Source organism: Callithrix jacchus, chromosome 10 (assembly GCF_049354715.1).
Source record: "Callithrix jacchus isolate 240 chromosome 10, calJac240_pri, whole genome shotgun sequence".
Classification (NCBI taxonomy): Eukaryota; Metazoa; Chordata; class Mammalia; order Primates; family Cebidae; genus Callithrix; species Callithrix jacchus.
The window spans coordinates 121,588,054-121,649,001 of record NC_133511.1 but is presented as its reverse complement, the minus strand read 5'-3'; the positions used below and the strand labels follow the sequence as shown (position 1 = coordinate 121,649,001).

Here is a 60,948-nt window from a genome sequence, read left to right as displayed (position 1 = left end):
CTGCTAGGCCTCCCCTGGCCCCTCACCCCCTGCTATCCCTCCCTGAGCCCCTCACCCCCTGCTAGGCCTCCCCTGGCCCCTCACCCCCTGCTATCCCTCCCTGAGCCCCTCACCCCCTGCTATCCCTCCCTGAGCCCCTCACCCCCTGCTAGGCCTCCCCTGGCCCCTCACCCCCTGCTATCCCTCCCTGAGCCCCTCACCCCCTGCTAGGCCTCCCCTAGCCCCTCACCCCCCCACAGGCCCCGGTGTGTGTTGTTCCCCTCCCTGTGGTCTCATTGTTCAACACCCACTTATGAGTCAGAACACGTGTGTTTGGTTTTCTGTTCTTGTGTCAGTTTGCTGAGAATGGTGGTTTCCGGCTTCATCCATGTCCCTGCAAAGGTCATGAACTCATCCTTTTTATGGCTGCATAGTATTCCATGGGGTGTACTTGTGCCACATTTGCTGAATGCTAATGATCAGGAATGGATGTAGAATTTTGTCAAATGATCTTTCTTTGTCTATTTGGATGACATGTGGCTTTTCTTTTTTGACTTGTTCATAATTTGGTTTGTTAACTTTGATTTTAAATTTAAAACTAAATTTGCATTCCTGGGATAAAGTCCACTTGGTCATGATGCATTGCCACCCCCCTCTATATATATGAATCTATATGTCTATATAGAAAATATACAATTACACACACATATGTAAATATATACACATGCATAGTTGGATTCAACTTGCTAAATGTTTGTTAAGAACTTTTATGTTTACATCCAAAGGGGATGATGGTTTATAGCTTTATTTTCTTGTAATGTCTTTTTCTGGTTTCTGGGGAACAGAATGAGCTGGGATGCACTCCCTCATTTTCCGTTTTCTGGAAGGTTTTGCGTAGAATCGCTATTATTTCCTGACTATATATTTGTCAGAATTCACCAGTGAAGTCATTTGGGCGTGGAATTTTCTCTGTGGGGAAGTTTTAAAACATAAATTCAATTTAAAAATTAGATTCAGGGCTAATAGAGTTATCTGCATCTTCTTGAGTGAGCTTTGGTAGTTTGTATTCCTCAAGAAATTGGTTAAAGTGTTCAAAGTTTTTGGTAAAGTATTGCTCAGAATATTCCCTTATTATTGTTTTAATGTCCGGATTCTTAGTGATGTATCCTCCTCTCTCATGCCCTAGATTTGCAGTGGATGTCATTTCTCTCTTTTTTTTTTTGAGATGGAGTCTCGCTCTGTCGCCTAGGCTGGAGTGTAGCGGTGATCTAGGCTTACTGCAACCTCCGCCTCCCAGGTTCAAGTGATTCTGCTGCCTCAGCCTCCCAAATAGCTGGGAGTACAGGTGTGCACCATTATACTGGGCTAATTTTTGTATTTTTAGTGGAGATTGGGCCAGAATGATCTCGAACTCCTGACCTCAGGTGATCTGTCCACCTTGGCCTCCCAAAGTGCTGGGATGACAGGAATGAGCTGCCATGCCCGGCCTCCTTTTTTCTTGACCACTAAGGCTAGAGGTTTGTAAATTGTATTGATCTTAAATTGCCACTTCTAGGTTTCACTAATTCTCTTTATTGTTTGTTGACTTCTTTGATTTCTCCTGTATATTATTTCTTCTGCTTACTACAGGTTTAATTAACTCTTCTTTTTCTACTTTCCAGGTGGGAGCTGCAGTGTTTGATTTGGAACTTTCTTCTTTTATAATGTAAGCATTTAATGACATCGATTTCCCGTAATCATTACTTTAGCTTCACCTCACAAATTTTGATGTGTCATTTTTTCATTTGCACTCAGTTCAAAATATTTTCTCGTTTCCTTTGAGATTCCTTCTTTGACCCATGGGTTACTTAGAAGTGTGTTGTATAGTTTGGAAAGGTTTTCTATATCTCTTTCCATAGTAGATTTCTAATATAATTCCATGCCAGTTCAAGAACATTCTTTGTATGATCTGAATCCTTTAACATTTACTGAAGTGTGAGGAAAGGCTGGGGGCTCCATGGCGGCCTGACCAGGCAGCGGGAGAAGTGTGGTATGGTGAGCCACTGCGGGGGGCTTTCAGCAGCAAGGGGATTTGGTTTGGACTGCATTTTTTTCTTTCTTTCTTTTTTTCTCCTTTCTTTCTTTCTTTCCTTCTTTCTTTCTTTCTTTCTCTCTCTCTCTCTTTCTTTCTTTCTTTTTCTTTCTTTTCAGATGAGTCTCACTCTGTTGCCCAGGCTAGAGTGCAGTGGCATGATTTCGGCTCACTGCAGCCTCTGCCTCCCAGGTTCAACTGATTCTCCTGCCTCAGCCTCCTGAGTAGCTGGGATTACAGGCATGCGCCACCACACCCAGCTAATTTTTCTATTTTTAGTAGAGATGGGGTTTCTCCATGTTGGTCAGGCTGATCTTGAACTCCTGACCTCATGATCTGCCCACCTTAACCTCCCAGAGTGCTGGGATTACAAATGTGAGCCACCATGCCCAGCCTGAACTGTGCTTCTTAATAAGCATCGTGGCTGTTGTGCAGAGGGCAGTGTAGACATCAGGGGCCAGTTTGGGGCTACAACTGTGGTATGAATCAGGGTGTAGCCAGAGCGAGCGGGAAGTAGGTGGATTTGGGAGCTGTGGGGAGGCAGCAGTGATTGACCCGGCAGGCATACACAGGGTATGAGAGGTGAGTTGAGAGGCCTGAGATTGAGGTTTCCCTGAGTGGGGTCTCCAGGGAAGGGTATGGGGGTTACTTTGTGGCAGGACCGCAGATATCAGGGGCATGGGGTGGGTGGAGGTGGGGGCCAGGAGTCTGTGCTAGAAAGAGCCCTGGGCTAGGATCAGGGCAGCAGTCGGCAGTGTTTCTGCAAGCCGGCCAGTCCACCTCTCTGCGCTTTTGCTTCCTTGCCTCTGAGATGGGTAGTCAGCCTTGACCATCCCAGAGTTTTCACAGCCTGGGCGAGGGAGTTCTGTGCATGAGTCAAGAAAAGGCGTCCCCTCCGGAAAAACAAACAGCACAAGGCTGCCCTGTGGTTGAAAGCCTGAAGGTAAGGTTCAGTATTACGTGCTGCCTTGACACCTGGCAAAGCCGGAAGGCCCAGAGGACCTGCTTGTGTGCTCCCCTCTCCCCTTTCACTCCGCCGCTGTGGAAGAGGCTCCCTGGCCAAGCAACCCTCATCCAGGGGGCCAAGTGTGGTTCCTCTTATCCTGCCTGTAAGGTTCCGTTTCTCTCCAGCCTGCAGCAAAATGAAACAAGCCAACCACACCCTCCCATGGGAGTCGCCCCACCCTCTCCGTGCTCCAAAGCCGGCTTCCTATAGCCCTGGCTGTTCATTTGGATCCTCAGCACACCCCCCACCCCATGAGGCCCTGTGTGGCGTGCAGTGCTATCTTCCCGGGCTCCGAGCACACGTGTGTGGTAACCTGCTGCGTCTCCTCTGGCTGGTGTTTGGTGGTGTATTTGGCCATCCTCATAACCGTAGGGCTAGAAGCCCTCCATCACTGATGGTAAATAGAAAATGATTAAAACAGCTCCTTTCTTGGAGTGGACATAGCCTTTGCTAGGGTAGGTGGCGGGGCCATTGTAGCTGGGGCTAAGTTCCAGACCCCACACACCTCCTTGGCTGCATGCCTTGGGGCAGTACGCAACCTGGACACCTGTATCTGGCGGCTCTCTCAGCAGGTTCCATTTATTTGGTCAGTGCTAAGATCAGTTCACCCTGATACCTGTCTTGGGGGACGGGTCCTGTGATCATTCCCATTTCACAGACGAGGGCTCTGTATATGATGGGGTGAGATTGGAACCCAGACTCCAGCTGGCATGGCTGAGTGAGGGTATAAAGACATGAGCCTGGCAGGGAAAGGGCGGGGACCCGTCTTGTTATTGGGCAGGCACGGCCACCTGCACAGGCTCCTGTAGGGCTGGGGTAAGGTGGGGAATCTGATCAGGGCAGGGAGAAGAGGAGTGAGCAATGGAAGCTGCCTCCAGCCACAGCAGACGGCCACAGCTGCCTGGTCTCTGCCATGCCAGGCCCTTGGAGTCGCCCAACTTGCCTCCACCCTCTGATTGGAGAAGAGGCAACTCCTTGCTCAAGAGTCTTTGACTAAAGGGGCTCCGTGCAGGCAGAATTTCTAGAACCAGGTACTTTCCACAGTGACGGCCTCTTGCTGGTTGCCCTGGGCTGCTGTTGATTTCCTAGAATAATCCAAAGAAAAGCAGTGCCATGTGGTGAAGCAGGTATGCACTCGGGGCTTGGGGCAGAGCAGGGGTCCAGTCTTATCAGGGGATAAACTCTATGACATTAGATTTTTACTCCCTTCTGTGTACCCGAGCGTGGGACAGTACACAACAAAAATCAATGAAGTCAGAAAAAACGAAGTCCTAGTGTCTCCAGGCCTCCCCAGGTGTCCTTAGGCAAGTTATAAAACCCTCTGCATCTCAGCTTCCTTGGCAAAGAAACTGGACAGTAATACCACCTTGTGTGGTTGTTGCATTGATTAAACAAATGACATAAAACAGTCAGAGCTCGATATTATTGTTCCTATCATTGTGACCTCTGTTCCCATCGGAATTGAGGAGGTCCCATGAACACTCACCCAGGACACAACAACCACACGCCCGGAGCGCCTGCTGCAGGCCTGGCATTTTCCCAGGTGCTTTAAAATAGTAATTCCCTTAAACCTGAAAACAACTCTTGGGCCAGCTGGGTTTTGTAGTGTTTTTTTGTTGTTGTGTTGTTTTTTAACATCCGTTTTACAAAGGAGGAGGCTAAAGCCCACAGAAGTGGTTCTCGCTATAAAATGCAGCTAGGGAGTGTTCCCTCGTTTCTCCCTCTCAAAGAATGGATGTGAGATGGCACAATCTGTTCTCCGAGGGCTTGAAAGAACTCACCTGTTGATCTGTCTGGGACTGAAATTCTTTGTGGGAAAATTTCACTAGGACAGTTGAGACTATCTGTATCTTCCTTTGTCAGTTTTGGAGAGAGAGGTTAAGTCACTTGCCCAGGCAGGTGGGGAACCCAGGCAACCTGGCTGCCGAGCCTGGGCTTTCAATAATTACGTTTCCTGCATGAGGTATGATCACTTTCTATGCATGAGATTTTGGATCAGTCCCTTTCTCTCTCTGACCCTAGTAATAGTACGGGGATAGTGATAGCACCTTTCTGGCAGGATTGTTGGAAAGATTGAATGGTTTCAGAAACACAGGCCTTGACACCCTTGAGCCTCTGCCCTGGGTGGCCCTGGCCTGTCTCCATCCTGGCCCAGGAAGAGGCCCGACCCAATGCCCAGGGTCACAGGTCACTCACTGGCTCTCCAGGTCCTGGACAGTGTCAGGGAGCGGAAGTCCCCGGGTCTCCGGGAGGAAGAACAGCACAACCAGGCTGGAAGCAATGGAGATAACGCCGTAGACAAGAGGAGGCAGTAGCGGTATGGCTTGTCGGCTCATCAGAATCAGGGGACCTATCATACTTCCCAGCCGGCCCACCACCTGCATAAGGCCATCTGCTGTCATCCTGTGGGTGAAGGGGAGGGCACAGATCCCTGTTACAGCTGCCCCTGTGGCAGGAAGACAGGTTGGCTGGGCCCATGGATGCCAGGAGAAGGAAAGCTGGGCTGAGGAATTGCCCTCCTCAAGGCCTTCTCTAATGTCACCTCTTCCATGGAGCCCACCCAGATTTTCCCATCTAGTATTTCAGGGGAAATCTCCAGGGCCTACCTCATTTTTCCTGCTCTTGGGTACCTTAAGGGCTTCTCCATGCTCCCGGTAGGCCACTGAGCTCCCTGTTCAGGCTTTCCATATGATATCAACAAAATCAAGACATGTTTGTCCAAACAACAAATTTTAAAATGGAGAAATGAGTGAATGAGTGGTGGAAGGAACAGTGGGCTGAAAGTCTGGAGAGCTGCAGTCAGTCCTCCCCCTCTGCTAAGCCAGTCCTTCACCCCGAGCCTCAGTTTACCCAAATATCAAACGTGGGAGTGGCCTAGACTCTAGACCGCTGGTTTCCATTTGTGTTTTGTGATGCCCTTGGGTTCTAAGGAGGTGACTTGGGGCTCTCTGGGGGCAGGAAAGACATGGCAGGAGGTGAGCTGAGGGTCACCACTGCCACCAGGGCAGCTCTTGGTCTCCTTATCTGAGTTCTTATAAGATTCCACCTGGAGGGATGGTCCTGTGGCTCACAACGGTGCGAAAACACAGACCCAGGGCTCTGCCGTGCTGCTGCCGGTGGGCCCAGACCCTCGCGGTCGTGGGGAGGAGCTGCCTGGGAGGCCCATTCCCTGGCTGCCAGGCTCTTCTCTGCCCTCCCCACTGCCCTCCCAGGACGACCCTGCTGCCCCTGGGGCGTGGCCTGCAGCCCAGCTTACCGAACCGTGGTTGGGAAGAGTTCAGCCCTGTAGATGGAGAGGCAGGTTAGACTTATCCCAAAACATCCCTTTCCCAGCACAGCCAAGACCACACGCAGCACCTGCAGATCTGGGTGCAGGAAGAGAGTGAGAGTGGGGTTGGCCCCAGAGGGTCCCCAGGGGCTAGTCCGCGTGCGGGCAGCCACCCTGGGGCAGAGGGGCCCCTAGGCTCCCTACAACGTCCCTGGCCCTGCTGGCTTGGTGCGGGGCTGCCAGGGCCAGGGTTGGGGGACGGATCATAGGAAGTGATGTTGTGGAGGTGACCCGAGGGGCCCAGGCAGAAACCAGCCAGGTCTGGGCCTCCTGTGGCTCCTAGGTTCCCAGGGTGCTTCTTGCTGTGGAAGAGAGTGCTCTGGAGCCAGCCCACAGCAGCCTCCCTGCTGCCCCCTAGACTGCCTGGTGGGGATGGCAGAAGCTCTGGCCAGGAGGCAGAGATCTGGGCCACTTTCTGGCCGCAGGCCCAGCCTCCCCACATGTGGTTCCGAGGTGGCTCCTGCACTGTTGGGAGGGCTTGCCCTCGTTCGAGTCCCCCTAGCTGCTCATGCTCAGAGCGTAGGCTGCTGCCCGCAGGGCCCTGGCCACCTCTGTCCTCACTCACGTGCCTTCCCCAGCCAGTGGCGAGGCACCCTCCTGCCTTCCTCCTGGCTCTGCTACCACCGGGGGACATGCGGCCCTGTCCCTGTCCCCTAGTTTCCCACCCTGAGCAATACAAGGAGACACGGAGAGGGATTCCAGGTTCTCACAGCCTCTCTCATTCAGAAAGAAAACAGAGAGGCCGCTCCTGGGGCTGGGCCGGGGTAGGGGAAGCAGGGCCCGGTCCCCACCCCCCAGCCCACCCACCTCACCTGGCGGCACCAGCGTGTTGGCCAGGATGGAGAGGCCAGCCATGAGCTGGAAGCCCGCCAGGATGGTGCGACGGCCAAGGAAACTGAGCAAGAGGACAGTGGTGGCCCGGCCCAGGATGTCCACAGCCCCGAAGAGGACCTGGAGGAGGAAGATGTCACGGCCCAGGCTCTGCAGGTCGAAGATCAGCCCGTAGAAGGAGATCAGTAGAGAGAAGCTGCGGGCAAGGCTGGAAGTCAGGTCCCAGAAGCCTGCCGAACTCAGGACGCAACCCCAGAGTCAGGCTCTTCCAGGAAAGGGCAGGGAGGGTGACGCCCCCATCCCTTCACACGTGGGCTTTGGGTCAGGGGCAGTGCTGGGCTGGGGCGTTGCCTCTCTGGCTCCTGACTGGAAGACTCGGCCCTCCCCAGTCTGGGACCAAGCTCTGGGGTCCCTGAGCTGCCCCTCACTTCTGGCCTATCAATCTCCGGCTTTGATTCTGATAACCAGTCACACTGTTCCTGTTCCTTTGTCTTGGAAGATGGGAATCATGACAGGACGGGGTCTTTCAGGAGACCCTGGGCTGCACTGTCCAGACCAAATTCAGGATGGAGAGCCTGTCCCCCAGCCCCTGGGAGTGCTGCCCCTCCTCTGGGGAAAGCAGCCTGTGACTGGTTCCTGTGGGCCAGAGGGACCACCCAGAAGGGCCCCAGCTCCCAAGCCCCCGGGTCCAGGCTGGGTCCGGGCTGCGGCTGCATCTCCTGTCCCCTTCTCCGTCTCAGGGTCTCTGAGCTGCCCCTGACTTCTTTCTGACTTAGCCCTCTCTGGCTTTGATTCCGATAACTATCCCAGCTCCTTTGTCTTGGAAGATGACAATCATGCCCACTCCCCCGCCCTCCGAGTAGCTGAATTTACAATATTTAAATTCCCCAGGTTTGGAGATGGGATTTGGACCCACAAGCGGCTGCAAGGTGAAATTCTCAGCCGCGTTTAAAGTCTGTGCCCCTCCCAGCTCAGCTCAGACCCGCCTCCCAGCCGGCCCTTAGGCGTCTCCTCATCGTATCATCCAATAAACATTGGACAGCACCAGCCCCAAAACCGCAGAGTAAAATCGCAGTTCACGCACAAGCCGCAGTGTCCGATGAAGTTTATGCGAGTGACGTGAGCGTCACTGGGCTGGTGCTCAAAGCGGCCGACAGATAAAGGGGCAGCGATGGGTAACGAGTCAAGGCAAGAAGACCCACAAGGTCACCTGCTTCCAAGCCTCTGATTTGAATAGGAAAGCTTGCAGAGCTGGCCCCAGGGAGAACTGAGGAATCCTGGAAGGTTTTTGTTTTTTTTTTAAAGAACTGGCCCCGGGTGTTTGCAGGGAGGGCACTGCTTCTGATCTATCAGAAAAAAATTGAAGTTAAAAAAAAAAAGGCATGATCTATCTTTATTCTAAAATGTAGCAAATAGTTGCCATCATAACCCATATGTAGTTGAATATAGCATAAAATATACGTTTTCTTCCACTTTAGTTTTATTTCAAGATAAAAGTCCCAATCAAACCTGGTCCTTACCTTAGGTGTTTTTTTTTTTTTTTTTTTTTGACAGGGTCTTGCTCTGTCACCCAGGCTGGAGTGCAGTGGTGCAATCTCAGCTCAGTGCAGCCTCTATCTCCTGGGCTCCAGTGATTCTCCTGCCTTGATTTTTTGATTTTTAGTAAAGATGAGAGGATCTCACTATGTTAGCCAGGCTGGTCTTGAACTCCTGGGCTCAAACGATCCTCCTGCCTCAGCCTCCCAAAGTGCTGGGATTCCAGGCATGAGCCAAATGCTTTTGACTGGTCCTTGCTTTTTAATATGCTCTTTTGGATGTCACCTTCACCACCAACACCCCATCACCACCGTCCACACCTCCATCACCTTCACCACCAATTTGTTTTAAGGGCGTTTTCTGGGGCCCAGATGATCTTGGGTCCCAGGGTGGGTCAGGGTCTAGTCATGTGGGACCCGGGAGGGGACAGCGCCAGTGGGCCATGTGCTAGCTCGGCCCAGTTCCAATGCTGGCTCAGTCATCTTGGGCTTGTACGTTACCCCTGTGGGCTCCACTTTCCCCATCTGTGATATGGGGTTGCATCAAGGGGTCAGCGAATGCCGTTCACCCTCTAGGAGCATGAGCCTACTCTCTAGGAAAGGGCTACGTCTCTAGCGCTGACCAACAGTGGTCCTCCCTGGACATGGCTGGTCCCCTGGCTCTCGGTACCCTCGCTCTGCCTCTGTCTTGGGACCTCCCTGGGACCCTGCGACCCCCAGCCTAGACCCACCTTGCCCTCCGGCTTCCTGCAAATGGCAGCCTCTAGACCCACCCCCTCAGTCCCTCCTCCCTGTGCATTTATCCTTCACTGCCGCGGCCAGGACTCCTGCCTCCTGAGGCTGCCTGCATCCTGTCCAGCTAGAAATGCACCCGGCGAGGTCTGCAGGTGCTGGTTTACCCAGACACCCCGCCTCCTGCCTGTCCCAGCCCTGCCTCGGGAAGGGCTGCCAGGACGGTGTACCTCGTCACCAGTGCGGGGCAGCTCCTCCTGCGGAGCACGGGCACGCGGAACAAGTCCAGCCCTGACTGTGGCTCCTTGGCAGAGGCCACCTCCTCCTCCATGCTGGACATCAGCACCTTCCGGGGAGAATGGGGGCACCGTGAATGGTAGGGCAGTGGCCCCGCCCCACCCCCATGCCAGAGAACAGTGGCCAAGTGTCCAGAGTGACAAGGGAGCCTGTCCTGGGCCTCGGAAGCCGGATCCCCAGGGGACGCGGCTGGAAGAGGGCAGAAAATGTTCTCTCCAGGTCCCGGCTCTTCTGCAGGTTTAGCCCGGCTCTGGCTTCTCAGCTCTAGCTTGCCTCCTTCTGGAAGCCTTGCCTGATCCTCCTGCCCCATCTTCACTCTAATCTCTGGCAGATCCTGCTTCCTCAAAACTGCTACCTTCAAATAAGCATTCTGTTTCCCAAGACACACAGAGAAGCCCCATGAGGTGGGTGTGTGCTCTGCATGGGTGGAGGTGGTGGGTGATGGAGGTGTCAGTGTGGGCACTGTTGGTAATGATGGTGCTGTGACTGATGGTGGCAATGGTGGTGAAGGGGGTGGAGATGTTCTGCAGAGATGGTGGCTGTGGGGTTAGTGATGGTGGTGATGGGGTGATGGTGGTGAAGGTGGTGGGGGTGTGGACGGTGGTGGTGCTGTTGGGGATGGTATCGGCATTGCTGGTGGTGATGGAGTGTGGAGGTGGTGATGGGGTGATGGTGGTGAAGGTGATGGAGTGTGGAGGTGGTGATGGGGTGTTGGTGGTGAAGGTGGTGGAGTGTGGAGGTGGTGATGGGATGTTGGTGGTGAAGGTGGTGGAGTGTGGAGGTGGTGATGGGGTGTTGGTGATGAAGGTGATGGAGTGTGGAGGTGGTGATGGGGTGTTGGTGGTGAAGGTGATGGAGTGTGGAGGTGGTGATGGGGTGATGGTGGTGAAGGTGGTGGAGTGTGGAGGTGGTGATGGGGTGTTGGTGGTGAAGGTGATGGAGTGTGGAGGTGGTGATGGGGTGTTGGTGGTGAAGGTGGTGGAGTGTGGAGGTGGTGATGGGGTGTTGGTGGTGAAGGTGGTGGAGTGTGGAGGTGGTGATGGGGTGTTGGTGGTGAAGGTGGTGGAGTGTGGAGGTGGTGATGGGGTGATGGTGGTGAAGGTGGTGGAGTGTGGAGGTGGTGATGGGGTGTTGGTGGTGAAGGTGGTGGAGTGTGGAGGTGGTGATGGGGTGTTGGTGGTGAAGGTGGTGGAGTGTGGAGGTGGTGATGGGGTGATGGTGGTGAAGGTGGTGGAGTGTGGAGGTGGTGATGGGGTGATGGTGGTGAAGGTGATGGAGTGTGGAGGTGGTGATGGGGTGATGGTGGTGAAGGTGGTGGAGTGTGGAGGTGGTGATGGGGTGATGGTGGTGAAGGTGGTGGAGTGTGGAGGTGGTGATGGGGTGATGGTGGTGAAGGTGGTGGAGTGTGGAGGTGGTGATGGGGTGATGGTGGTGAAGGTGGTGGAGTGTGGAGGTGGTGATGGGGTGATGGTGGTGAAGGTGGTGGAGTGTGGAGGTGGTGATGGGGTGATGGTGGTGAAGGTGGTGGAGTGTGGAGGTGGTGATGGGGTGATGGTGGTGAAGGTGGTGGAGTGTGGAGGTGGTGATGGGATGATGGTGGTGAAGGTGGTAGAGTGTGGAGGTGGTGATGGGGTGTTGGTGGTGAAGGTGATGGAGTGTGGAGGTGGTGATGGGGTGTTGGTGGTGAAGGTGAAGGAGTGTGGAGGTGGTGATGGGGTGTTGGTGGTGAAGGTGAAGGAGTGTGGAGGTGGTGATGGGGTGTTGGTGGTGAAGGTGGTGGAGTGTGGAGGTGGTGATGGGGTGATGGTGGTGAAGGTGGTGGAGTGTGGAGGTGGTGATGGGGTGTTGGTGGTGAAGGTGATGGAGTGTGGAGGTGGTGATGGGGTGTTGGTGGTGAAGGTGGTGGAGTGTGGAGGTGGTGATGGGGTGATGGTGGTGAAGGTGGTGGAGTGTGGAGGTGGTGATGGGGTGATGGTGGTGAAGGTGATGGAGTGTGGAGGTGGTGATGGGGTGATGGTGGTGAAGGTGGTGGAGTGTGGAGGTGGTGATGGGGTGTTGGTGGTGAAGGTGAAGGAGTGTGGAGGTGGTGATGGGGTGTTGGTGGTGAAGGTGAAGGAGTGTGGAGGTGGTGATGGGGTGTTGGTGGTGAAGGTGATGGGGTGTTGGTGGTGAAGGTGAAGGAGTGTGGAGGTGGTGATGGGGTGTTGGTGGTGAAGGTGAAGGAGTGTGGAGGTGGTGATGGGGTGTTGGTGGTGAAGGTGATGGGGTGTTGGTGGTGAAGGTGAAGGAGTGTGGAGGTGGTGATGGGGTGATGGTGGTGAAGGTGGTGGAGGTGTGGAGGTGGTGATGGGGTGATGGTGGTGAAGGTGATGGAGTGTGGAGGTGGTGATGGGGTGATGGTGGTGAAGGTGGTGGAGGTGTGGAGGTGGTGATGGGGTGATGGTGGTGAAGGTGGTGGAGTGTGGAGGTGGTGATGGGGTGATGGTGGTGAAGGTGGTGGAGTGTGGAGGTGGTGATGGGATGTTGGTGGTGAAGGTGGTGGAGGTGGTGATGGGGTGTTGGTGGTGAAGGTGATGGAGTGTGGAGGTGGTGATGGGGTGATGGTGGTGAAGGTGATGGAGTGTGGAGGTGGTGATGGGGTGATGGTGGTGAAGGTGGTGGAGTGTGGAGGTGGTGATGGGGTGTTGGTGGTGGACAGTGGTGGTGCTGTTAGTGATGGTATCGGCATTGCTGATACCATCACCAATGAAGGTTTAGTGAAGGTGATGGAGGCGTGGAAGTGGTGATGGTGTGTTGGTGGCGTCTGTGGAGATGCTGGGGGTGGTGCTTGTGGCTGTGGAGTGGGGGTGGTACTGGAGTGGGTGGTGCTGATGTTAGAGGCCACGTGGATTATCCATCATTGGATAATTCCTGTCCCAGGTCAAGTCTTGCAAACAGCAGCATCTCACCTCTATGGTCAGGTTCTTGGATTCCTTGTGGCCATTTATCCTGGCCACTTTTCTGAGTTCCTGAAGTGCTTTGTCTGGTTTGTGCTTAATAATCAGCCACCGGGCGGATTCGGGCAGCCACCTGTAATGAGGAAGGTGTATAGTTGGAAGTACACACTGGGCTCTCCCCGGGGTGGGGCGGAAAGGGGCAGTGGTACAGATCCTCCAGCTGAGATGAGTGATGAGGCAGATGCTTCTGTACCACTGCTGCCCAGCCAGGAGCCTGGCAGTCCCCGAAGGTTTCAGAAGAAAGCTGAGTCCCAATGCCTGGCCACCCACCTTCCCAAGTGAGCCACCTTCATCTGGCTCCACTGGCTGCCAGGAGCCTGCCTACCTGAGCCCTGCACACAGCCAGGGCACAGGCGGCCCTAGAGCTAGCAGCTTCACCAGTGATTCTGGGTCCATTTCTATGATAGAAAGTTCACTTGGTGCTGTTTTTTTTTTTTTGAGACAGAACCTTGCTCTGTCACCCAGGCTGGAGTGCAGTCCCATGATCTCAGCTCACTGCAACCTCCGCCTCCTGGGTTCAAGCGATTCTCCTGCTTCAGCCTCTTGAGTAACTGGGACTATGGGCACGTGCCACCATGCCTGGCTAATTTTTTGTCTTTTTAATAAAGATGGGGTTTCATCATGTTAGCCAGGATGGTCTCGATCTTCTGACTTCATGATCTGCCCACCTCGGCCTCCCAAAGTGCTGGGATTACTGGCATGAGCCATTGTGCCCAGCCTGTTGTTTTTTTTTTTTTTCTTTTTTAAAAAGCATGTTTAAACATCCTCAGGCAGGACCAGGTGATTTTATAAAACCAGTCTGCTTCTCCCTAATCTCAGGGGCAGATGGGCCAGGAGAAGCATTTTCCTGGTGGAAGGCGCAGGAGCTACCCCGCCCACTGGCTCTCAGCCCTGTTTGCAGGGAAGCTAAGGAGGACTTCTAGAGGCAGTTTGCCATAGTGGTGAAGAGTCAGCCTGCCTGGATTCAAATCCTGCCTCTGGCATTCACCGGCTGTGGGTGACTTTGGGTGCGTGACGTCACCTCTCTGGGCCTCAGTCCTTCCTTTGAACAGGGCAGTAGTGACATCATCTTCCTCATTAGAAGATGTGTTAATGCGCACATGGTGTGATGGACTGCGCCTGGTGCGCTCCTGATCGGTGAGGTGGGGCAGGCCTAACTGTAACCACGTGATGGCCTTCCTCCTCACGAATTGGTCTGTTTGTGGAACCTCAGCTGCGTGGGGTCAGTGGCTTTTGTCTGTTTTGCTCACTTGTGTGTCTCCAGCACCTAGGATCCTCTGCGCCTGTCTGTGTCTCCTTCCTCAGTCAACCCAAGGAGGGCTTTCCAGACCTGGGGTTTTTGCAGCCCCTAAAATTATAATGGCAACGATCTATTTTAATATCCAACGTTGGTCCCCACTGTATGTAAGGAGTGGAGCTGCTGGGTGGGGGCTGGTGCAAGCACTGGGGAAGGATGATGCCCACAGCCTCAGCGCAGGGGAGGCGGCGGTGGGACCTGGGGGACTGCGAGAGCGGTGCTTCCACTGTGGCCAAAGTCCCACCCAGTGCCCCCGCATCTTCCAGTTTTTCCAAAGAAGGTAAAAATATTGCTTTTGTTTTAAAAAAAATCTTCTGATTCTTAAATGTTAGCAACTAGTTATGTGTGTGTGTGTGTGTGTGTGTGTGTGTAATTTTTTTTTTTGAGATGGAGTTTTGCTCTTGTTGCCCAGTCTGGAGTGCAATGGCAGGATCTCAGCTCGCTGCAACCTCTGCCTCCCAGCTTCGAGCGATTCTCCTGCCTCAGCCTCCCGAGTAGCTGGGACTACAGGCACGCACCACCACATCCAGCTGATTTTCTATTTTTAGTAGAGATGGGGTTTTTCCATGCTGCTCAGTCTGATCTCAAATGCCCAGCCTCAGGTGATCCACCCACCTCAGCCTCCCAAAGTGCTGGGATTACAGGCGTGAGCCACTGCGCCCAGCACAAATATATTTTTAAAATCACCATTTGAGCCAATGCTGTGCCGGCCCATCATCGCCTGTCTGGGCTGGATGGGAGCCATGGACATTTTTCAGCCTAGAACTGTGAATTTCGTGTCTCTCCCCAGTGAGGGCCCCGCTCATGCCATTGCCCTTCTGTGGCCCTCCACAGCTCTGAACCTACCACCAGCCAGGGAGGTGAAAGTGAGGGGACCCCCCCACACACCCTGGGTCTCCTAAAGAAAGGTCCCACATTGTACTGACCAGGATATCAGGAAGATGACAAAGAAGGGCACTGATACTGCCAGCTGGAGGGTCTGCCAGTCCCGCAGGGCGAAGGCCACGCCACCCAGGGCTGCCTGGCCTGCGCTGAAGGAGCATGCCAACACGGTCAGGGTGACCGCCCTCCTGCTGGTCGTAGTCCACTCCACCACTGAAGGATGCAGACACGTGCAGTTGAGGCCTCCTGGGCGGCCCGCGCCCCATTCTCTCCCTCCCCTCCCACCCCCACAGCAGGAGTACGCTGAGCCGGGGACTCACTCAGTACCAGTGCACTCAGGAAGATGCCGGCAATCCCAAAAGCGGTCACGAACCGCAGGCCGCAGTAGACAAGGAGTGTCGGGGCGAAGGTGGTGCCGATGCCCGCCACAGCCATCTGCAGGCAGGACCAGCTCAGCATCGGCTTCCGCCCAAGCCTGTCACAGGAAAGAAGCGTGTAGGGCTGGAGAGGGGCCCCTGAGGAGCTGGGTATGTGGGCAGGTGCCTGCCTTCTGGGAGTTCAATGAAGCTGGGGGATCTCCTGCAGGCAGCTCCTCCTTCTTGGAAGGTTTAGGGGCACACTCAGAGTGCTTTTGTTATAAAGGTGGCAGGTACCCTGCCACAGGAGGGGGCAGTTTAGCCTCATGTTTAAGAAAGGGATTTGGGGCCAGGCACAGTAGCTCATGCCTATAATCCCAGCACTTTGGGAGTCTGAGGCTGGAGGATCACTTGAGGCCAGGAGTTCAAGACCAGCCTGTGCAACATAGTGAGACCTTAGTCTCTACAAAATAAATAAATAGCCAGGCGTCTGCGGTCCCAGCTACTTGGGAGGCTGAGGGGGAAGATGGCTTGAGCCCAGGAGCGCGGGGCTGCAGTGAGGTATGATCATTGGACAACAGAATGAGACTCTGTCTCTAATAAATACATAAAAAGGCACTTCCTGCCCTTACTGGGTGACCCTGGGCGTGTGACTCGACATCTCTGAGCCTCAGTTTCCCCATCTGTCACACAAGGGCATTCATAAGGACATGCCTCACAGGGCTGATATGAGAATCAAGACACTGGGAAAGGGCCAGGGAGTGGGGAGGCTGAGACCTGGCCAGCTGCTGCTCCCCACTGTGTGCTGTGAAGGGGAGCTCTTGGGGAGCAGAGCCCTCCGCCCTGCCTTAGTGCCCGGGGCCACCGTGACCTCCAGGCCGGCTGAGCCTGAACTGCAGACCCTGTTTAGCTCCACTCAAGCCGGTGCTGATCAGAACAGAGATGGGAGGCGGACCTTGGCCGCACCTGTCTGAGCAGCACCCAGAAGCAAGGACACTTGCGTCATCCTCATGACAATTGCATGGTGAGTCCCCACTGCTGGGGGAAACTGAGGCTCAGAGAAGGGAAGAGATCCACCTTCTAAGACAAGGCTGGGAATGGTAAGGCTGGGATTCAGACTCAGGTAGTCAGACCCCAGCGCTGCTGCCGGGAGGGTGGAGGCAGGAGGGAGTGGGAAGGCAGTCCTCTGTTCGAGAAATAATGACTGTGTGTCTGCCACGGTGCGGAGGTGGGCTCTGGGGCACAGTCCCCGGGTCCCTGTATGTCCATGGGGACGTGGACAATCAGCAAGCCTTGAGCCAGCTGGGCATGGTCAGAGCCAGGCACTGTGATGAGGGAGCAAGGCGGGGTGGGACAGTCATGTCTGGGGCAGGCGGGAGTCTCTGGCTGGGAAGGCCTCCCCGAGGAAATGCATTGAGCTGCAGCCTGAGTGTGGGCACCAGGCAGCGTGGGCAGGAGGTTCTGGGTGAAGTGCAGTCACTGAGGCACTCTGTAGCTGGGTGAGGGGCTCCAGGAGGAGGCTGGTGGAGCTGGGGGTTAGGGGAAGTCCAGCGCAGGGCAGGAGGTGGGCAGGAAGGGACTGTCCTCAGTGCAGTGGGGCTCTCGGAGGACTTCAAGCCAGGTTTTATCGACCGGATCAACCTCCAAGATTTTGCAAAGTCACTAGTGCTGTGGCAGCGTGGACGGCCACTGCAGAGGACACCCGCGAGAGGCTGAAGCCCGCCTGGTGAGAGGAGACGGGGGCTCCGGCAACGGGATGCTGTGATGGAGAAGGGCCTGGGCTGAGTGTGGGGTGAGGGAAGGGGTCAGGGGACAGCGCAGGTGCAGCAGGGTCCGCGGGGCAGGCGGCTGCTGGGGGAGTGGCGGGTGGCGAGGAATCAGCAGCTCAGCTTTCAGAACAGGAAGAAGAGGAGGGGCAGCGGGAGGGGGGGGAGCAGGAGAAGGGGCAGCGGGAGGAGGGGGAGCAGGAGAAGGGGCAGCGGGAGGCGGGGGAGCAGGAGAAGGGGCAGCGGGAGGAGGGGGGTAGGAGGAGGGGGAGTAGGAGGAGGGGAAGTGGGAACAGCTTCCTGGGAGGTGGAAAGAAAACCAGGAGTGAGGATGTTCTGGAAGCCAAGAGAAGAAAGTATGTCAAAGAGACGCTTCTTCCCGCCAGCAGCCCTGAACTTCAGTGTCGCCTGGTGTGAGACATTTCCAGTCCTGCCGGCCAGCCCTGGTATGCCCATCACCTGTGCCCTGTTCCCCTAGCCAGCCCCAGCCTCATGTTCTGAGGTGACCTGTATCCTGAGCCCCACTTGGCTCCAAGCTGGGGGCGAGCAGGAACATGTCCCCACCCTTCCTATGCCCCGTCCCCCATCTTTGACAGAGGCATCTCTATCCAGTGTTTGGCCCACATGAGGCTTCTGGGAAGGCCTTGAGACCTGGGGACAAAGGACAGAATCAAAAGATGGGGAGCCAGGACGGCTCTGTAGCACAGGGTCCGATATAGCCACATGAAGGAGGCCTGTAACCATCTGGCCGGAGTGTGGAAGAGAGAGGGGCAGCGGGGTGGCCTCCCTGTGAGGGGAACAAAGCCAGGGTCTGGAGAGCCTTGTTAAGGTGGGGACCCAGAACAGCCTGTGGGTTTTGGGGATGGCCAGAGGAGGGAAGAAACAGAGGCGGCAGGAGGGAGGTGGAGGCGGGGATGGGGTGTTGGTCTGACACTTCTGAACCTTCTGCCCCCCAGTCTTCCACTCTGTTTTGAGAGAGTTGGGGGCTGGGAGGAGGGGAGGCACTCACCGGTGGGAGAGGAGCCCCCAGATGAAGGAGCCCACCAAGATTCCAGACATGAAGATGGACTGGCTCAGAGGCTTCAGGCCCTGCGAGCCACACACCAGGTCCCACTGCAAGAGGAGGAGGCAGCGGCTCAGCTCGGGGCGTGGAATCACAGGGCTGGGTGCGGCTGAGGGGCCAGCCATGCATGCCGGCCACCCTGGACTCCCACTGCCAGGTCACAGAGGTAGAAGGGGCCTGCTGGCCACGGGGCTGCAACGCCCCCCTGGGAAGCCCAGCTGCAGGACAGAATGCGACCAGGCTCTGCGTCTGGCAGCTTTGTGGAGGCCACACTATGGGTCCAGCCATGAAGTCATGCAGAAGGCGGACTCTAATGGGCCCCAGGGCCTTGAAGGGGCAGAAGTGGCAGGAAAATGAACAATTTATTGGTAAAAAGAAGTTTGGCAGCTGTGTCTGGCAGTATCTGGCAGTGGTGGCAGTGGGGGGGCAGGCAAGGTGGGCAGGGGCAGGCATCAGCTGGCAGGGGTGAGTCCACAGGCTTGGCTTCCGCCTTTGCTAAGAGCTGGCCTGGTGGACGTCAGGGAGCCACTGCCCCAGCTGGGCTATCCTCTTCTCTAGAGGTGGGGCCATGAGCTGGCCCTCTCGGCAGTGAGGTTGGCTGGAGACAGCTTGGCACCGTTCACTGTTTTTTTTTTTTTTTTTTTTTTTTTGAGATGGAGTCTCTCTCTGTCACCCAGGCTGGAGTGCAGTGGCTCGATCTTGGCTTGCAGCAACTTCTGCTCCCGGGTTCAAGCAATTCTCCTGCCTCAGCCTCCCAAGTAACTGGCTACAGGTGTGCACCACCACACCCAGCTAATTTTTGTATTTTTAGTAGAGATGGGGTTTCACCATTTTGGCCAGGTTGGTCTTGAACTCCGGACCTCGTGATCCGCCTGCCTCAGCCTCCCAAAGTGCTGGGATTACAGGCGTGAGCAATCACATCCCAGGACTGGTCACCCATTGCCTGAACACCCCACACCTACCCCCAAGTCCATCTTCCACTGAGGCCCAACAGCTCCCCCCACCTCTCTCTTTCCCCCTCCCACCCAGGCAACTACAGTAGCCTCCAGTGGTGGGGCCCATCCTCCCACAGAGCTTCTCTACCCTGCAAAGTGACCTCTTGAAAATGCAAGTCAGACCAAATCACTTCCGTGCTCCAAACCCTCCAATGAGGATGATGAGGATGAGGTTCTTTTGCATTTAAAAGAAAATCCCAGGCGCAGTGGATCACACCTGTAATCCCAGCATTTTGGGAGGCCGAGGTGGGTGGATCACCGGAGATCAGGAGTTCGAGACCAGCCTGACCAACATGATGAAACCCCTTCTCTACTAAAAATACAAAAATTAGCTGGGCATGGTGGTGCACCCCTGTAGCCCCAGCTATTTGGGAGGCTGAGGCCAGAGAATTGCTTGAACCCAGGAGGCAGAGGTTGCAGTGAGCTGTGATCGTGCCATTGCACTCCATCCTGGGAGACAGAGCAAGACTCAGTCTCAAAAAACAAAAAAATTAGCTGGGCATGGTGGTGTGTGCCTATAGTCCCAGCTACTGGGGAGGCTGAGCCAGGAGGATCATTTGAGCTGAGAAGTGAGAGATGCAGTCAGTCGTATTTCACCACTGAACTCCAGCCCGGGTGACAGAGCGAGACTGTTTCAGAAAAAAGAAAAAGAAAATCGCAGCTCCAAAGCACGCTCCCACACCCGCTTCTGCCCCTCAGCACCTGTGCCCAGCTACACTGGGCCTCGTTCTGCTCCTTCAAATCCCAGACACGCTTCTCTGCACGACCTTTGCTCTGTGGGGCTCCTGGCCTTCGCAGATTCCTGCTCTTGCCATCCAAGTCTCATTGTCAATGTAGCCTCTTTGGAAAGAGGCTGCCTGAAGGAGGCGGCCCCTTCTCACCCCTTGCAACCTTGCTTTTGTCCCTCATGCTCACTGATGGGGACAAAGGGGAGTAGGCAGCAGGGATTAGTTCACGGACGGGGCCAGCCCAGGCTCCTGCAAGTGAGGGGGGCACCTGGGCGGGCACCTCTGAAAGCTGGCCTCTGGACACCCTCCAGCCTCGCCTGGTCCCGGCCCTACTGATGCATCAGCCGTGACTCCAGGCAATTCAGCCTCGGGGGGAAATCAGGAGTGAGGGGGGTCTGGCTGAACTGACCCAACAGGTTTCTTGCTGAGACAGGCCAGGGTGACCTGGCATCACCAGGTAACGGAGAATGAGGAACCTGTTGGGATATCAAGGCTGGGGGAGGAGGGGGTTCTTGCTAAACTGATTCAGCAGGGTCCTTTGCTAAAACTGGATTTTGCAAGGAAATGTCCATATGGGCCCAGGAAAGGCGCAGGAGCCTGAGTAAAGTTTGGCCAAGGAGACTTTTGGTCACCCCACGCCCATTTCCTGATTCGTGATCATGGCCCAGATTCAGATTGGGGCTCCGGTTCCAGGATGAGCAGGGAGCCTTCGAGAAGCATCCATCCCACTGGTGAATTCACTCGGTCGAGATTTAACCCCTCCTAGCAGCACCTGCCAAGTGGCAGACGCATTTCCAAATGTGTCCCAGCTGCCGCAGCCTTGCCACTATCTTGTGGGGTGGGTCCTATGACAGTCCCCACTTAATAACAGAGTAAACAAAAACACAGAGGGGTTAAGGGGCTGTCCCAGGACACACAGCTAGAGTGTCCTGGAGCCTGATTCAATCCCAGCAGTCATAGGACCCGCCCCACAAGATGGTGGCAAGGCTGTGGCAGCTGGGACACATTTGGAAATGTGTCCACCACTTGGCAGGAGCAGGGCGAGGGCTGGCTCTGCTGCTAGGAGGGGTTAAATCTCGACCGAGTGAATTCACCAGTGGGATGGACGCTTCTCAAAGGCTCCCTGCTCATCCTGGAACCGGAGCCCCAATCTGAATCTGGGCCATCATCACGGAAGTGGGTGTGGGGTGACCAAAAGTCTCCTTGGCCAAACTTGCCTGGAGTCACAGCTGATGCTTCAGCAAGGCCGGGACCAGGTGAGGCCGGTGAGGGTCCAGGTGCCAGGACTCAGAGGTGCCCGCCCAGGTGCCCCCCTGCACCTCCAGGAGCCTGGGCTGGCCCGGTCTGTAGACTGATCCCTGCCGCCCACTCCCCTGTGTGTGGCTGACAAGGGACTGAGAGGCTCGAGAGTGAGCGGGGCCTGGGGAGACTGGTCCCTCCCAGGATGAGACCTTTGAGTCTGACCCACTGTGATCCATGGCCCTGACCTCCGCGGTGCCAGACTCGAGTGGCTCTGGGGGAGGCCCTACCTTTGTCACGATGGTGGAGGTGAAGGTGCTGTGGTCATAGACCCAGCCGTCCACACATGGCTCTGTGTCGGCCTCGCTCCAGCTGGAGGCTGTGGCGTTGGGGTCCAAGAGCTGCCACTGTGGCTGGCGGAAGCGGCGGCACTGATGGGGCTCCCAGTTGAGGTCCAGCGGGATAGAGATGGTCAGAAGGGCCTCGGGGGTCATGTTTGCGGGGACCGCAGAGCCGTTATCCAGCAATTGCGTCCAGCATCGGTGGCCTGGGACAGCGGCTGAGAAGTTCTCCAGGAGCATGTGGAAGGACACCATGAAGCAGGGGAGGATGAAGGTGAGCAGCAGCAGGGCCTGGAAGAGGCCGGCACCGCCAGCTTGCTCTAAGAGCTCAGAGAACGCCATGGGCGGAACTGCCTCTGGGGTGAGCGCGGTGCTGACCTAACTGCTGTTTGGAGCAGATTGCAGCCACAGGATCCAGGGCCACCAAGACCTCTGTCCTCCTGCCCCTCGGCGGGGTTGGGGGCAGGCACTGCCCAGTCAGCTGTTGAGTCAGTCCCAAGCAGCCCTGCGATGCCTTGGGAACTCCTCCTTATCCTGTTTCCAGGAATAGCCGCGAATGCCCCAGCGCTCTGCGGAGGGGTGACAGGGACAAAGGTCGAGGTGCCCGGGCTGCCTGGGGCATCTGAGCTGCCCACCAAGTGGGGACCAGGGAGGGCTGAGCCTCATCCTGAGTTCTCTAGCACCAAAAGTGAAAGCCAGGAAGATTCCATTGAAAAAGGCAGGGTGCTTTGATGTTACCGAACTGCAGTTGTGGAAGAAACATCAACGGGGCTGATGCCTCACTGAGTTGGTTGAAGTTTAATCTCAGCGTGGGCTTCTGAGTGAGGAAGGCGTTCACCTCTCAGGACGAGGCCTCAGCCACTCCCCACTGGCCAGCTGATCTCATTCTTAAATCTTTAGAACCTTCTACGCAAGGCCCTTTAAATCAGGAAACTGTCGGCCTAAACTTCATCCCTCCTGACAGTTGTTCAACGCTCTGAAGCCAGATGTGGGGCCTGGGAAGGGCCTTCCCTAGCTGGGGAGATGGTGTGGGCGGGTGTGGGGGAGGACGTGGGGTGGGCACAAGCTGGCAGGAGGGCCTGAGCCTGTGCTCTTTTCTTTCCTGATGTGAACCTCCTACAAGGCAGTGCCGGGGAGACCAGCTTGCAGACTCACTATTTCGGGAAGCTTCTATTCCGAGGTTTTGGGTTGCCATTATTAGACAGTAAGCTCCCCCAGTGGAAACCATGGCTACCATTTCCTGGCATCTCTTTGAAGCCCCTTGTGGGCCCGGAGCTGAGCAGGTGGGCAGTTGGGGAAGTGAGCAGAATCACGACGCTGTGACCCAGCATCTGAGGCCAGCCCTGCTTTCAGGCTCCGGGCGAGGTGGGGTGAAGCCAGCCCTATCCCGTGGCTGCACCCCTTCCTTCCCTCCTTACGGCAGCCCAGGAGGAAACGGTGCAGTTCCCTCAACCAAGGAAACTGAGGCTCAGAGAGGGCAGGCAGCTTGCCCAAGGTCACGTGCCACAGTCCCGATCAGAGCCAGACACCATGGCCTGAGCTTTCTCCAGTGCCCTGGGCAGCAGTGGTGCGGCCTCCAGCCTGTCATGGACCAAATCCTGGCTAAAAGCTAGAATTCAGGATTTGGGTCAGAATGAGGGCCAGCCCGAAGTCACCTCCCAGAGTGTGAGAGGGAAGTGGCTGAGTCAGTTCCGGAGAGAAGCCTGAGGAGTGCCGGAAGTGGGGGTGAGGTGTGGGTGGGTGTCCGGACCCTCCCCGAGGGCTTGGGGAGCTCGGCCAGGATGGAGGCCAGCTGGAAGCTGGGGGTCGGATTCTGCCCCGAGCTTCAAAGCTGCGGCTCCTTCCTTCCTCAGCCTCTCCAGGCAGGAAATCATTCGAATTTTAAAACAGCAAAAAGAGAGGGACTGGAGAGGTGGAGAACCAACCCAAATTAAAGCACAGGAGGCCGTGGGAGGGGGCTCACTGGATAGACCCCCCCCCAGTGCAAAGCAACCCACAGGCCGAATCTTATGTGCAAAGAACTGTACCGCACTCCTGGTTTGAGCAAGCACCGTGCGGCCGGGGGTAGCGTGGCCCTGAAGTGTGGGGGCCTCCCCTCTCTGGCTACTGGTTTCTGGCCTGCGGAGTGAAGTGTGTTGCTGTGTCAGGGTTTGCAAACCCTAGCATGTGGCAGAAGCCGTGGGAGTACTGGCTGGAATGCAGTTTCTCAAGCCTCTGCTGCAGGGTGGGCTGGGCCTGGAGTGTGCCGTTTAAAATAAGTCCCCAGCTGAATGCGCCACACCGGTCCTCGGCCTTGCTTTGAAAATCTCCGGGCTGGAGGTGGCTGCTGGAACCCAGGGTGTCCAGGAAGCACTTCCATTCCTTCTCCTTCCTCTGTCCATATGCTTTCACGTTTTTTCTTCTTCCCTGCCCTTTGCTGGTCATGGACACCCCTAGGCTTTGCTTACAGCAGAAGGTCAAACTCCTGGACCTGCCAGAAGGCTCCCGGAATCTCCAACTGACTTTCCGCTTCCAGGCCAAGGAATTTTTCATTTCTATTTTCTGTTTTTCTGGGACTGCCAGGGGCAGGGCTTGGTGCAGCTGCTCTGCCACCTGGTGGTCACACCTGGGACTGTAGCCTTTCCCAAACGGCACATCTTGCCCAGGTGCCCATCCCTCCAGGGTCCTCAGGCAGGGGTGGGGAGAGAAGGGCTTGGGGAAGAAGGCAGGTAGCCCCAGATTATGATTGCCAAGCCCTCCGGAGTGTCTCATTAAATTAATTTGTGTAAAATAAACCCCTGTTACTCATGGAACTAGAATTCCCATTGGAGTTGACCTTCCTAGCCAAGGGTGCCCATCAAGTAAACCAAAGCTTCAGCATGGCTGCCAAATGACCTTAGGCAATTGCCTTCCCCTCTGTGCCCTTTAGTATCTTCATCTCTAAGACAGGACCTTCCATTTAAGGTAGCAAGATTAAAGGAGATAATGAATGGGTTTGACAATAAATACTAGCCATCACCACCACCATCATCACCACCAGCACCATCATCACCCTCACTATCATCACCATCAACACCACTGTCACAACCATCACCATGAACACCATCACCATCATCACCACCTGCACCATCACCACCGTCACCATCATCATCACCACCATTATCATTACCACCACTGTCACAACCATCATCATGACCACCATCACTATCATCACCACCATCATCACCATCACCATCACCACCATCACCACAACCATCATCACAATCACTACTACCACCACCACCATCTATTACCACCACCATCACCACCACCATCATCACCATCATCACCACCAGCACCATCACCACGCTCACTGTCATCACCATCATCACCATCAACACCACTGTCACAACCATCATCATGACCACCATCACCATCATCACTGCCATCATCACCACCACCATCACCATCACCATCATCACTGCCATCATCACCACCACCATCACCATCACCATCATCACTGCCATCATCACCACCACCATCACCATCATCACTGCCATCATCACCACCACCATCACCATCATCACTGCCATCATCACCACCACCATCACCATCATCACTGCCATCATCACCACCACCATCACCATCATCACTGCCATCATCACCACCACCATCACCATCATCACTGCCATCATCACCACCACCATCACCATCACCACCAGCACCATCACCACCCTCACTGTCATCACCATCACCACCATCACCACCACCATCATCATTATTACCATCACCATCACCACCATCACCACCACCATCATTACCACCATCACCATCACCATCACCACCATCACCACTACCATCATCATCACCATCATCACCACCATCACCACCATGACCATCATCATCACCACCACCATCATCATTACCACCATCACCACCATCACCATCATCACCATCACAACCATCACCACCATCACCATCACCACCACCATCACCACCAGACTCGTCGTTCTTCCTTTTTTTCTTTTCCAGTTGAAGCTACAGTATTTCAGATCTAGCTGGAATGGCAGGGGTTTCTTGTTTGGCTCCTCCCTGCAATTCTGGAAGAATCTGGAGTTGGCAGAAGGTGAAGCTCTTTCCTAGCTTCATGCTGCAGTAGGGACAGGGCTCTTCAAGGTCTCAGATCCTGACTCCAGTTTGGCTGCTCTTTCCCCTGTCCCCTTGTGAAGATGCCCAATGACCCATCAGAAAGTCAAAGAAACATTAACCATAAAACGTCAAATTATCCTCCTGCTCCAGAGAACAGGCCTTGCCTCACTGAGCAGGAGGTATTGATGAGCCACAGAAGGCCAAAAGCAGATCTCACCTCTTCAATTCTTTAATTCCTCTTTGAGGGACATAAATTTGGGGACAACCCCCTCCCCGACCAATAACGCCACAAACATAAATCATTTTTCCTCCCTTTTGAATTCCTCTTCAAGTCACTGCCCAGCAGCAGCTTAGAGCTCCTAGATCTTATGCATTACAAAAGCTCATCTTTGAAAATCTCCCTAAATTCACCCACGTGCCTTTTTGCAGGGAGGGAGGATGACGGGAACCTCCTTAACTCAAGTTTCTTGTCTTTTCTTACAGCGTACATATTGTAAAAATCAGAATCATGTAAGGAATGAAAGGAAAGCCCCTTTCTTCCACCCTGACCCCAACAGTCCCACGGCTCAAAGGAACCCAGGTAAAACACTTTTTCCTAGGTATTTAGAAATATGTCAACATAAATCATTACCATTAGTCATTTGTACTTGAGAATTCCTAATAGTAACAACCCGAATGATCTCCAAGTGTGTAAAATAGCAAGTAAAAGTCCTTTTCTCCCCTCACCCCCAACTGCCCAGGGCAGCTGCCACCCACAAGGTAAATTCTTCCAGAAAAATCGTAATGCACCTTCAAACACATGCCTAAAGTTTAAAAATTCTTCAATAGGTAGTAAATTCACACCATTCCAAAATAGAAAACTTACGAACATGTGTAGAGCGGAGAGCTCCCCCATCCCACCTCTGCCCACCCTCAGGGACCATTTTTAGTTCCTTGCGCATCCTTCCAGATTTTCTTTCTGAAAATATAAGCGAGGGGAGATGCACATTCTGATTTTACTCCTTTTTACACAAAGGTGTTCTTCCCCTTTGCGTTGATTTCCCACAGCAGCGTGCCTTGGACTCCTTTCCTTGTGCATCAAGAATGTGCTCCTTCCTGTTTCACGGGTGCATAGTCATCCACCACGTAAGTTCACCATCACGATGGGTTAACCATCACGCCTCTGTCCGCCCTCCATCACGCATCTGACCGCCCTCCATCACGCATCTGACCGCCCTCCATCAGGCATCTGACCGCCCTCCATCACGCCTCTGTCCGCCCTCCATCACGCATCTGACCGCCCTCCATCACGCATCTGACCGCCCTCCATCACGCCTCTGTCCGCCCTCCATCACGCATCTGACCGCCCTCCATCACGCCTCTGTCCGCCCTCCATCATGCCTCTGACCACCCTCCATCACGCATCTGACCGTCCTCCTGTTCATAGCCATTTGGATTGTGACTAAAATTTTGATTTTTTTGTTTGTTTGTTTTTCTTTGAGATGGAGTCTCACTCTATCCACCAGGCTGGAGTTCGATCTTGGCTCACTGCAACCTCTGGGCTCAAGTGATTCTCTTGCCTCAGCCTCCCAAGTAGCTGGGATTACAGGCACCTGCCACCATGCCTGGCTAATTTTTTGTATTTTTTTGTAGAGACAGGGTTTCACCATGTTGGCCAGGCTGGTCTCAAACTCCTGACCTCAGGTGATCTGCCTGCCTTGGCCTCCTGAAGTGCTAGAATTACAGGCATGAGCTACCTTGCCAGGCCCTAAAATTTTGATATTTCAAAAAATATTTCCATGAAAAAAAGCTCCCATATCACTGATCACTAGAGAAATGTAAATCAAAACCACAATGAGATACCATCTCACACCAATCAGAATGACTATTTATTAAAACATAAAAAAACACACACTCACAAAACACGCTGGCAAGGTTGTGAAGAAAAGAAAATGCTTATATACCACTGGTGGGGTATAAATTATTTAAGTCATTGTGCAAAGCAGTGCGGCAATTCCTCAAAGAGCTAAAAACAGTACTACCATTCAACCCAGCAATCCCATCACTGGGCATATACCTAGAGGAATATCAATCATTCTACCATAAAAACACATGCGCACATGTGTTCATGGCCACACTAGTCACAACAACAGACATGGAATTAACCTAAAGGCCCCTCCATGGTAGACTGGATAAAGAAAATGTGGTACATGTACACGTGGACTACTATGCAGCCATAAAAAAGAACAAGATCGTGTCTCTTGCGGGAACACGATGGAGGTGGAAGCCGTTATCCTCAGCAAACTAACACAGGAACAGAAAACCGAATACCGCATGTTCTCATCTATAACTGGGAGCTAAATGATGAGAACTCATGAACACAAAGAAGAGAGCAGCAGACACTGGGGTCCAGTGGAGGGTGGAGGCGAGAGGAGGGAGAAGGAGCAGGAAATGTAACTACTGGACATTGGGCTTAGTACCTGGGTGATGAAAAATCTGTACAACGAACCCATGACACGAGTTCACCTGTGTAACAAATCTTCACATGGACCCCCCCCCGAGCCTAAAATAAAAGCTAAAAAAGTATTTAAAATGCTCAGACGAATAACTTTGCATACATATAATTTCAAATATTTGTTAGTACATTTGTAGAAGAAAATTCGGGATTGCTTCCTGGAAGGGTGGGTGAGCCGTGGCTTTGAGAGGCAGCCCACTGCTCTCTCCAAGGACGTACTCCTATGCACTACCCCAGCCCCTTCACCCAGAAAGCCTGCATCGCGCTTGCGCGGTTTTCCCAAGACCGTGGATTAAAAGTGCTGTCTCAGGGTATATTCACTTTGCATTTTTTTTTTTTTTGTTTGTTTAAAAATTTTAAAGACAACACGCTGAAATGCATTTCTTATGAGGCAGGCTGAGCACCTTTTAATATATTTGAGATGTATTTGTGTTTCTCTTTTTCTGTGGTTTCTCCATATCCCTTACCTATTTCAATTGTAGCTTATTATTTTCTTACCAATATCTACAAACCCTTTATAAATTAGGGAGATTGGATTTTTTTTTTTTTTTTTGACAGAGTCTTGCTCTGTCACCCTGGCTAGAGTGCAATGGCATGACCTTGGTTTACTGCAATCTTTGCCTCCTGAGTTCAAACAATTCTCCTGCTTCAGACTCCTGAGTAGTTGGGATTATAGGCATGCGACAACACGTCTGGCCAATTTTTGTAGTTTTAGTAGAGACATGGTTTTGCCATGTTGCCTAGGCTGGTCTCGAACTCTTGACCTCAGGTGATCCAATGTCTATTGCAGGAACCTCAGTCTCCCAAAGTGCTAGGATTACAGGCATGAGCCACCGCACCCAGCCAGGAGATTGGATCTTTGCCTGCAATATAAGTGGAAAATATTTTTTCCAGTGTGTGTCTTCCTTCCTTCCTTCCTCTTTCTTTCTTTTCCTTCCTTCCTTCCTCTTTCTCTTTCTTTCTTTTTTCCTTCCTTCCTTTTTTCCTTCCTTCCTTCCTTCCTTCCTTCCTTCCTTCCTTCCTTCCTTCCTTCCTTCCTTCTCTCTCTCTCTCTCTCTCTCTCTCTCTCTCTCTCGACAGGGTCTCACTCTGTCACCTAGGCTGGAGTGCAGTGGTATAGTCAGGGCTCACTGCAGCCTCATCTTCCCAGGCTCAAGCGATCCTCCCACTACTGGGTGGGGAGGATTGGGTGGTGTGTACCTGTAGTCCCAGCTACTTGGGAAGCAATCCTCAGCCCCCACAAGTAGCTGGAACTGCAGGTACACACCACCACACCCAGCTAGTTTTTGTATTTTTAGTAGACACAGGGTTTCACCATGTTGTTTAGGTTGGTCTCAAACTCCTGAGCTCAAGCAGTCCTCCCACCTTGACCTCCCAAAGTGCTGGGATTACAGGCGTGAGCCACCGCGCCCAGCCCACTTTGTCTTTCAGCAACTCATGTTGTTATTGATACTTTTCTGCGTGTGAAATTGTTTTGTAATTGAATTTATTTATTTTTTTCTTTTTTGATTTTTGGGTTTGAGTCATCATTAGAAGGGCCCTCTCCACCCCATGGTGATAAAGGAATTGTTTCGTGATTTGACTTTTAAATCCAGAGTGGCTGTTGGATTTCTTACGTTCCTCTTTGACACCTGTGGAGTTGACAGTATGACTTTCCTTCTTAAATCTATGAATATGATGAATTATATTAGTGGATTTCCTAATACTAAACCATCCTTTCATTCTAGGAGTGAGTCTGTTTGGAGATTGTATTAGTTCTTTAATGTACTGCTCGGTTCTGTTTATTAATCTTTTTTTTTTTTCTTTCTTTGAGACAGAGTCTTGCCCTGTCACCCAGGCTAGAGACAGAACCCTCTGCCTCCTGGGTTCAAGCAGTTCTCCTGCCTCAACCTCCCAAGTAGCTGCGATCACAGGCACCTGCCACCACACCTGGCTAATTTTTGTATTTTTAGCCAAAAAATACAAAAAACACATGTTGGCTGGGCTGGTCTCAAACTCCTGACCTCAGGTGATCTGCCCGCTTTGGCCTCCCAAAGTACCGGGATTACAGGTGTGAGCCACCCCGCCCGGCCTGTTTATTGATCTTGCATGTAGAGGTTTTTATTAACCTTTACATGTGAGATTGGGCTGCAGTTTCTTTTCTTTTTTGGCAAAATCTTTGTCAGGTTTTGAGATCAAAAGTTATACTCAGTTCATTGAAAAAGATCTGGGTGAGTTATCTCATGCTCTGCCTTAGTTTACATAAGGGAGGGCTTTTCTTCCTCCTTCTGCCTGCCTGGACCACTGTAATGTGACCCCCGGTGGGTTAGCCCAGACAGTCCCGTCCTTGATACGCAGAAGCTAAGACACAAGGTCTGAAGGGGCTTTGGGACTGGAGCAGAGCGACAGCAGAAGAGGGTCGGAGCGGAGCTTGCAGCTTCCCGGAGGTCAGACTCTCACCTCCGGGCTTCATTTCCTCAGACGGGTCTAGAATTTCACGTAACCCTGGGCAGGGGTTTGTTCTCATTCTCACGTGTGTCTCCGTCATCCTATGCCCATTTGGACTTTGACCGGCTGCAAGAATCAGAGTGTCTGAAAACTGGTAGAGTTACACAGCCACCCACAGAGCTGCCCTGCAGGTCCTGCTCAAAGCCGGCGACCTGAGGCTGGAGTTGCCCTGAGCTCTGGTTATGGGGGTTCTTTCCTTGTGACTTGACTTCTGCTTGTTTCCTTTCATTTTCCTGGGAAGAGGTCCCCACACCTTCTTTTCTGGTGCCTTCTGACAACTCCTACCACAAGTACTCCAGTATTTTTGTATTTTCAGCAGAGACGAGGTTTCGCCATGTTGCCTAGGTTAGTCCCGAATTGCCCAGAGTGCCTCATGGTCCTGGCAAAATCTCATCAGCTCTTGTGGCAATCTCAGTGGCATGCACAGAGTTCCAGATCTTCAGAGCATCTCTTTTTGGTAAGGAGGCAGCATCCTGACCTCCACCCGCCAAAGCACACGCCTGTCCTGGTCACATGCTGGATTAACCTGTAAGCCTATTAACCATGGGTCAGCACCCTTTGCCACCTTGAAAGGGGCCCCAGAGCTCCCTGGCTGGGGAGAGAGTTCCCCGCCCAGTCATGAGGATGGCCACATCTGACCTGGCCTTGAGCCACTGTCGTGGGCAGCGGGGCATGACTCTCCAGCTGCCCAGAGCCTTTACCTTCACCCTGAGTGGACTGAGGGAGCCAAGCCCCACAGCAGCAGTGACTGCTGCTGAGTCATCTGACCCCCAAGACACCCAAGGGTCCTGGGTCCCCGCCCTGTGTTTGCTTCAGGCAGAGGTCTCGCTCAGCACTCACGAGGACCCTACTACAAGCTTTGAAGCCACAGGGGCGCATAGACAGCTACGGGACCTCATCTGACCCAGTCCTCCCCCAAGAACAGAGCCAACCCCCAAAATTCTGAAGAGAGGTCTTCCCTGACCAGGTCCACAGCTGCTGGGTGGTGTCCTGTCCAGGCAAACCCACCCCCAGCACTTTCCTTTGGGGGCAGCATGAAGGACAGTGGGGGACCTGCAGGCTAGGCTGCTCTACAAACCAGCCTCCTGCCCTTCCCTGGGCCTGGGGTTGGGACAGGGCCTCCTTTAGAGGCCTCATGGGGAGCTGTTCCTGGTGGGTTCCTACAGGTGCCCCAGCACCCACAGGACAGCATCAGGGTGTGGCAGGAAGCTGGGGCTCCCTCCACCCTTGCTACTCAAAGTGTGTTCCATGGACCAGCAGCATCCAGGTCACTTGGGGGTTCTTTAGAAATGCAGAATCTCAGGTCCCAACCTGGACCTCCAGAATCAGAATCCGTATTTACTAAGAGCCCCAAGTGATCTGTGTAACCACTGGCGGCCTTGACCTGTCCCCACAGCCACAACTGTTCCACATCTCTATCTCCTCGGAAGGGGTTTCTGAGAGGAGCTTTATGCTTATTTCCACGGCTGCCTCTCTATTATGGATAGGAATGCATATCCCTGAACCCCCCAGTGCCTGAGCCCTGCCTGCATGCTGGAGGTGCCTACTCAGTGCTCGCTGAATAAGTGAGGGTGTGTGTGTTGCCATGCAGGCCAAGTCCATTTCTATCCTCTGCACCGTCAGGCAGTGGCGCAAGGAGCAGAGTGGCACATGAGAGCGAAGAGACGTGCCGCCCTGCCACAGCGTGCTAGGATTTGTTCTTTGCACAGACAACTAAAGAGGCAGAAGGCTGGGGGCATACATTCCCCCCGCCCCCCTTTCCCAGCCTCCCTGACACATGCACCCTTGCCCTGGCGGCAGGTAGATTTCAGACTCTCTTCACTGGTCTCAACCCAGCTACAGGCTGAGCTCCCTCAGCCACTTCTTCGCCAGCAAAGGATCCCGCCTTTAAGGGATCTACTGTGTGACATTGCCCAAGAGGCACAGGAACCCGAGGCTCTAGGTCACATGAGTCTCCTGACCACTTGCTCTCTGCTTTCCCAGGGACGTGGAGGGCGCTCAGGGTTCAGGATAGCTGATAGGGCACTCATTTATCTCCCCTGACCACGTCCAGGTGGATTGAGGAAGGGCATAGTTTGGCAGTCCCAGAGCAGCCCAGGAAGGCTGAGGAATGGTAAACTAGGGAAAGAATCTGCATAAGACACAAAGATCATGGGACAGACAGACAATGAAACCCACAGACCAATAGACCCGCCCCCCAACAGAAGGGAAAGGGGCCCAACCCCCACAAGCCTTCCCAGGAGAAGGACAGCACCAGGTGAGAGGCTGCAGGGTGGGCGCAGGCCAAGGGCATCTGGGTAATTAGCATCAGGGTGAGCAGATTAGCTGTGCCCCACCCTCCCTCCACCAAACACCACTTGGCATTGAATTCCACGTTTGCCTGGAGGTCAAGGTGCAAGTACAGCTAAATGGAGTTCTGAAACTGGGTGCTAAGCCAGAGAAAAAGGGCCGCACCCCAGGCAACTTAAGGGTCCCACAGGGAAGCAGAACCTTTACTCAGAAAATCAGATCCACTACCTCCTCCTGGCCACAGGCCTCTTTCACTTGCCCACACCTCACAATTGCTATAGCCAGGGCTCTCCAGCACAAAGCTTTCATGCGTGGCTAAGCCAACAGGAATTCCCACTTAGCCTGCGAAAGAACATTCTAGGAAACAACAATTTTGTCCAGATCCCTCCCCCCACCATCTTCAAATATGAATAAACAACTGAGAGACACTAAAAATGCAAGAATTCCAATGCACCAAAAGAGAGACGCCAAACTCAACGTGCAAAAGAACCAACACAGGAGGCCGAGGAAGTAATGCAGTGAGCAGAAGAAAAAGGCAAAACAGCTGTGGTTTCTATTTCCAGGAAAATGTGAGACAACATCTTTTTATCTTTTTTTTTTTTTTTTTTTTTTTTTTAGAAACAGGCTTCTGAGAAAAGGAAACCTTTTCAGATTTGGAAATTGCCAACTTGATGGACAAATTCTGAAACCACTAATGAATAGACTGAACAGTGAGGGGAATTCAGTGACCTGGAAGTTCATGACAATGGAGTTTCCCAGAACCCAGTGCAAAAGCAAAGAGAGATGAAAAGTAAGAAAAGAAAGGACCTCTGAGCTGAAGAAGACTGAAATGTTTAGACTGCAACATCCCAGTAGCTTTGGGTAGCAAGAATGAAAGGCTGGCACATGCCTGGTAAAATGTCTAAGCCCCAAGAACAGAGGTTTGTACATTAAATGCCAACCACAACTCTTGCAATTTATAGGCGACCTTGGCCTTCATTCACCTACACATTCATTCTTTCTTTATTTTATTTTATTCTTTAGAGACAGGGTCTTATTCTGTTGCCCAGGCTGGAGTGCAGTGGTGTGATCATGGCTCACTGGAGCCTCTAATTCCTGGGTTCAAGCAATCCTTCTGCCTCAGCCTCCCTAATAGCTGGGACTAGAGATGTGGCCATCATGCCCAGCTAATTTAATTTTTTTTTTGAGATGGAGCCTCACTCTTGTTGCCCAGGCAACCTCTGCCTCCCAGGTTCAAGTGACTCTCCTGCCTCAGCCATCTGAGTAGCTGGGACTACCGGTACCCACACCACCATGCCTGGCTAATTTTTGTATTTTTAGTAGAGATGGGGTTTCTACATGTTGGTCAGGCTGGTCTTGAACTCCCAACCTCAGGTGATCCACCCACCTCAACCTCCTAAAGTGTTGGGATTACAGGTGTGAGCCACCATGTCTGGCCAAAATGTTTTGAATAGAGATTGGATCTCACTCTATTCCCCACGGGTCTCCAACCCCTGGGCTCAAGTGATCCTCTCTCTTTGGCGTCCCAAAGTGTGGGGATTGTGGGTGTGAGCCACCGTGCCGGTCTCATTCTTTATTTCAATCAGCAGAGCTTTACTGACATCCTGAGCGCACTGCCGATTCCCATGCAGGTAAAGAAGAAAGAAGACATAGGCCCTGACTTCAAAAGCCCATCTCACATGGGAACAGACAGGAAAACAGGCAACCACACAGCAGCGGAAGCACCAGCTTGGAGTCCAGCTCTGCCTGTTACCAGCTCAGTGACTTCGGGCAAGTGGCTGACTCTCCGTGCCTCAGTTTCCTTCCATGTAAAATGTATAATAGCAGTTCCTGTCTGGTAGGTAGCTTGGAATGTGTAAGTAGAGCACTTAGGACTGTGGTCACATCACAGCAAAAGGAAGCACTAAATAAGAATTGGATAAATACCCGGCCAGGTGCGATGGCTCACGCCTGTAATCCCAGCACTTTGGGAGGCCGAGGCAGGTGGATCACAAAGCCAGGAGTTCAAGACCATCCTGGCCAACATGGTGAAACCCTGTCCCTACTAAAAACGAAAAAACTAGCTGGGTGTGGTGGTGCACACCAGTGATCCCAGCTATTCAGGAGGTTGAGGCAGGAGAATCGCTTGAACCTGGGAGGCGGAGGTTGCAGTGAGCCGAGATTGTGCCACTGCACTCCAGCCTGGGTGACAAAGCTAGACTCCATCCCCCCCCAAAAATTAATTAAAAGAAAGAGAAAGAAAAAGAAAGAAAAGAAAAAAGAAAGGAAGAAAGAAGAAAGAAAAAGAAAGAAAAAAGAGAAAGAAAGAAAGAAAGAAAGAAAGAAAGAAAGAAAGAAAGAAAGAAAGAAAGAAAGAAAGAGAAAGAAAGAAAGAAGGAAGGAAGGAAAGAAAGAAAGATCCGGAAAGACTGTGGTCAACGCTAACCAGCAGGGATGTGGAAGTGTAACGGGGTGCCCTACCCTCCTCAAGGGGTTCAGGGAGTTTTCCGGCCAGGCCTGAGCATCACCATTTTGTAAGAAGCTTCCAGACCCATGTCCACTTGAGCGGCCGCCGCCGCCTCCCCCCATCTGGGGCCCCCGCTGTCCACCGGGTGCATGTGAAGCGCAGGCTGCTGCCCAGGGCCCTCGGCTTGTCACTTCCTGTCCGGGTGATACTGACAAGCACTGCAGTGTCACCAGGGCCTGGAGGAAGCTGCCCCAGCACACTGGAGATTCGCAAATGATTAGGTACTTCTGCGCGTCCACACAGAGGTTTCTTAAAGAATCACCCTTCCTCAGCCCCCAGGGCCTCGCCGGGGCCAGTTTTTGGGTGTGGGAGGCTGCTGTGTCCTGGAAGGGTGGCAGGGGAGGTGGCCGTGAGGTTGGCTGGGGCATGGGGGTTCGGGCCACGCTCCACCCTCCTTCCTCGGAGCCTGCCCTCAGGGACACGGGGGTGGGGGGAGCAGAAGTGCCCCCTCTGGCTGGGGGTCCTGGAGGCAGGGAGAATTGAATGTAGGTCTCTGTGAGGCTCCAGGAGGACAGACACTTGATGATTCTCTTCTCTGGAAGGATTGTTATGGAAGCAGGAGCAGGGAGAGCCACAGTGACGCCATTTTAAATTCACCTCCGCCTCGACACACAGAGGCACATTCCTTGCTGGTCGTGACTTAGGGTCATAAGATAATTAGGCCTGAGGATGCCTGCAAGGACACGCTCCTACAACAGCAGCAAGTCCAGCTGTCCCAAGACCCAGAACTATATGCTTTCAGAAAATCATAGTTATGCTTTGAGGTACTCACACACGAAGATGTCAAGACTAGCTTTTTAAAGCCAACAGAACAATGGATGTTGACACGCTGTCAGCCCAGCCACAGGTAGGCACAGCTGAGTTCAGTGTACACAGATAAGACCCCGATGTGAGAGAAACTCGAAGGCGGGGCAGGCCTCTGCTCCCTTTCTGAAGACTCTACTCTGGAATGGAGGAGGTGTTTGCTTGTTTGTTTGGTAGGTTGGTTGGTTGGTTTTGAGATGGAGTCACCCTGTTGACCAGGCTGGAGTGCAGTGGTGCGATCTCAGCTCACTGCAACCTCCGCCTCCCGGGTTCAAGCGATTCTCCTGCCTCCGCCTCCTGAGTAGCTGGGATTACAGGCGCACACCACCACGCCGGGCTAATTTTTGTATTTTTAGTAGAGACAGGGTCTCACCATGTTGGCCAGACTGGTTTGAACTCCTGAACTCAAGTGATCTACCCGCCTTGGCCTCCCACAGTGCCGGGATTGCAGGCGTGAGCCACGCGCCGGGCCGGGATGGAGGAGCTGTACTAAACTTGCTTCCTTCACTGCACTGTGACTTGCCTGGAATTCCTTCCCATGTGAGATCCAGGAACACTCTCTTAGGGTCCGGATCAAGACTGCTTTTTCTATCACAGGTCCACTTCCTCACTTCCTCCTGCTTCTAGAATGATGAATATGGAAGCCAGATGCTCCTCTCAAGGGGTTGGACATGTGGTCGGGAGACCTGCACCCATGAACCTGAGTGCCAGATGGGTCCCCTCGTGCATGGGGTGACCTGACACCTCAGGCCACCAAGGCTTTGGGACATCGACAGCAGCCCCTAGGCAGGGCCCCCTGCAAAGTAGGGGTCTCCTGCTGCTCACGACATGGGCAGAGCCAAACCTGGAGCCAAGGGGATAGCTGGACCTTCAGAGCCTCTCGGGAGACTGGGGACTGGACACCCCAGCCTAGCAAGACCCTATATCTCTGGGCTTTTTCTGTAGCCACCAGGGAGCCCATCTTGCCATCATTGGCCCTTTCCCTGGGACCTCGCTCACCGTCCTCCGAGTCTTGGGTGGCAGTATCAGTCCCAGGCAAAAGGAGGAAGTCCCCCAGGCTGGCAGTGCCCAGGAGGAGGCGGTCGGGGATGGGAGGGAGCAGGTGAAATGTCCTTTAGGGTTCTCAGATTCTTCAGAACTGGAAGTGAGCTTATATCTAACCCAATACCACACTGCCATCCTGAAAGGAGGGTGGGAGCATTTTCCAAATGCCCCATCCTGGAGGGAAGCCTGGTGGTGCCTGTTTCACGCTCCAGTGACGGGCTCGCTCTGCCTTGGAAGGACAGTAACAGTCACACGTCGTGACTTCCCTGGCAGCTTCCCTGGCTTGGGGACACCAGCCACGGCAGTGGCCACCGTTGTCTCAGGAGAGGATTCCAATCCCCAAGGACATTGATTCTCCCTCAGTGCCCACACAGCAGGGCCCTGGAGGAGGCTGCAGCCCCCAAGGCAGTAAATGATGATGCAGCCATAAGCGGCTCCGAGGCACCAGCACCAGCAGGGCCAGGCCTGCGTTTCTTCCGGGGCGTGCGTTGAAAGGTGACCCAGGGACACAACTGCAGTGTTGATGATTCTCCGGCAGGGCATGAGGGCTAAGATGCTGGGGCCACGGTGGGAGCTCACAGCACAGACCCCGAGCCAGGCAGCTGCTCAACTGGGGGTGGACTCAGAGCAGCTTGCTAAGCTCCCCGTGCCTCAGTTTCCTCATCTGTAAAATGGGAACATTGGACCGATGGCATAGTGTGTGAGGATGAAATGAGGTCATGTCAGTAAAGCACTTAGGGGAGTGCCCGACCACAAAGTGCCACATGTATGCTTAATAAATCACATGTGGGCCGGGCAAGGTGGCTCATGCCTATAATCCCAGCACTTTGGGAGGCCAAGGGGGGTGGATCACGAGGTCAGGAGTTTGAGAACAGCCTGGCCAACATGGTGAAACTCCATTTTTACTAAAAATACAAAATACAGGTGGGCACCTGTAACCCCACTCTGGAGGTGGAGGCAGGAGAATCGTTTGAGCCTGGGAGGTGGAGGTTGCAGCAAGCCAAGATCGCGCCACTGCACTCCAGCCTGGATGACAGGGACTCTGTCTAGAAAAATAAATAAATAAATAAAATTAAAAAACAAACTCACATATGTTCCAGGGTTCCCAAATCCGCTAGGTCACGGCAGCCCGAGTACAAGACACCGTCACAGAACAACGCATCCCTGACTCCCTGACCCCGCAGGCGATCCTCGTCTTGCCTCAGAGCCGCATTTTCCAAACCTGTGTCATTTGCATCCCTTTCTGACTTCCGCCACACCTCAGACCACTCGTACTATTATCTAATTCATGGTTTTCTCTTGGTGAACTGACTTCTAAATCATTTATGTGCCCCAGAATGTCTGCAGCAACTGCCACAGCTGGAAAACCAGGATCGCTCGCCACAAATAGAAGAAACTGCAAAAATATCCTGTGCCAATGAAACAAATGTGACAGGATTCTGGCTGGGCGCCTTCGCCTGCCAAGGGCGCTGAGCTGAGGCCGGCGTTCTCTTTGTTTTTAAGAATGAGGCATTATCAGCCCCAGGGAGGCAGATTCTCCTGCTCGAATGACTTAAGGGGGCTGAAAGAAAATTGCAAAGGGGGCCAGTTGCGGTGGCTCATGCCTGTAATCCCATCACTTCGGGAGGCCAAGGTGGGAGGATTACTTGAGCCTAGGAGTTCAAGGCCTGGGCAATATAGTGAGACCCCATCTTAGGGAAGGGAAAGGAAGGGAAGGGAAGGGAAAGGGAAAGGGAAAGAGGAAAAGGCAAGAGAGAAAGAGAGAAAGGGAAAGAGAAAGAAAAGGAAAGAAAGAAAATGAAGAAAGAACAGAAGGAAGGAAGGGAGGGAGGGATGGAGGGAAGAAAGAAAGAGGGAGGGGAGGAGAGGGGGAGAGAGGGACAGGGAGGGAAGGAGGAAGAAAGGAAGGAAAGAAAGAGAAGAAAGAAAGGGAAGGAAAGGCACACTGGACCCCTCCTCTGACACTGCGCAGAAGGGTCCCTGCCCCACAGGGCTGTGTGCTTCCACCTTGGGGAGCCCAGTCTGGCAGCAAAGAACATTTGCTGTGCTCACAGCAGCCAGCCCTGGATCAGGCCATACCTCACCTGATGAGGGCAGGGCTTTTACCCAGAGGAGAGGCTGGGGCAGGTGGGGGCCTCCTGGGGTCCTCCAGCTACAGGCCCAGCCTCCTGCTGCCTCTGATTGGGGAAGGAGCACCTGGGCTCTGGACTTGGTAAAACAGAGCTGGGCCCCTGCCCTGGAGGCTGGGCACTGCGGGTATGAAGTCGCCCAGGGTAAATGGCGGTGCCAGGCTCTGCCCCACTGTTGTCCCCCTCCTGTTGCCTCAGGTCCTCTGCCAGGATAGGGCAGACCCCCAAACACTCAGACCCCCATGGCATCCTGAGACGTCTCTCTAACTCTGCACAGCCCCCTGCCCACCTCTGTCCCCCCAGCGTGGCCCCACGACCCTCCCCACCCGCCAAGCAGAAGGGGTTGTGTGGATTGTTCTGTGGAATTCGAAAAAAAAAACAGGTGCGGGATAAATAATGGAGCCAGGACTTGAACCCGGATGGTACGACTCCAGGGTCCAGGGATCCGGAAAGCAGCTGGAAGAGGTGGGTGAGACTGAGGACACCGGGGCACTGGCTGCCCCTCCCACCCTGCACACCTCAGCCGGGTGCCAGGTGGTGACAAGCTCCACCCAGGTGCAGGTAAAGGCTGCCGCAGCGACCCTCAGGCCAAACACGCCAGGTCCTCTTCGCCTGCAGCAGGTGGCTGTCTGTCCACACAGCCCACAGGGCCCAGTGAGGGTGACCCCGTGCCGGGGGCTGCGGAGGACAGCCTTGGGTGCCCCAGCACTGCATCCCAAGGCTACCCCAGGGCAGTGAGGATAGTGGCAGGGAAAGGACATGTGGACAAAGGGCAGCACACATGAGGAAATGGAGACAAGGTCTCCCTGCGTCACCCTCGCTGCCTGCCACAGCCAGCCTAGGATGCCACAGCCTCCACAGCAATGTCCCAGATGGCCAGGACTTGGCCAGCCACTGCCAGTTTCTCTAATTTTGGCCATCGTTTTCAATTTAGGACCAACTAAAGAAAGCCAACCTGCTCCCTGACTAGTCTCCCAAGAGCCCTATGGCTTCTCCAGGTGCCACCCTCATTAGGGCACAGCCAAGCCTGCCCCCTTTCCCACAGTCTGGCGTCCTCGCTCTCCCGCCACCTTTGAGTCTCTGCCGAGCAGGCGGCAGTGGCTGAGTCCCTGGCACGGCGGGTTCTGAACAAGCAGCCTTGCTTGGTCTTTGCTTATTTTCCCAATAGTAAAAATACCAAGAAACTTCTTGTGTCTAGTGAATGAAACTAACTTCTCCTGGGGCTTTTCCAAGATGCAAACTCTATGATCGACATCAAATTTAATCCTCATTACAGGAGAAACCTCAGCTCACAGAGGTTAAGAAACTTGCCGAGGTGGCCAGGCACAGTGACTCACGCCTGTAATCCTAGCACTCTGGGAGGCCGAGGAGAAAGGATTGCTTGAAGCCAGGAAACCAGGCTGGGCAACGTAGCATGACTTCACCTCTACTAAAAATGACTTTAAAAAAAAATCCTAGCTAGGCGTGATGGCACATGCCTATGGCCCTAGCTTGAGGTGGGAGGATGGCTTGAACCCCAGGAGTCTGAGGCTGCAGTGAGCTATGAACACACTGCTGCACCCCTGCCTGGGCAATGCAGCGAGACCCTGCCTCCAAAAGAAAGGAAAAGAAATTTGCGAAGGTCACAGAGCTAACAAACGATGGAGCCAGGGCTTGGACCCGGACAGTTCCATCCCAGGGTCCTCTCCTTCATGCCTTGTTACGAGACCTCCCGGCTAGCACTGGTTCCCGTGGCGAGTGTAAGCTGAGAGAAGTTGAATTTTGGCTTTATACACTTACCTAGGATTTGAATTTTTTGTTTCCCGAAGAGCATGTCCAATTGTTATTAGAAACCAACACCTCTGTCCCTGAGCTTCTGTTCCATGAGCACTGGATGCAGCCGGGAAGGTGCTGGGTTGGCCAGGATCAAAGGAAAGGAACCAGGGCTTGGGAGAACTGACATCTTTTTTTCTTTTCTTTTTTTGAGATGGAGTCTTTGCTCTTTTGGCAGACTGGAGTGCGGCGGTGCGGTCTCGGCTCACTGCAACCTCTACTCCCCGGTTCAAGCAATTCTGCCCCAGCCTTTTCAGCAGCTGGGACTACAGGCGTGCGCCACCACACCCGGCTAATTTTTGTATTTTTAGTAGAGATGGGGTTTCACCATGTTGGCCAGGCTGGTCTCGAACTCCTCTCCTCTTGGTTGGCCAGCCTTGGCCTTCCAAAGTGTTGGGATTGCAGGCATGAGCCACCACGCCTGGCCCTCCAGAGACGTGTTTGCTTATTTATTTGTTTTGTACGTTATTGGGATTTTCTACAGAGACAATCATATTAGATACAAATAGAGACAGTTTGATTTCTTCCTTTTCAATCCGGGTGCCTTTATTTTTCTTACCACATTGCACTGGGTGAGTGCTTGCTGTACAATGCTGAGAAAGCGTGGCGGGAACGGACATCCCTACCTTCTTCCCTGTCTTGACGGCAAAGCATTCTGTCTTTTACCATTAAGTATGATGTTAACTGTAGCCACTTTCTCTCTGCCCCTATGTTCTTTGGTAGATTAAAGATACTCTGTCCCTACTTTGCTGAGAGATTTTGTGAAGAATGAGTGTGAAATTTGATCAAATGTCTTTTTCTGCATCTTTTGACACACAGAGGGTGATATTTGAAGCTTGGCTGGTGGTTACCACAAACCCAGGGATTTCTGGGGACTGTGAGGCCCGTCCCACCTGTCTCAGGCCACCCTGAGTCCTGAAACACCCCAGATGAAGGATAAGCAGCAGGAGTGTTGGCGAGTATGGACTGTGGTTCAGGCCCAGCCCTGGAGGTGTGAGACCCTCCCACACGCAGAGCTGCAGCACCTACAGGGGGAGTAGGTGGCATGAGACTCGAGGAGCAGCGAGGGCTTATAGGGGTTCCCAGGTCTCTGCCCTGGGTGGTGGCCCTGGGGTCACATGCATTATGGTCCTTCAGGTCTCCCCACACAATCCTCATCCCTGGGAGCAGGCAGAGTGCTGGGGGCTAACCCTATACTCTCTCTCATTCATCCATCCACCCATTCATTCACTCATTCATGCAGCAGACATTTCCTGAGTGCACGATGTGTGGCAGGCCCTGGGGTACCACACAAAGCCCTGCCTCGGAGCCGTCATTCCTGCAGCAGAAGAGGCAACAAGCAATAAATACTCAAAGAAGTTATCGAGGGAGGGGATGGCAGAGCAGAAGGGATGTAAAGGGGCTGGGGGACCTGACCAACGTGGCGAAACGCCATCTCTACTAAAACACAAAAATGAGCCGGGCGTGATGGTGCAAACCTGTAATCTCAGCTACTAAGGAAGCTGAGGCTGGAGAATCGCTGGAACCCAGGAGGCGGAGGTTGCTGTGAGCCAAGACTGTGCCACTGCACTCCAGCCTGGGCGATAGAGCAAGACTCCCTCTAAAAATAATAAAATAAAAATAAAAGATAAGAGGGACTGGGGGATTCCTGGAATGCAGGTGGCGAAGGGTGGTCTCTGAAAAGGCGGCGTTTGAGCAGAGACTTGAGTGAAATAAGGGGGTGAGCCATTGGGCTCACTTTACGGTGGGGGGCTTCCCTCCCCACCGCCGCCTTCAGGACCAAAGTCATCTGGTCTCAGAGCTGGGACGAAGGGACCTCTGAGGGAACACTGTGTCTCAGAGCTCCCTGAGGATGGGCTAGGGCCTCTCTTGGGACCATCTCGGTTCAGCCGCTCCCTGCCCACCCACGTTCCTCCTTTCCTCCCGGTGTCCTGAGTCCTGCCCTGGAATCCACTTCCCTGGGAATTCCAGCCTAAGTGGACACATGGAACTTCCTCGGCTCTGCTCAGCAGAGCACCTGAAACAGCTGGAACAAAAGTGGAAGTTGCAAAAGGTCGCGTTTGCAGAAAATCGTGGTGTCTGTTTGCTTTAAGTAGCTGTCATCTCATCTCTGTTCACTGTAGTGTCTTCTTTAGCTTTCTATGTTTCCAAGTCGATAATTTTTTTTTTTGAGACCGAGTTTCACTCTTGTTACCCAGGCTGGAGTGCAATGGCGCGATCTCGGCTCACCGCAACCTCCGCCTCCCGGGTTCAGGCAATTCTCCTGCCTCAGCCTTCTGAGTAGCTGGGATTACAGGCACGCGCCACCATGCCCAGCTAATTTTTTTGTGTTTTTAGTAGAGATGGGGTTTCACCATGTTGACCAGGATGGTCTCGATCTCTTGACCTCGTGATCCACCCGCCTCAGCCTCCCAAAGTGCTGGGATTACAGGCGTGAGCCACTGCGCCCAGCCCAATTTTTTTTAGTTTTAGACAAAGTAATATTTTTGAAGCAACAAAAGCACAGATTTATTGAAACAAAAGCACACGCCACAGAACGGGCGCAGGCTTGAGTAAGCTGCTCGAGAGCCCGCCAAAATAATTGTATCTGGTCACCCACGGACCTGTGCGGAGTGTGCACATACAGAGGGTGGAAGGGGGTATTAGTCTTTGAATCAGACATATCTTTCCTAAGGACTCAAGACATGTTTGTTGAATGAATGAATGAAATCACAGAACAGGTGAGTTAGCAAATACACCAGGACCCCCCTCCCAGTAATCACAGCCTGACTCTTCTTGCCTGCCTCAGTCTGTGGTGGGCATCTCTGCAGTCCCTTTGCGCTCCCGTGCTCCAGCCAGCTCTCTAGGTTCCTGCCACCACCCTGTGCTTTGCCTGTGATGTGCCCCTAGCAGGTGGTGCCACTGCCCCCACAGATGGCTAGGAGGCCTGCAGAGAGCAGGGGTTACACACCTCACCCCCTTCTCCAGGATCTTTGGCGGTCCTCCCTCTCCCTGGGGAATGTTCTCTGGGGATGACAGTTCCCAGACTGGCTGTGAGTTTCAAAAGCCTTCCCTCTGAGGGTGGCGGAGGAAGTGACTCCAGAATGTGGCTGGAGCTCAGTCTCCTGACTGATCCATTTGTAAATCTTCCTCCTTTGGCTGCTGTCCCTGGAGAGCAATTTAAAGCCTCCCAGTGTCTTTGCCTCCCTTCGAGAGAGGGATGGATACCTGAATTCCAGTCTTGCCACTTGCCAGCAGCACTCAGGAGAGAAGACATTAAGGGGAAGGTGGGAGGTGCTAGCTAGAGTGGGCTTCTGAATTATTGGCGGACGCGCCCCGCCCCGTGTGTCCTCAGTCCCTGCACTGTCAGGCTAAGTGGAAGCAGGCAATGTTAGAGGCCTGGTGGCCTGCCTGGGGTGGCTGCGGATTTCTTCTTTTGTGAGGGTGATTGGGGACACCAGGGGGCTTTTCTCCTCTGTGGCTGTGTCAGCCCTCATCTTCCCTCTCAGTGCCAGCAGTCCCCCCACCCCGTTGCTGTCCTCCCTGTTGCCTCTGGGCTCCCATTGGTGGGGCACTTGGTTCCCCAGGATGGGAAGGATGGAGGGAGGGCACCCAGCGCCAACTCATGGGGACAAGGACAGCACGTGAGGCAGCAGCTCTCAGGAACCAGTGGGCCCGGGCAGGCACAGGGGCTGTGTGGGCAGAGCCCTGATGAAAGACACAAAGTGCCTGGCATGGGCTGGGTTTGTTGTTTCAGTGACAAGAAAGGAACACGGAACTCGGTCCTGGAAGGACACGGCCTGGGGGGCATCCTGCATGTCACTGTGGACACGGCCCAGTTATTTCACCTCTAGAAGCCTCACTTTCAGCGCCTGGAAATTGAGATGGAAAAAGTGGCTGTGGCCGTGTGACAGCTTGCTTTGCCAATCTCTTCTGCCCATTCTACCCTCCCCGCATTAGGCTGTCGGTCACTGGCTCATTGGTTGTGGATGCTCTTTATGGTTCTGTCTGAGAGATGAGTTAGAAGTATTCTCTCAGGTTGTCATTCAGACTCGGTGCTTCTCCACTCTCTGCTAAAGATGACACCCTGCGCTTTCCCTCTTTGCAAAATATTCCCGCAGCGATTAGCACAGTTCTTCGCACATGGTAGATGATCGATGAATGCTTATCAATTAGACTAATGGTGGGAAAACTTTCTTTACTCGTGTTCATAGCTAAAGATTTTGAAGTGTTGTGCTACCATTTCATGTTTATTTATTTATAATTATATACTTATAATCCTGTTCTAATGTATTAAGTATAATTTGAAGAATGGTGACATAAAAGAACGAGCTAAAAATAAATGTGAATAGAAGCTCTGATATTTCTTCCCATATCCCAGCAGATTGTCTGGCACCACCTGCTTAGCGGCGTCTGGGTTGGAGGCCGTCACACGGACACATCTGGTTCCTATGAACTTCAGCACGACCTTGATGTGAATTGGTTTGTCCTGTGGGGTTTGTTGGGAAATGTTGGGCTCTCTCCCCAAAGTCCAATGCCAGGCACTTCTGAGCCACCGTGGGAACCCAGACCACACCTGCCGAGAGTAGAGGAAGAGGGCAGCCGTGGGGAGTGGGGATGGTGAGGTACAAGAGATGCTAGTCTGGGGTACAGTTGCTCAGGACCCCAGAATTATGAGGCTCATGGGAAGTGACAGGTGGTGATGGTCACTGTGACAGCCTGGCCCGGTTTGCGATCCACTCCACCTCAGCAAGGAAGCTGCAGAAGAGGGCCACACTGGGAGAGGTGGGTGCTAAGGTCTGAACGTCCCCTCCAAAACGCACGTTGAAATTTAATTGCCACGGCGATGGTATTGGGAAGTGGAGCTTTTAAGAGGTGATTGGGTCACGGGGCCCCACCTCATGACTGGATTAGTGCTGTTATCATGGGAGCAGGATCCCTATCTCAAGAGCGGGTTGTTACAAAGCAGGGCCAGCCCTTGGTGCTCCTCTCTTTCCCCCGAGCTCTCTTGCCTTTCCACCTTCTGCTGTGAGAGGATGCAGCATGAAGGCCCTCGTCAGATACCCGCACCATACTACCGGACTTCCCAACCCCCAGAAAGGGAGACATGAATTTCTGTTCTTTATAAGTCACCCAGTCTCAGGTACTCTGTAATAGTAGCAGAAAACAGACTAAGACAGTGGGCAAAGAAAAAGGCTGACAGCCCTGATGTTGGGCCCTGGGAGATTCCCTCCTGCAGCCTCACAGAAGGGCTCTGGGTTCATTCTCACGTTAGCCTCAGCCACTTCCACCAGGAAGCACAGCCAGCGGCAGCTGCAGGAGGTGCTGCCCAGGACAGCAGCCAGCAGGGAGCCCCCATTCAGCACCGACGGCCTCCCTGACCCAGCCGCAGAAATGGCATTCGCTGCAAGACCAGGGGCAGAGAACAGAGCCCACAGCTTGACATGGGGCCAAGGGAAGCTCACCTGCTGGATGACTGACTGCTTGTAAGTCCTCCCACCAGCTGCCCACCTGTGAGCAGGGCCTGTGACAACTGCTTCGAGTCCTGGGAGTCACACACCTGGCCCCACTGAAACGGCAGGAGACACGGATCTTCCACGGAGGGAGCAGGAGGGGCCATCCGGGCCACTTCCCTCTGTGATCCATCGCAGAGACACAGTGCCATGCCAGCCCTGCTCTTTCCTTTGTCCTCTTGCCTTTTTTGTAAGTTAAATCCTTGCCGGCCCTGCCCCTCACTGATGCCTTTGGTCCGTCCATAATTACTTGCTGTTCTTCAAGTCTGGGGCGCTCCCCTGTCCTTAAATCCACTGATTCCGGATTCCCGCGTTGCCTCTCCTGCTGTGGCTCCTGCTCTTTGCTGAGCCGACTGCATGACGGGCACTGTGCTCAGTGTCATTCCCACCTCATTGCACGTCTTCCTCCTACCTTGGTGGAGGGCAGCAGGCTGGTACCACAATTACTCGAGGCCCAGAGAGGCCAAGTAAGTTGCCCAAGATCACACAGCCAGAAAGTGGTTAAGCCAAGATTTGAGTCCAGGTCCCCAACCTCCAGGGCTCATGCTTTGACCCACCATGTCACTTCCTAAGAGAACAGAGCTAGGTGTGCATGGATGCCAATTAGTGTTTGTTGAGTGAATGAGTAAATGATTTTGGTGCAGGATGTCTTCCATTTGGACTTCCATAAATACACTCCATCCTTCCAAACCCGCACCGTGCCCCAGTATACAGACCATACAGAAGGCAGCAGCAGGCCCCCTCCCCTGCATGGAGGGCATGGGAAATATCCAAGCAGCGACAGCCTGAGGGGCATGGTGGGGACTCATGCCTCAGTGGCAGTGTGGAGAGAAAGGTTCCCATCACGCACTGTCTGGCCACATGCTCTGTGTCCTGTGCCAGCACCTGCCCCATGCTTGTGTAAAAACTGTCACTGCAGATTCAGGAATAAGCAGCATTTCTCTGGCTGATGTGAGTACGGGGGGGAGGGAGGCCCCCAGGAGGGCACTGAGACGGAAACTCTGCTTGCCGTTCGGGGAGAGGGGATAGTGTCACTGTCAAGTTTGGAGACAGATGCCCAGAAGTTCTCCACCAGATGGTGAGATGTCAGCAGCCTGCAGGGAATATGGCGGCTGGGTCCAGGAGGTCAGTGGAGGCCATGGGCCCCAGCGCAGGAGCTCGGGCAATCAGCTGAGCTGAGAGCAGGGAGGGGCTCTGGGCAGGCGTGCCTGCTCCTACCGCCGCAACAGTTGCCACCAATGCGGTGGCTCAAAACCACACCCTTTGTTCTCTAACAGTCTTGAATCCAGGAGTCCACACTCAGCCTCCCTGGGCACACAGAGGTGGCAGCAGGGCCTACTTGTACCCTCCCGAGGTTGTGGGGGCAGCCAGTCCTTGCCTCCTCTACTTCTGAGCCATGCTCCGGGCTTCAGCGCTCAGTCACCGTCTCTTTGGCCAATTCTCCCTCCACCTGCCTCTTAGAAGGACACTTGTGATTACATTTAGGGACCTCTCAGATAATGCAGAATAATCTCCCTTAATCTCAAGAACCTGAACTTCATCGCATCTGCAAAGTCTCTGTAGCCATACGAGGGAACATGTGCCGGTTCCAGGGATTAGGACCCGTATCTCTTCGGGGAGGCATCCTTCTGCCAATCACAGAGGGCAACGCAGAGTAGACTGAGGCTCTGCAGGCCCCGGGTGGCCGGGCTGTCCCGGCTCCTTCTCACAGGCACTGTGAGTCACAGTGGCTGTGCTGCTTTGGTGACCCCAAGGCACTGCAGACCTGAGACTGGCCTGAGTGCTGCTTTGGGAAGCACCTGTGGGTCCAGAGCTGCTGGCTGAGGGTGAGTGCTCCACGGACGGACCCAGGTGAGAAGGGCAAGAAGAAAATCCCATTTCTTGATAAAGCTTCATTTTCAGAGTGAGATCAAAACAAAAATGAGAAGAGTGATCCTTTCCAACGCTGTGGGCTGGGCTGGCGGAGGACGCTGTGGGGACCGTCACACAGCCTGGAGCAACAGCTGGATCTCAGAGCGCCTGAGCGAGTCCTAAGCCTCCGGGGTTTGGTATCCAAACGGCATCTTCCAGAAGGCCCCGTGTCTGAAATGGCCCCACACCCCTCTCTCCCAGCCCAAGCTTTTTTTTTTTTTTTTTTTTTTTGAGAGGAGTCTCGCTTTGTCATCCAGGCTGAAGTGCAGTGTCGTGATCTCTGCTCACCACAACCTTGGCCTCCTGGGTTAAAGCGATTCTCCTGCCTCAGCCTCCAGAGTAGCTGAAATTACAGGATGCACCACCGTGCCCACCTAATTTTTTGTATTTTTAGTAGAGACAGGGTTTCACCATATTGGCCAGGCTGGTCTCGAACTCCTGACCTCATGATCTACCTGCCTCAGCCTCCCAAAGTGCTGGGAGTACAGCGTGAGCCACCGCGCCCGGCCTCAGTGTGGTACTGTTAGCTGTGGGTCCCGTGCTGTACGGCTCATCTCCGGAACTTCACGCCTTGTGTAACTGAAACACTATACCTACTGAACAGCAACTGCCCAGTCTCCTACCCGGCTTCCTTGGGCTTTTAAATGCAACTTACAAATCTTATTCTATGACTAGATCCAACAAGTTTCAATGATCATTTATGAAAAGAAATTTGATTAATGTTAGTATCATTTACCTAGTTAATTTAAATTCCTTTAAACATTGTAAGCTGCAATCAAAATTTATCATATTCCGTTTTCTACGTTTTTCAATTATTTAACAGATCTTCAAGTCCTTATGTGATTCGTGTCAACCAAATACATTAAATGTACAATTACAGGGCTTCTTAAATATTCAGAAACTGTTTACTAACTTAGTAAGAGGTCAACTTGTGATCACAGGTGCTGATTATTAGTGTCAGGCTAGTTGTTTGAAGGGTTCAGAAATCAGTGACTCAAGAGCCCATTTAAAATTAGAATCACAAGTCTGATGTGAAGACTCAAATATGCTAAATTCTCTTAAACGTTGTGAGTTCTTAAAATGCCAAAGATGATATTTCTGAACTTAGCTCGCAAATATAAACGCCGTCATTTTCATCTACTCCATCATTGCTGTACTCCATTCTGAACGTCTCTGTGTTAAAACCATTTTCTAAACAGATGTGGGATTCCCTTCTCAAGCACATTTCTGCTCAGCTACATGGGGTTTCTGAATATTCTGCTTCATCCCCAACTGGCAGATGGTAATTCCGTTCTGACAATTGCCTAGAGTTAGCATCATACTCCACGGGCTTAAGGACATGGTTCCCACCAAGACGGCCCCCACTTCAGATGCCAGCTGCAAGTTCAGGGGTCCCCAGGCCACCGGCACGTTTGACTGGCTACAAATTCAGGAGTTCCCACAAACCCCGCAGGTTCAATAAATTGCTACGACAACTCACAGAACTTGAGAAGTACTTACAGTAACAGTTTAATTAGAAAAAGATACAGGTCAGCACCGGCCAGATGAAGCAATGTGAGGGGCAAGGGCCGGGAGGGTCCTGAACACAGAGTCTCCATGTCCTGTGTCCGGGGAGCCAGGGCACCTCACCTACCTGGGACATCCACCTGCTCACCAGCCAGGAAGCTCCCCCAGCTTCGATGTCCAGAGCTTTTTCAGGGTTTCCCTGGGGTGATTTCAGTGTGAGGCTATCTTAAGTAAAGCCGTCCTGGACACTCATATAACGTCTTGGGGGACATGCACACTCATTCCCACTGGGTGTGGATGAAGCAAACTTGAGCACATTAAAACTTTCAGTAAGTTTATTTGAACATTGAGCAATTTATGAATTGGGCAGCACTGGATCTAGAGCCACTCAGGACTCTGCCGAGGGCCCACAGGAGGGAGCCTTTGTGAGAGGTGTGCAAAAGCAAGACAAAGAAAATACTTGGTTAATTAAAGTGGAAAGTCCCTAGAGGTTACTTGGCAGTTTCTCGTGGGTTAAGCTTGAATCTCTTGGTTTCCTAGATGGGGACCATTCACTCTGCGTTGGGTTTCAGTTTGGGAATCATTCACTCTGCACTGGGTTTCGGTCTGGGGCTCATTCACTCTGCGTTGGGTTTCTGTCTGGGGACCGTTCACTCTGCGTTGCGTTTCTGGGGACCATTCACTCCGAGCTGCGTTTCGGTCTGGGGACCATTCACTCTGTGTTGGGTTTCGGTCTGGGGACCATTCACTCTGTGTTGGGTTTCGGTCTGGGGACCATTCACTCTGCGTTGGGTTTCTGTCTGGGACCATTCACTCCGAGCTGCGTTTCGGTTTCGGTCTGGGGACCATTCACTCTGCGTTGGGTTTCGGTCTGGGGACCGTTCACTCTGCGTTGGGTTTCGGTCTGGGGACCGTTCACTCTGCGCTGGGTTTCGGTCTGGGGACCATTCACTCTGCGTTGGGTTTCGGTCTGGGACCATTCACTCCGAGCTGCGTTTCGGTTTCGGTCTGGGGACCGTTCACTCTGCGTTGGGTTTCGGTCTGGGGACCGTTCACTCTGAGTTGCGTTTCAGTCTGGGGACCACCGTTCACTCTGCATTGGGTTTCGGTTTGCTTCTGTTGGAACCATAGGTGTTAGCGTCGTCTCAGCCTGATGCACTCCCAATTCATTATTGCAGCAGGTGTGACCCGTGGTGGATTCGCTGGGGGTGGATTTCCCAGGGGGTGAGCCTCTGTTTAGCTTTGCTGACACTGCCAGACGCTCTTCCACATGTGCACCGCCGACCTTCTTTCTCAAGAGAGGAAGCCCCAGGCAGAAAGGACTCAGCTTCCCAGCCTCAGTTTCCCCTCCATCTGCCTTGTGGGGAGCCCTGCTGTAGCACACAGACCACCGAGTGCTTCACGTTCTGGAGTTTGGAGCTGCCCTTGAAGTCCCTGCCACATGCCATGGTCTTTGAGCAGTCATAGCTGGGTGCTGTGGTGACCCAGAGGGGTCAACTGAATAAGGAGAGGTCCTGGTCACCAGGAGCAGGCAGGGTAAGGAAGGAGTGGACAAGTCAGCCATCAAGGGCTATAGCTGCAGTCGGGACCAGGACAGATATATGTGCCGAGGGCTTCGGATGCCCATGGGGACACCCAGCCGGGGTAGCAGAGATGGCGGCAATGACTCGGGTAGACCCAGGCCTGAGAGCGGAATCTGTTTCTGTTGCATCCACAGGAACCTGGCCCATCCTGAAGTCTTCCTTGGGGAGGTGACAGCCAAGCTGGCCCTGAAGGATGCCCAGGAGTTGGCAGATGAAGGGTGGGAGGAGAGTGTCAGGCAGGAGGAGCCACTCTGTAAAGCCCAGGAAGTGAGACTGCCCTAGAATGACGAGGCATTCCTTTCCTTTCCTCTCTGCACTTGGGGGCGAAGTGAGAATCAGCACTGGCTCCTGAAGGGCCTCAAGCAAAGCCAGGATGGTGGTGGTGGGTGGGGGCTTTAACACAAAACCCAGAGTCATCACGGGGTCTTAAGTGAAGGAGGCACTGCCCACTCAGATTCCCACCTCCTCCATGAGCTGCCCAGAGGCTGCTGGGGTGGCTGAGCCCCCAGGAGACCCAGCCCCAGGCCATCAAGGATTTCCAGGTGGGGCTGATAGGATGTGGCTGGAATGCAGAGATGGATGGTTGACTGGGCCCTGGGTGGACTTTAAATAGGAACCAGGCTGAGGGCCCTGCAGGCAGACCCAGTTCACAGCAGAGCTGAGGGGATGGTCATGCCCTGAGCCCGAGGAGCCATGGACTTTCTGGAAGGTTCCCCACTCTGCCCTGCCCGCCTCCTCCCTCACCTGCAGGGAGAATCTGCTGTTGCCTCTCACCTGGGACAACCTGGAGAACAGCTGGGTGTTAATCCCCGGAACCCATGCATGTTACCTTACATGCCACAGGGACTTTGCAGCTGACACCAAGTTAAGGATCTGGACAGGGGAACCATCCTGAGGGGCCCAAAGGAATCACAGGGTCCCCCGAAGACAGAAGCGGACGTGCAGAAGGAAGCTGAGAGACAGGGAGATGTGAGGCTGCTGGCTTTGAAGATGGGGGAGGCCTCCAGCAGCTGGGACCCCCCGAGCTTCCAGAAAGAACCGCCCCACTACCACCTTCATCTTAGCCCAGTGAGACCCACTTCAGACTTCTGACCCCTCGAACTGTAACATAATACATTGGTGCTGCTCTTATTATGGGAAATTTTTACAGCCTCAGCTGGGCATGAGTGTGTCCAGGTGACAGAAGCTGCTGTGTAAGATGCAGGAGACAGCAGCATTTCCCCACTCCCACACATCCCACGCCACCCAACGCAGGGCACTCCTGTGACCAGATGTGCAGGGGGGCGGTGGTTCTCAGGAGGCACCAGCACGGTGTCCTATAATTTAACCCAATTCTGACACCACCTGCTTGCGGTTAGCATCGGATTCTCACAGGGTGAGGGTTCAGTTCCACAAGACCACCCCCACTTCTGATGCCAATCACAAGCCCCAGGTGCTGACCGGTGCCTCTGACCAATCAGCTCTAAGTCCAAGTCCCTACACCTCCTCCTTGGGTTCAATTATGGTTAGGACAGCTCACAGAATCCAGGGAGACACTTACCTACAGATACAGTGTATTGTGAAGAAGATCACAAAGGATACGGTTGAATTGGGAGACTGGTGGCGGGCCACGTGGGACAGGGTGGTGAGAGGGGTCACGGAGCTTCCACACCCTCCCTGGGCGACATTCTCTGGACAGCACCACGTGTTCAGCGACCCAGAAGCTCTCCAAACCCAGTCCTTTCGGGTTTTATGGAAGCTTCACTATGTAGGCGGAATTGATTCATCATTGTCCATTGCTGATCAACTCAACCTTCGGCCCCTCCCCACTCCCTGGAGGTTGGGAGGTGGGGCTGGCTAGTCCTACCATGGTCTTTCTGGTGACCAGTCCCATCCTAAGGCTACCTAAGAGCCCCCAGCCACCAGTCATCTGATGAGCATACTAAAGGCACTCTTACCACCCCAGAGATTCCAAGGGTTTTAGGGGTTATGTGCCGAGAACCAGGAGCAGAGACCAAATATAGTTTTGTTTTTTTTTTAATTTGAGATGAAGTTTTGCTCTCGTCGCCCAGGCTGGAGTGCGATGGCATGATCTCGGCTCACCACAACCTCCGCCTCCCGGGTTCAGGCAATTATCTTGCCTCAGCCTCCTGAGTAGCTGGGATTACAGGCATGCGCCACCACTCCTGGCTACTTTTGTATTTTTAATAGAGATGGGGTTTCTCCATGTTGGTCTCTAACTCCTGACCTCAGGTGATCCACCCGTCTTGGCCTCCCAAAGTGCTGGGATTGTAGGGGTAAGCCACGCCCGGCCCAAATATAGATTTCTTATGGTATGGTAATGTCATAAGTGTCATTCTGTACCTCACCCCCTGCTGCCTGCCCCACTCAGTTGGGTGCCTTGGGGACAAGGCACCTCCTGCTCTCCACCTTTTCTCGTGGGGTCAAGTGGGGTGTGGTTTAAACGGGTCATCCAGTCCTGCTGGGGGAGGGGCTGTGTCACATCCCCACAGGCTGAGTACAAGCCCTGCATGAACACAGGCAGGTCCAGGAGTTCTGGCTTTGGTTTGCTTTTTCCTGCACAAGTACCCCTGAGGCACAGTATTCTCTCACGGCACTGCTCTTGCCTTCACATCCAGCCCAGGGTAATCACGGTTGCTCTAAGTCACTTAGGACAGTCCAGTTGCCCACTTTTCCAGCCTTCCCTACAATTAGAGGAAGCAGAATGCACCTCGGCACTGGCCAGGGAGGCATCAGCTGGGCCCCAGGAAACTTGCACTCCTGGTGAAAGGGCAGATGCTGCTGGCAGAGGGGGGACCTGGTGTACAGTGGCTATGTGTACCCAGGAGGTGACAGATGTGGTTATTAGGACATGGATGGAAAGAGAGAAGGGGAGGGTGTGGCCCCTGGTGGCACCGTCAGGTAACTGAACCAATGGCAGAAACGCTCCACTCCGGATTCACAGTTCCATGTGAAAAAGGGACCACCACCTGCCTAAGGCATAGCTGCCTGGGGGTTCTTTTTCTGCTACTTGCAGCCAAACACACTCCTACTGGTTCCATGCACGGATGAGCAGCCGGTCAGTGGAACAGAACCGCCTGCTCAGAAATAATGGATGTATCATACTCAGTGGGCAAGAGCAGGAGTGTCTTTAGAAGCAGGACCAGGACTATTCACTGGCCGTGTCGGGGAGGAAAGCTGGATTCATAGCTCACTCCACACACAAAAATAGTTTTCGAATGTATCAAGGTTGGGGGGGGGAGGATAACTGCAAAGACCTAGAAGAAAACACAACCAGATATTTATAAATAGATGTAATAAACAAAGTGCCAATCAAAAGCAGGCTCTGCGTGGGAGTCGTGGGAGTTGGGGGGGCGCAGTAGAATGTGCCACGCCCCCCATCACAGTGATTTTTCTCCTACATTAATACGACCTTCCCACTACGAATTTCAACCTGCTCCCGAGTTCCAAATTAATTCCTCTAAAGTTGCGGGGGTGGAAAGAAGCAAGAAGTACTTAATTGTTTGGAGCAGGCGGGCACGTAAACCACTGTTCAATTTGTTCTGCTACAGCAAGTTACTTCTTTGTGATAGGAGCTAAAAGCAAAGAGAAGCCACAAGGCGTTCTGCTTCCTGCAATATCAAAGACTTCATATGATGAAAATAATCGCAACAGCAACGAAAGCGATGACGCCTATAAACATGCTAGATTAAATGCCACGGACATTCTTCTAAATGCATAGCTGGGCTTGCAAGAGCGTCAAAGAAGAACGCCAGGAAAAGCAGGGAGGTGGAAGAGAAAGCCTGAGGAGCAATTAGGAGCAAAGGGTTTTTGTGGTATGGAACAGGTTTTAAGAGCCCCATGGGGATGGGAAACGAAGCCTGGAGCTCATGGGAAGGGAGGAGATGGGACGACAGCCCCCTCTTCCCTGCAAACCTGGAACCCTTGAGAGGCTGCCTCCTTGATGGTGGGCTAGAACAATCCCACCCGCAGCACGGAGGTTGTATGGATGGTCAAGTCTCTGCATGGCCAGCTGGGAAGGGCTGCCCAGCCATGGCTGACTACAGGAGAAGAGGAGAGGGAAGAGAGGGAGGGGAACTCGGGTCCCTGCTAATCTGCACCTACAAAATGAGAGCACACGCCTGGGAGTGGATGGTGTGTGCTGGACAAGATTAGGGGCAGAATATCAGGCCAGGGTTGTGGGGGAGTTTACCGAGGAAGGGGCACTGCCCCGTGACTCAGGAGTCTTCATTGTGACAAGGGCAGCTTGAGCTGCCCCTAATGCTCTACGGGCTGCCATCTTGAGATTTAGCGACAATGATGGCCTGCAGTAAGCAAGGAACAAATGGCTCAGAGGTGCACTGGTTATAATTAAGTTATGATGGAAGACTGGAGGACGTACCCCTCTGTACATTCCCAGGGAGCCCCAGAGGGCTCTGCTCGCGAAGGCTGTAAGACATGCACCAGCGAAGGAAGCCCCAGTGGCGTTACTATGTCCGGTGTGGTCACCATCTGCAGGACAGGATGGATGACGGGAGGCTGCTATAGAACTGGCCTCTCCAGTGTCCACGGAGAAGAGAGGATTCCGAAATGGCAGAGACCACGCCGCACACTTAACCATCAGAGGCGAGATGGTGCAATTACCAAAATGGGCAGTGAGGCTGCAAAGGTTGCCGGGAGCCTGAATGCAGGGCTCTGTGGTAACGAATAATAGGCCGTGCTCTTTCTAGAGGCAGGGGAGATGGGCAGCCGCGTGCTTATTTGATTTATGTAACCAAAAAAGGATGAGAATGTGTGAGCAGAAGGCCGAGGCCAGCCACTTACATGGAAAAATTGCTATCTCTCCCCCAACTTGTAGATCTGCGCCATTTCTCAGACCCAGAGTCCGTGAACTGAAGGGAAGAAAGGTCCTCTCAAAGCATCCTGGAAGTCCACGCGGGAGGATCCTCCCAGTGCCTCCTCTCTGCTCCCTTATCAGAATAGCTTTTATAGTAGGGCAGGAGAATGCCCAGATCTCTCCCTGGGCGATTGGATACAGGTCAGAACTGACACTGGTACCAGGGAACCCAAAATACCATTATGACCCCCCATTAGAGCGGGGTCTACAGAAGCCACGTGATAAATAGTCCTGGCCCAAGTTCATCTTTCAGGATGCCACTGAGTCTGGAGGACAGTCCGTGTCCACTTCCTCAGTCTCTGAGTGCATGTGTAGGCTGGATACATTTACAAGATGGAAAATCAGAAGCAATACGAAGTCTGAGCATTACGACAGAGTTAAGTGTCACCCTTACTGACTTGAAGGATGCGGAGAAGGTGGTCCCCACTATATCCCTCTTTCATTCACCACTACGGCCCTTGAAGAAGCCATCTGAGTCGTGGCAGATGACAATGGACTCTTGTAAGCCTAACCGAGTGGGAGCCCCACGTGCTGCTGTTGTGCCATACACTGTTTCTTCAGCAGAACAGGTCAGCCCAGCCTTGGAGTCCGGTGGAAAGCTGTTGATCTGCTGTGTGGACCCTCTCAAACCCTATCAGGAAGATGTATCAGGCCGGGCGCCGTGGCTCACGCCTGTAATCCCAGCACTTTGGGAGGCTGAGGCTCAGGAGTTTGAGACCAGCTTGGCCAACATGATGAAACCCCATCTCTACTAAAAATACAAAAAGTAGCCAGGCATGGTGGTGCGCACCTGTAATCCCAGCTACTTGGGAGGCTGAGGCAGAAGAATCGCTTGAACCCAGGAGGCGGAGGTTGTAGTGAGCCGAGATTGCGCCATTGCACTCACTCCAGCCTGGGTGACAAGAATGAAACTCCATCTCAGAAAAAAAAGAAAAAAAAAAGATGTATGAAACTGATTTGCCCTTACCTGGAATAGCAGCAGTGTACATTCACAGGGACCTTCATTATCTGACTTCCCACAGAGCAGCACCCCGGGATGCTACATTGAAGATGCCCTGCTAATCAGACCTGGTGCGCAGGAAGTGGAAAGTACCTACATGCCCTGGAAAGGCGCCCATGCATTGCAGAGAGCAGGAGCTGAGCCCTAGACTGGTTCAGGGCTCTGTTATCCCAACAGAGACCCTCCTGGGCAATGTAGCAAGACCCCAGGTCTAAACAACATTGTTTGAAGTAGCTGGGTGTGGTGGTCTCCTGTGGTTCCAGCTACTCAGGAGGCTGAGGCAGGAAGATCGCCTGAGCCCAGGAGGTCAAGACCAGCTTGGACAACATAGAGAGACCGCATCTTTACAAAAAATTTAAAAAATTAGCTGGGCATGGTCTCATGTACCTGTGATCCCAGCTACTCCAGAGGCTGAGGTGGGAGGATTGCTTGAGCCTGGGAAGTCGAGGCTGCAGTGAGCTATGATCACGCCACTGCACTCCAGTCTGAGGAGCAGAGTGACACTCAAAAAAAAAAAAATATGCAGTGGTGTGGGTCATTCTGAGACATCCCCTCCAAAGTAAAGGATGAGTTACATCATCTTGTGTCTTCCACCAGCAAGGAAAAGGCACAGACGTTGGTGAGCCTCCTGGGACTTTGGAGATGATGCCGTCCCATGGCACACTTGGGAATACTGCTCCCACCTCATCATCAGACTACTTAGAGACTGCCAGTTTTGTTTTGTTTGAGATGGAGTTTCGCTCTTGTTACCCAGGCTGGAGTGCAATGGCGCGATCTCGGCTCACCGCAACCTCCGCCTCCTGGGTTCAGGCAATTCTCCTGCCTCAGCCTCCGGAGTAGCTGGGACTACAGGCGCACGCCACCATGCCCAGCTGTTTTTGTATTTTTAGTAGAGACGGGGTTTCACCTTGTTGACCAGGATGGCCTCGATCTTTTGACCTCGTGATCCACCCACCTCGGCCTCTCAAAGTGCTGGGATTACAGGCGTGAGCCACCGCACCCGGCCAAGACTGCCAGTTTTTATTGGACCTTAGAGCAAGAAATGGCTCTCTCCGTAGAAGGTTCAGGGGCCAGATCAGTAGCTCTGGCACTTGGGTGGCATCACTGCACATCCTGTGGTGCCAGAGCCGCCCGTGATAGAGAAGAGATGCTGTGGAAAGCACCTGGAAAGGCTGGGTAGGGAGCTCACGGTGTGGATGTGAGAGCCAGGCAATCCAGTCACCCTTGAGAAAAGGAGCTCATAGACAGACACTCGTGCCTGGCATGGGACATCAGTGACTCCGTGGTTGAGCTGCCCGCCTCGAGCTGAGCATCGCCAGGCTTGCCAAGCTGAAGTGTTTGGCCATTATGCCAACAATGGACTGAATGATGAAAATGGAGCGCTCGGGAACATGCCTGAGCAGACCCGGGTGGTATACCCAGGTCATGCAAACAGGTGGCCCAGACGCCACGCCACCCATCTCTGGTGCTCTGCTGCCTCTCTCAGCTCACACCTCACCTGGATAACAGAGGCTGGCAGCCGTTGGGTCTCATTCATTGGCTGGATATAATGGAGCAAATAAAAAAAGGATGCTGCTTCATTCCAAGCCCATCCAGCCCGCAGAGCTTCCTGCAAGCACCTGGTTATCCACTTGAGTAAGAATATGCACAGACTCTGGGCAGTGGTAAATGATGGGGCTGGTTTGTCAGAGACTTGGAAGGAACAAGACTGGGAGATCAGAAGAAAACGGCCTGGGAAAGTGATGGGAATGAGCAACTGGGAGTGAGCACATGGTCTTACGTCAGTGCCGCCCCTGCCGGCTGACATGATCAACTGTAGCTGAGACTGACTAACCAGGTAGAAAAGGTGACTCGGAGGCCGGGCGCGGTAGCTCAAGCCTGTAATCCCAGTACTTTGGGAGGCCGAGGTGGGTGGATCACGAGGTCAAGAGATCGAGACCATCCTGGTCAACATGGTGAAACCCCATCTCTACTAAAAATACAAAAAAAAAATTAGCTGGGCATGGCGGCACATGCCTGTAATCCCAGCTACTCGGGAGGCTGAGGCAGGAGAATTGCCTGAACCCAGGAGGCGGAGGTTGCGGTGAGCCGAGATCACGCCATTGCACTCCAGCCTGGGTAACAGCAGCAAAACTTCGTCTCAAAAAAGAAAAGAAAAGAAAGAAAAAGTGACTCGGCCGGCAGAGCTCAGCCAGCCTCTGCCCACAGCCACCTCTGTGCTTATACCATGAGTGTGCACGGGGAGTCACCACCGTGCATGGGTTCACTCCACGCATGCATGGAGTCCGGCTCACAAAGGCTGATCTAGCTGCGGCTAAATGCCTGTATGTTCAGCAGCAGAGGCTAACACCAGGCCCTCGCCGTGGCATTGTCCCTGGTGGAGACCAGCTCCCTGTGTGACAGCAGCTTGATTGCATTTAATTCCCCTACACTGGAGTGGGCAGTGAGCCATCTGGACCAGAACCGACCTGCACTCTAGGTAAGAATTTACCTTGCCTGACTACAGGGCTTCAGCTAGCACTCTGCCTGCGGGCTCAGAGTGTCTAATTGGTCATTATATGATTGCAGAGAACATGGCCTTGAACTGAAAGAATCAAATTACAGTAAAAGAGTTGTGACGATGGGCAGGACCATAGGACTCACTAGGGTCTCCATCTAGGCATCTGCCAGCCTGATGGAATGTTTGGGGAAGAGACACCCTAGGGCACTGGGACACTGAGTTGGAAGGTGCGATCTACACTGTGAACCAGTGGCCACTCTATGGGGCATGTCCCTGATAGTGAGAGGACCCAAGGGGTGGACACTCTCACTGTCATCCCCAGGACTCCCCAGTGAATTTGTTTCCCATGACATCGTGCTCTGCTAGGACTAGAGGCGTTATTTCCCATTGGGGAAGGGGAATGCTTTCCTGGGGACATGCTAAGGATTCAGTTAGTAGGTGGCATTTGGTGAGGGTGGCCGTGTGCTGCCTCGTGACAGGAGCAGGAAGGAGTTTGTCTGAAGACTGAGGAAGTCTCTACAGCCCCTCCTGGTGCTCAGTATGGTAATAAGGGCAATTGCAGCAACCATGGCCTCTCAGGGTGCGGTGGCCACGGCCTCAGATATCTCGGGGATGAAGTTTGTGTCACCCCACCAGGTAAGCCATCAAGACCAGCGGAAGTGCAGGCCCAAGGTGTGAGGAATCCAGAATCGTTGGTAGAGGAAAGAGACAATGAATGTCAGGTATGGTCCTGGGGCCCACTAAGGTGGCAGGGACTGCCCTTGTCCTGTTAATCTTGTATTTTTTTCTATTTTTGAGACAGGTTCTCACTCTGTCACCAAGGCTACTGGAGTGCAGTGGCATAATCATAGCTCACAGCAGCCTCCACCTACTGAGTTCAAGTGATCCTCTCACCTCAGCCTCCCAAGGAGCTGGGGCTACTTTCAGTTCTAGGAATTCTATTAGCTTTTTTTAAAATGTGCCTAA

At 53.4% G+C, this 60,948-nt stretch overlaps 2 protein-coding genes across 2 annotated transcripts; one reads left to right on the top strand and one right to left on the bottom strand.

The window, feature by feature from the left end:
• Positions 1–1,758: 1,758 nt before the first annotated feature.
• SLC22A11 (solute carrier family 22 member 11) lies at positions 1,759–21,845 on the bottom strand. Its single transcript, XM_035263134.3, has 10 exons — positions 21,392–21,845; positions 18,086–18,189; positions 15,275–15,429; positions 14,999–15,167; positions 12,728–12,848; positions 9,713–9,828; positions 7,197–7,411; positions 6,313–6,421; positions 5,253–5,459; positions 1,759–4,141 (listed from the first exon to the last, which is right to left on the bottom strand). Exons 1-10 carry the CDS (start codon positions 21,782–21,784, stop codon positions 4,078–4,080), a joined length of 1,653 nt encoding a protein of 550 aa, XP_035119025.2. The 5' UTR covers positions 21,785–21,845; the 3' UTR covers positions 1,759–4,077.
• Positions 21,362–28,120, top strand: LOC144578174 (uncharacterized). Its single transcript, XM_078341297.1, has 2 exons — positions 21,362–26,129; positions 26,597–28,120. Exon 1 carries the CDS (start codon positions 24,821–24,823, stop codon positions 25,541–25,543), a length of 723 nt encoding a protein of 240 aa, XP_078197423.1. The 5' UTR covers positions 21,362–24,820; the 3' UTR covers positions 25,544–26,129; positions 26,597–28,120.
• Positions 28,121–60,948: the final 32,828 nt, after the last annotated feature.

Bases quoted from the DNA above. Each gene is read 5' to 3' on its own strand.
- LOC144578174 (XM_078341297.1), top strand. From the start codon at position 24,821: ATGACCACCATCACCATCATCACTGCCATCATCACCACCACCATCACC.
- SLC22A11 (XM_035263134.3), bottom strand. From the start codon at position 21,784: ATGGCGTTCTCTGAGCTCTTAGAGCAAGCTGGCGGTGCCGGCCTCTTC. The intron at 7,412-9,712 runs GTACACCGTCCT...CCTTGCCCGCAG, and splicing joins TGCCCCGCACTGGTGACGAG to CTTCTCTCTACTGATCTCCT. The intron at 6,422-7,196 runs GTGAGGTGGGTG...TCCTGCACCCAG, and splicing joins CAACACGCTGGTGCCGCCAG to ATCTGCAGGTGCTGCGTGTG.